This window comes from Crocuta crocuta, unplaced genomic scaffold, assembly GCF_008692635.1.
Source record: "Crocuta crocuta isolate KB4526 unplaced genomic scaffold, BGI_CrCroc_1.0 scaffold270, whole genome shotgun sequence".
NCBI lineage: Eukaryota > Metazoa > Chordata > Mammalia > Carnivora > Hyaenidae > Crocuta > Crocuta crocuta.
This window is the reverse complement of record NW_027527569.1, coordinates 1,420,616-1,490,143: the sequence shown is the minus strand read 5'-3', so window position 1 is coordinate 1,490,143 and position 69,528 is coordinate 1,420,616. Positions and strand designations below refer to the sequence as shown.

The following is a 69,528-nucleotide window of genomic DNA, read 5'->3' as shown; positions in this document are numbered from 1 at the left end:
TTTAGATAGGAGAAGAAAGAAATTATTATTTTTTATTTTTAAAAATGTTTTTATTTATTTCTGAGAGAGAGAGAGACAGCATGAGTGGGGGGGGCGGTCAGAGAGAGAGCGTGAGATACAGAACATGAAGCAGGCTCCAGACTCTGAGCTGTCAGCACAGAGCCCAATGTGGGGCTCGAACCCAAGAACCGTGAGATCATGACTTGAACTGAAGTCAGACGCTTAGCCAACTGAGCCACCCAGCCGCCCCATTATAATATTGCTTCTAAGTATTCTAAAACTAAATTTTATTTCCTAAAACTGTTTGTCCTATACAATTAAAAAAACCACATTTTGTATTTGTGCTGTTCTGTCTACTCAATCATGATATAGTAGAATGCAAATATTTTATATTTCACACTTGTAAAATTAAATGACTTATTAGATTATCCCTAAGATTACTTCAAGGTAAAATTTGCATCTATGTTATATAACACATAGTCTACTTACCATAAGTGGTTGAGAAATGAGATATATCAGTGTAATTGTCATGTATCAATGTTATGGTGAATTATTTATTTCCAAATAACTAGTCATACAGCTCCTAAACAGCTCTTCTCTATTTACAAAAACAAAACAAAAGAAAAAACCCAGAAGAAAATATTCAAAATATTGTGGCTAATGATCTTTTCCAGTCTGTTCATGCATATTAAACCACAAGGTGGCAGTAGTAGAGAAATTTCCCTTTTATTTTCTCAGGCTAAATAAACCACTATGTTTAGAGAAATATCACCAATTTTGTTTTTTTCTCCTTCAGTTTCTCATGTATGTTCTCACCCTGTTACAGTATAAGGAACTACATTTTCTGTTTGTGTGTATGTTGAAAAATAGAAGGAAACCTAACATTTTTGGTAATATTTCAAGTGTAAATTTAGAATATCTCAATACCACAAATATATGCAAAATGTTCATGCATGCAGATGTTCATGAAGTCATAGAAGGCAAAATCTCAAAATTCTCAAATTTCTCATACTTCCCATATTTATGTGTAATCAGCAGTACTTTAGCAGCCTAGAGCTTCTCTGCTCTTTTCAAATATGATAATCTTATTACCAATATATTCAATTACTACTTAATCTGTATTGGATAGTGATTTCTATAATGTAGAAAAATATTTATTACTGAGCATAATGTGTATCTCACAGAATAAAGTAGCAATGTATTTACCCTTTCAAAGCATTTATATCTGTATTCTAATGGAATCCAAGGAGGAAAAAAATAAGCGAACATATTCTTATCTATTAACAAAGACAACTGAGAGTCATTTGAAAATGTGAATAGTCTTTAGGAATTATATAATCCAAATCCTAAAACTGAGATATGAATCAGTTATAGGATTTCATCTTCAAGTTTATATTATGTAAATAGAGATAAAATCAAAGCACATTGACATCGTTAAGAAATCACATATAATCTAAGTTTGGGAAAGCTAGATTTCCCTGAATGCTAATGAATTGCTCCTGAATGGTAATTGCCAAAAATGCAGTTAATCACTCCTTACTTCCTCTATCAAAGGCATGTGTCCTGTCCATACAGAGGCCTAGCTCTCAGCTCCTCAAATGACTCCTCATTTCCCCAAATAACTAATTAGATCCTGGGCTTATGATTACTCTATAAATCATAACGTGAGAAAACACTCTCCCTCTCTGGGATGCTCTGTGCTAGACTGGGAATATCAGCTTTGGGCTGCAGGTGTGGTCCTGCTGTGTCTGATGAACACAGTCACCTGGGAACTGGCTCTGGTCTGCTGCTGGCACTGAGCTAGCCACTGTGGTGGCTGCTGCCATGTGGTACCATAAACAGATGGATGATTCCTCCTTCTGCTGCCTCCACTCCAGCTGACCCAGGGCTTCCTTTTCCTCCATCTCTCCTCCATGTGCTATTTCTCACCCTCTATTTAAGGAGCTGCCAAAATTCATGAGAAAGGATCTTGTTCTTTCTCTCCCTCAGATTATGAGTCAACCGTTGTTCATGGGGTCATAGTCTTCAGTGTGAGAACTACCGTTCATAGGTCAACCTTCTTTCTAGATATATGGAAAAAAGCATGTTTTAGCAGGCTTTAGCCAAATGTATTTCTATGATCTTGCCTCCCTCATTTATTATCTATTGGAGTGATAACAATGCACCTGAACAGACTCATTGGTTTTTCTCCTTATGAACTTGCATGTGAATGTCAAACACCCAATACCCCACTTTTCCGAAGATCTTATTATTGAATTCCCTAATGGGCATCATATGTCTAATCTAGATATGCCTGCTTCCAGTTTGCCCTGTTTCACTCCATCTACCATGGGCTCGCTATTGCTGCTCCATGTCAGCTTCAATCCAAAATGTTGACTCTCCTTCACCGGAAATCCAAGTATACTTAATGTATTATTTCAGTTACTATTTTTATATAGCAAGCCATCTTCGACAGCTTTGTTCTATATCAGCTTATCTAAGCTGAAACTCTTCCTTACTTTGTTCTGAGCTAGTCTAGTCCAAAGAGGAATTTATATGAGATTGGGAAATGGGAATGAAGCAGCAGCCATGATTGTGCTTGAAAGGTCAGCATAAGGTTAGGTGCTATCGCAGCTCATCCATTGTGTGGATCTCCGGGCTCATCTTGTTACTGCAAGACACCAACTAAGCCTGCAGCTCCTGCAGCATTCTCCAAATCTCCTCGTTTAGTTCCATGATAAAGGATGTCACATTCCCCTGCATGTCACCTATGTGTCCCAGGCTTGGAAGAGGTGAGAGATCAAAGAAGGCTCCAGGTTTTTCTTGAGATTCCCAGCTCATTCTCACAGACTGCTTTTCGTTCTTACTCACCACACTTTTCTTCATCCCTGCCTCACCGTACGCTTTATATCCATCTGTCCTTACACCCATCTTTCTCTCTCAACTGTCTGCTCTAATGACTCTAGGCTCTAGCTCAGATTCAGAAGCAACAAGCATGTATAAAAAATGTAGTAAATTCTTGTAATGCTGTAAGGTGAATTTCTATAACAAATCTACTATTTTCATATTATTTATAGTAGTTCAGAGTACACTAATTTTCTCAGCAATCATGTGTGACAGCAAATGCAGTGTTGCCAACCAGGAAAGCTCACCTACACTTTGATCTCCAGGGTTTCTATTGGAGGTCAGTCATGTAGCCATGTAACACCTATGTGACCGACCTCAGTTACTCAGACTCTAACCTCCAGTGCAAAACAAGTGTTCACCATAAATCATGTCAGTAACATAAACTATCTGGTCAAACCTGCACAGTGTGGCCCAAGCCTCAGGTGTACAAACATAATTATTAGGCAGGACACTCCAAGGCTCAGAGCACAGTTCCCTGGAGTTAGTCACTCCAGCTGGTTTCCAAGTTTTGAAAACCAGTCTTTCTTGGAAATAATAGGGATTTTAGAAACTCAGGCTTGTTGAATTCATCCTGTCCTGCCCACTGGGTATTCACATTGGGACGTCTGACTTGAAGGTATTCCTGTTGAGCGAGAAAAGCCAAGGAAGGAAAAATAACATTAGACAGACATTATAGGGTAGGAATCAAGGGCTCTAGCTTTGATTTACCAAGTAGACTGTGCCACTTTCATCTTTGACTGTGGAGACGTTACTTAACTTCTCTATTGTTACTTTTATTTTTCATTTGTAGAATGCAGATAATCGGAATGTGTACTGCAAAGATATATTATAAGGATTAAATAACCTAATTTATGTAAAATACTTATGACATTAAGTTCTCAATAAATGGTAGCAGGACCAAATCAAACATGGATGTTAAATACAAATACCACAGACCCTTACCCTCCTATAGTTTCCGTAGTACATTCCACCATACAAAGACTTACTGCCATGTGAATATTGATATATGGCAAGGTAATAGGCATGGGAAAGGCTGCTGTACCAATGTTTATTGTGTTTGTAAGTGTAGGTTCTTCTTTTTTTTTTTTTTAAAGTGTGGTTTCACAGGTTGGGTTCTCTGAGAAACAGACTCTAGGAGACAGTAGCATGCAAGAGTTTTATTAAAGAATACAATCAACACTTGTGGAATGGAAGGGAAGGGGGTGAGAACAGAGGGAGGGGGAGAAGGAAAGAAGAAGAGGGGAGGAAATGAAGCCAGACCCTGTACTCTGAGAAGCTGAGGTATGAGGCAGTCTCAAAGGAGTACTCAGCTGACACTACTAGCAGCTTTGAAGCTGAGATACCCCTACAGATTTGTCCCAAGTTGAACTGAAGGAGGCCAGGACTTTGTATCCCTGTGCAATACAACTATTGAATTTTGTCCACTCTGGGAAGGGCATGACTTTGGATGATGCAGCTGCCTTCTGCTGAGATTATGATTACAGTTGACCGGCAGGTAAGGCAGGTAGGTTTCCTGGGCATGCAACCTGTGCAGACCCACAAAGCCCTGTGCACAGAAGAGCCTTCTATTTGGTTTAATTCTCTTTGCCACCATCTTGAAATTCTTATAATGTTTGAACAAGACGCCAGGCCCCACATTTACGTTTTGTACTGGACCCCACCAATTTTATAGTTGGTTCTAGCCAGGAGCTGTCTGTTAGCAGCTGAGACAATAAATCTTTACTTCTGAAGGGGGATTTGTGTGCCTATCACGGCACCACCAGCTTCCAGTATGGGAATAGAGAGGACCACTTCTAATAAAAAAAAAAATTGAATAAACAAATTAAACTCATTAGAAAAGTTTCAATTTCTTTCCTATAAATTAAGTTCTCGTGTCATTCTCTGGCTTCCTGAAAAGGAAGATCTGATATTTTAAGTTGTTGTGTGCCTATTTGGTTTATTGTAATGAGCTTAAAACTTAAGTAAACAACAATAACAAAAAAGCACTTTATATATCATGAAGTCTCTGTTAGAGACTGTGGCCTTGTGCCAGTCAATTGACTGGTTTAAGATCAGCACAGTGGGAAAGCCGACTGGGAAGAAAAGCAGGCATTTGCTTTTTCTGGGTAGTCAACTTGCTGGGAATTATTGTACATTGTTCAAATTGCAGAGAATAGACTGGAAGGAGATGGAGAAGGAGAAAGGAAGGAAGGAAAGAAGAAAGAAAGAGAGGGAGGGAAGGAAGGAAAGAAGGAAGGAAGGAAGGAAAGAAGGAAGGAAAGAAGGAGGGAAGTGGGGCGCCTGGGTGGCTCAGTCTGTTAAGCATCCGACTTTGGCTTGGGTCATGATCTCATAGTTCATAAGTTCAAGCCCTGTGTTGGGCTCTGTGCTGACAGCTCAGAGGCTGGATCCTGCTTCAGAGTCTGTGTCTCCCTCTCTCTGCCCCCCCCCCCCCCACTTGTGTTCTGTCTGTCTCTGTCTCTCAAAAATAAATGTAAAAAACATTTTAAGAAATAATAGAATAGACTTTTTTCACAAAGAAAGAAAGAAAGAAAGAAAGAAAGAAAGAAAGAAAGAAAGAAAGAAAGAAAGAAAATTTCAATTTTCCCGTATCAACTAAGTACACTTTTTCCAGATGCTCAGCTTTAAATTAACTTTGAATTATGATGTTTCTTCTGTTCTCCTCATAGCACTTTTCTGGAAAGTGCTATAAATTTAAGATATTAGTTAATGTCTTCATGACAAAAAATGGACAAAATTAGCTCTTTTAAATATATTCTCAGTAAATATATATTCTGTGAGTTAACATATGGAAAATTTACCAAAATTTACCGATCAGGAAATTTTCAACTAATCCATTTACCACTGAATTCCGTGTTTGGCAATTGCTTCATCTCTTGTTTTGAGAAAGGGACATGACACTAATGTTTATAATCATCAAATACCAGTCTTTGTTCAGGCTTCACCCTTTATTCAGTATCTAATTCAGTATATCTAATCATTTTGCAGTTGAGACAAGTTTGTTGTTGTTGTTATTTTCATACTAATCACAACTAGAATGTGATATATTGGTTAATTTTTAAAAATAAATTTGATGTTGAAAATTATTGAGATTTTGAAAACACATGGCAGGTAATAGGTGACGGATGAAGATGGCTCAGAAATTGGACCTGATCATGATTAATGGCTTCAGTATTGTAACTTTTCATGAAAATTTGCCTGACCCTAAGAGCTCATAGATAACCTGTCCTCTGATGGCAGGGAGACAAAGAAAGCAACAAAGCAAGCAAGTTCATAAAAATAGGACTAGAAAATGAAATACAATACAGTGTCAAGGACCACAGAAAGAGGCATTAGAGTGTGACAGGTTAGGTTGCCTGCGTTCAAATCCCAGCTCTACCTCTTCGTGATGATGATGGCTTAAGGTTAGTTCCAGCTTTCTCCTCCAGGACATCTTGGTTTTCGTATGTATAAAGAGAATGCACGGATTAACATGAATAAAGTACTTAGAATAACATTTGGCATATATTGTGTTGTTTTTTTAAATTTTACTGAAGTATGACTGACAAAATTATAATATATTTAAAGGGTACATGTAATGGCAACATATACTTTGGTAAAAAATTCCCATCCCCCAGTTTATTAACACATCCACCACTTCACATGTTTACTTTCTCCTTCTTCCCTTCCTTCCTTTCTTCCTTCCTTCCTTTCACCTATCTACACTTAAGTTCCACTCTTTTAACAAATTTCAACATATAATACACTATCTTATCAAATATAGTCACCATGTTGTATATTAGATCCTCAGACCTTAATAACTGAGAGTTTATATATCTTACAACTGAGAGTTCACCCTTAATAACTGAGAGTTTATATATCTTACAACTGAGAGTTCACCCTTAATAACTGAGAGTTTATATATCTTACAACTGAGAGTTCACCCTTAATAACTGAGAGTTTATATATCTTACAACTGAGAGTTCACCCTTTTGTCAGACTGTTTTCCTCATCTTCCCAGCTGCTCACAACTGAATATGAGTTCATTTTTTAAATTTTGCATATAATTGATACCATGTAATATTTGTCTTTCTGTCTGGCTTATAACATTTAGCCCTCCAGTTCACCCAAGTTGTTGCAAATTGCAGGACTTCCTTATTGTTTTTATTGCCAAATACTACTCCTTTGTATGTATACATTTCACATTTTCTTTTTCCATTCATTTGTTGGAACACCTACATTGTTTCTGTACTTTGAAGATATCTCCTCAAGGTAATAGTTTAATTTCTTTTGAGTATGTATATGAAGAAGTGGGATTGTTGGATCATATGGTATTTCTGTTTTTAATTTCTTAAGGAATGTCCATATGGTTTTTTCATAGTGGCTGTACCAGTTTACATTCCCACCAACAGTGTGCAAAGGGCTCCCCCTTTCTCACATCGTTGCCAGCATTTATCATCACTTGACTTTTTGATAATAGGCATCCTAACAAATGTGAGATGATATTTCATTATGGTTTTGATCTGTATGTTACTCATGGTTAATGATGTTGAGCATCTTTTCATGTACATTTTGTCCATTTGTATGTCTTCTTTGGAAACATTTCTATTCAGGTCCTTTGCCCATTTTGTAATTGGGCAACCTTCTGTGTGTGCATGTGTGCCATGGAGTTGTATGAGTTATTTACATATTTTGGATACTAACTTCTTATAAATATATAGTATACAAATATCTTTTCCCATTCTATATATTGTCTTTTTAATTTATTTATAGTTTCCTTTGCTGTGCAGGAAAGCTTTTAATTGGACATAGTCCCACTTATTTATATTTTGCTTTTCTTGTCATTGTTATTGATGTCAAAAGCAAAAAATTATTGCCAAGGCCAACTCAAGGAGCTTATCCTCTATGTTTTCTTCTAGGAGTTTTATAGTTTCAAGTCTTACATTCAAGTGTTCAATTAATCTTGAATTAATGTATGGTGTACCATAATGGTCCAGTTTTGTTCTTTTGCATGTAGCTGTCCAATATGCCCAACATCATTTATTGAAGAGACTATTCTTACTCCATTGTATAGTCTTGACTCCTTTATTGAAATTTAATTGGTCATATATGTGTGAGTTTATTTTAGACTCTCTATTTTGTTTCTCTGAAGTAAATGTCTGACTTTATGGGAATACCATACTATTTCGATGACTATAACTTGGTAATATAGTTTGAAATTAAGACGTATGATGCCCCCATATGTATTCTTTCTCAGGATTTCATTGGCTATTTGGGGTCTTTTGTGGTTCTATAAAATTTTAGTTGTTTAAAAAGTTTATATGGAAAAAATGCCATTGTAATTTTGATAAGGATTGCATTGAATCTATAATTTGCTTTGGGTAGTATTTTAACAATAGTTATTCTTCTAATTCATGAATGTGGAATATCACTCCACTTATGGTCTTCAATTGTTTAAATTAATATTTTATAGTTTTCAGGTCTTTCATTTCCTAGATTAAATTTATTGATAAGTATTTTTACTGTTTTTTATGCTATTGTAAATGGAATTGTTTTCTTAATTTCTCTTTCCAATAGTTCATTGTTAGTGTATAGAAACTCAAATGATTTTGTATATTGCTTTGTATCCTGAAACTTCACTGAATTTGTTTACTGGTTCTAACAGATTTTTTTGTGATATCTTTAGGTTTTCTATATATAAGATCATATCATTTACAAATAAGGAAAGTTTCACTTCTTTCAAATTTGGATGCCTTCTGCTCCACCCCACCCCCATTTGCTCTGTCTAGGATTTCCAGTACTATGTTGAATAAAAGGAGGAAGAGTGGACAATCTTGTCTTGTTTCTGATTTCACCTTTTTTTCATTAAGTATGATGTTAGCTGTGGGCTTCTTATTATGACGAGGTACATTTCTTCTATATCCAATTTGTGAGGGATTTTTACCGTGAAAGAATATTTAATCTTGTCAAATAATTTTTTTGCATTTATTGAAATGACCATATGATTTTTATCCTTCATTTGTTGATGTGGTATGCCACATTTATGGATTTGCATGTGCTGAGCCATCCTTCAATGCTGGGAATATACCCCAGTTGATCATGGTGTATGATCCTATTAATGTGCATCAATTTCAGTTTGCTAATATTTTGCTAAGTATTTTTGCATCCAATAACCTTTAGGGTTATTTGCCTGTAATTTTCTTTTCCTGTTGTGTCCTTGTCTGGCTTTGTCCTTGTCTGGTTTACCTTGTAAAGCCGTTTAGAAATGTTTCTCCTCTTCTATTTTTTGGAAGAGTTTGAGGAGGGGTGTTACTAATTCTTCTTGAAATGTTTGGTAGAATTTGCCAGTGATGCAATTTGGTCATGGACATTTCTTTATTGGAAGATTTTTGATTACTGATTCAATATCGTTACTGGTAATTGGTGTTCAGATTTTTTGTTTCTTTATGATTCAGCCTTGGTAGATTACATGAATGTAGGAATTTATTCTAGGTTATCTAATTTGTTGGAATATAAGTGTTCATGGTAGTTTGTTATAATTCCTAGTATTTCTGTTATCTTTAATTTCTGATTTTATTTTTTTGAATTTTCTCTTTTTTCCTAGTCCAGCTAAAGCTTTAATTAAGTTTTTTAGTTGTCTGATGTATATAAGTCACTCAGCTAGTTTCTGGATTTCTCTTGGAGTTGTTTCATATGTTGCTGTACTTTTGGTGTCCATGCGAGGAGGGAAACTCAGGAACCTCCCTTGTCACCATATTGGTCCCTGTATTGGTGCTTTTATATTTTTGAAAGGGAAGAAAATGATTAATAATATACCAGACACTTTACACACCTTGACTCACTTAATTCTTTCAATAACTTTGAAACAAAAGCATTGTTAATTTCACCATGCAGATGAAGAAACTGAGGCTTAGATAGATTCAATAATTTGTTCACATCCAAGCAGATTGTATATGACAAAACAGGGAATTACCCCAGTTAGGATAATTTCACCCTCTTGTATCAAACCCTTTCTGTAGATGGTGAGATTCAGGTAAGATTCAAGAATTCAAGTTCCATTAATGTAGTCTTCAAAAGACATAAGCAAGTTATATCAAGTTGTGTAATAGGTTTATCTTATTGAGTTGAGGTCTTTGTAAACAGATGTCTTCATTTATGTATATAAGTTTGAAATAAGTATTAACTGGGCTTCTTTTAGCCGAGAGCTGCCTGCCTGAAAATAAGATCCTGTGGGCAGGGATGGGCGCCACTCAAAGTTGTAATGAAATCAGTGGGTTCCTTGGATGTGCTGGTTACCATGTTTCTGAGGAATAAAGGGACATCAGAGGAGTTGGCCAAACTAATAATGGCTGCTAACTAATTCTTCTGTGCCATCTCACTCTTGTCAGAATAAATGTGTGCTGAGCCATGTACACTAAATTTGTAATACATGTATGTCAAGGGGATGCAGTCTGAAAGACCAGCTTTAGCATCCATCTCCTGATTGCTCATGAACAAAATCACATTTGAGTAGGGTGGGCATGTTTCCAAGTTTTCCCACAATGTTTCTGGTTTATGTTTATTGTTTCAGTGATTTACAGATAGCACTGACATCACTTCTCAAAACTGTCCTAGTTCAGATGAAAAATTAAATGATCATCTCAAATATCTACTACATATATAATGGTTCCTGCCACCTTGTTTCTTATTTCGGTTCCACAATTATGACGAGCCCCTTCCTCTCCATCTATGTGCAAACTGTAATTTTTTACTTTAAAATTGTGTATTAACCATTTAAACTTGTTTTCATTGTTCAATTAGTATATTTTCCTATTTGTGAAAATTGTTTGGACATTTTGAGTTGAGATGGAATGCACCATAGTTGTTCTCTTTATAATTAATGAAAAAATATTTTTATTTAATGATATTTCACTAAATAAAATTTCAGGAATGAATCAAATCTGTTAAGTAAATGATAGCTTTATTCCTGAAACCCTGGCATATTGTGGGCATTCAAAAGATAAACGTTAGATGAATGCTAAATGAATGAATAGCCCACATGGATCTTTACAGTGGGATTTTGTGTTCCTGTTACTGTGGTTTGTATTTACTGTCTTCTCATATAGAGAAGACATTATGCTTAATCCCACTCATTATGCTTATTGCTTTTCATTTCTGTTAATACTTAATCATCATGCCATGCTGTAGGAGGTATGTTTCTCTTCACTAATATCTGATTCTCTTATATTTTTATATTTGTAGATGGCTTACACTCCTCTGTAGGTTACGTGTGACCACATGACTTCCTTTGGAGAATAAAATGTAGATATGTGATCATAATAGTGAGGAAGCATTTATTGATGGTGTTCTTTCTTTTAAAATATAATGAGAATAAACCTTAGGAAACGTAGGAACATTTGCCAACAAATGAATCCATAAGTCACTAGAGTGTTGATACTGTGCTTAGCACAGTCCCTGACACAAATTTGATATTCAATAATTGCTTGTTGAATATGAGATATGGTTGCTTAGTAATCGTTTCTTATGATTATGAACAAAAGTTCAGACCATTCAGGTAAAGAAACTGAGAGAGAGAGAAACCATGGAGCTGGCCCAAAGTCACCCAGTTTGTTGGTGTTTGGGCTGGAAGTAGCACTCAGCATTAGGCTATTTGGATAAAAGTTAACTAGGAGCCTGTAATGGTGGGCACTCTACATTATAAAAGGGTGGATTTCTTCCTTTCTCTGAAGTGCTAATGGAGAAAACAGTTAAATGCAAATCATTATTTTACAAAATTAAAGAATATAATATATATGTATAAACAGACATATTGTGTAAAAAATACCATGCATTTGTTTAAGTCAGTCTTTGCTTAACACTATGCTAGGTTTTGGATAGAATACAAAAGTAGTACAAGACTTGTTTAATTTTAGAACAGTTTAGAATCTCTTTGGTGATGGAGTACACCAAAGTAATAGCAAAGAAGAGACTAGATTTTTTTTAGATTGGCAAAACCCATAAGCAAAGGGTGGTTTGAGTATGGGTTATTTGTGGTTGGAGACTGTAGATTAATTAGTTTCGGAGGAAAATGAGGCATGCCTGCCCTAGTGTGTCTGGATCTTTGTATTTCTGGGAAAAAGATCACACTGTTGATAATTGGAGGTACTTATGAGCCAGAACAAAACCTCATAGAATGAACTCGTTAGATCTAACTACTGGACCCAAGGACGGTGAAGCCACATATTAGGTTGTAGTATTGTGTGGGGAAGTTATGAAGAATGGAGACCTCTCCTGTGGTATCCCACAGAGGGCCTTCCAAGCCGTTGAGTTACATGTCACACTCAAAGACCTTCATTCCCTTCTCACCTGTGCTTATCTTCCCACTTGTACATGGGACTGAACTTACTCAGAGATGATGTTGTCTCTCTTTTAACCTTAATCTGTGCACCTACTTAAGTGTTACTTCTATCACCTACAGTTCTGAGTTTCAAAAGCCATCTTCATGCCAGAAGTGAAAAAAATTCTGTGATTAGTAGAAATAAAACTATAGAATAACTGAATTTTTTTCTTAATATACCTGTAATACATGAACATGGAAAATTTTAAAATACTGAAGAAGAGTAGCATTTAGGACTACTCCATTCTTTCTCTCCCCTTGGGTAGTCTTAATGTTTCTTGGTGCATTTCTTAGTAGAAGCCTGGGTTCTAGAGCCCTTCTGCCTGGGATAAAATCTCATCTTTACCTGCTAATTGTGTGACAAGACAAATTACTTAACTTCTGTATGTCTGTATTCTCAACTGCAAGGGTGATTATAATAGTTTCTACCTGGATTGTGAGAATTGAGGAGATGGTGCATATGAAACACTGAGAACAGTGCCTGAAACTTACTAAAAGATCTATGAAGTTTCTTATTGATATTTTATCTTTATCAGTGATAGAAAGGAGCAGGAATAGCAATACAGTTGCTTGGAATACCTGATTGACCAAAGCTAGGTCACAAGGACCATGAGTTCAACAGTCTTCCAGTACTAGAACCTCCTTCAATGTACGCACTGTCGCCAGGTGAAACACAGATGACAGTGGATTGATAAACATTCAGTATGTTTTCACTGGCCATGACCACATCAGTGGATGACTCAGTAGGTCAACAGGCCAAATAAATATCTGAACTCAGATTGTCAACAAAATCAATTTTTACTTATCACCTCAGTTCATCCCCTTGAAAATCATCATTTGTTATCTGCTCAAACCCTTGCCAAAGTCTTATTCAGATTGTCTCCCCAGGTGAACCTGGGGAGCTTATGACTAATCCCACTCTTGGTTATTGGGCATATCACTGCATGTGGCTTTTCTCACTATGAAATCACTAACATGAGGAGGCGCTGCATTTTAAGACTGTGAGGAGAACTGCTTTTGCCTTTCAGGCTCATGTGCATTCTCTGCACCCTTTGTCTGTACACTCCTGGATTCTTATGTCACCTCAGTTTGTGGTCAAACAACTATCAGGTCACATTGTTTCCTCATTTGTTTTGTTTTATTTACAACTCCTTTAGGGCTGAAAATTCAGGGTTTCTACTTTTTTAACTACTATACACAATACTGACCCTAAATTCCTTGATCAGTGTCTAGTAAAAATTTATTTATTTCTTCCAATATGGTGGATTCACACCTTGATTCAATATTCTAACTGTATGTGAAGAGAGTTGGATTTGACTAGAGTTGTGGTTGAGGCTAGGTAATGATAGGAGGGAAAAAATTTATGCAAAGAATGATCAAAATGATTTACACATGCATCAAATCAAGGAACTGATGAGAATTATGACTGGGAGCACTGTAAGTAACTGTTGCCCAGTAAGGATGTTGAGGGAGTGGTATACTTGGAAGGCATGTGCTTTAAGGAAAGAGCAGGCCTTCTTCTTTTTTTAAAGTAAGCTCCACACTGGACAGGACACCCAATGTGGGGCTTGAACTCATGACCCTAACATCAAAACCTGAGCTGAGATCAAGAGTTGGACACGTAACCAACTGAACCACCCAGGCACCCCAGGAAACAGCAAGTCTTTAAGGGTAAGGAGGGTAGCGCAGTTTGTGTGTGACAATGTGAAATAAAAAAGACACTTAGCCCAGCTGAAAACTGAGAAGTATAAGGGATGGAATGATCAACTCAATTTTCACATGAGTGGATTTAAGGGAATGATGTCACAGGAGAGAGAGCCAGATTCCTGTTAGAGGAAAAAAGTGAAAGGCAATGTCGACAGAAGTGGCTGAGTATAAAGGAGCTTTTACTGATGAGTGAGCTAAGTCCTCAAATGAATTATGAAAGAGTTTCAGGGAATTAGTCCTAAAAGAAGATAGACAGAGCCAGATAGAGTTTAGCATCTGCTGAAGGTAAAAGATGTCCGGCATTTCTTGGGACTGGAGACAAGAATGAAGAGTGTAGAGGTTCACCATGAATGAGAAGGCTGAAGTAGGTGGGTCGGGCCCAGCAAGTCTGTCTTGTTCTGAACATGCAGCTCCTTCTTCATTTCTGGCATGAAGGCCTTGAATCAAGCAGAGGATAAATGTAAAATAAATACGTGAATTGGAATATTTGTCACGTTGATAGGTAAAAATGTTTTTCAGTTCTATATGTATATACTTATAAATAAAAACCAAATATATATAGTTTTCTGTTTTGCTTTTGTAACTTCCACTTTATATCATGCATATGTCATTAATTATTCTTCTCGCTATGATTTTTAAGTGACTGTATATGGATGTAAAGCGATTTATTTAACCATCTCTTTATTGTTGGAGAGTGAAGTTGTTTCCATAAATATAGAATATATAAATTTTACCCAAGCAATATGTCACCGAAAATACATTTAGAAATGGAGTTATGAACACTGGGGAAGGTGCCAGTATTTACTGTCAAATTTAAATAAGTATGTTAGATTTAAGGCTCTTTAGAGGCAAAAAATTGAAATGAGATCTATAGAAGTCAAACTCAGAGTGGTTAGAGGTTAGTCAGTTCCCTGACTTTTTTTTATGGAACCAAATTTACCTTTAGATCCAAGGGTGTTCATTCTGGAGAAAATGAATTTCAAATTTTGCAAAGATAAGTCAGGGTCATAGTCAGAGGAGACACTGTGAATCAGCAGCATTTGGAGTTCAGAGATCCTGACCGCCTAAGTTTTGTGTGAGTCTGTGGAATGAACAGGAATTATATATGAAGGTTGTTGTTGCCTTATATTCCCCTATCCTGTCTGAGGGTCACAGGGTTTTACTGTGAGCCAGGTTATTGGGCCCAGAAAGGAATACATCACTGATAGATTTTGCAAAGTGTTAACTTTTAAGGATACTAAGATACAATTTAATGCTTCAGAAAAAAAATCAGTAGTGTGAGTGTTATTAATCTTTTTATGAAAGTCTGTCTTCAAGCCTCAATTCACTGATCTTTATCTAGGCTGTTTATGGTCGGGAATATTTATCTGTGCATTAATATCATTGGATTTGTGAACCTCAATTTTCTAAATTGGATCTGGGTTAGACTTGAACACTCCATCCATCAAGTGGGGGTTTAATTGCTGAAAGTGCAGGAAATATCTCTTCACATGTTACTAATAAGCCATTGGTTATCAACTAGGGATGATTTTGTCCCCCTCCCCACCAAGGATCATTTGACAATTTCTGGAAACATTCTTAATTGTCACAACTGGGAGAGGATGCTACTGACATCTAACAAGTAGGGGACAGGGAAGCCGATAAACATCCTGCAATACACAGGATGGTCCCTACAACAAGGAATTCTCCAATGTAAAGTGCTTCAGCACGTTCTGATGTCATTTTCCCTCCTAACATGTTTTAGATAATCTTAAGTATTTTCAATAGGTATTGAAATATTACTGTCTTCCTCAAGGACTTTTTGAACATTATTAAATATATTTTGGGCTTATATGTAATAGTTTCCTTACTCTCTGTCATAATCAATATGTGAAAGGTAGGAGGTCAGTTTGCCTCTCCTAAACATCCTATTTATTTCCCTGCTTACATAATTTGTTCCACAGATTGAGAGAAGAAAGGCGTGCTTCCCCTATAATTTCTAAAATATAGACTTTTCTTTTCTTTCTTAAAACAGCAACCATGTATACCAGCAGAGGTTTCTGTGTGACTCAAAGAACAGCAGTCAAATTCACAGTTGGAAGCAAATGCTTTACTCGGAGAAGTCTTTCCTAATAAATTTTGCTACATCCTTGACAGGGCAGAAAACAGTTAAAGTAGCAGAAACAGCTTGCTCCTGGCTGGTGGGGGAGGAGGAGAGCAGAAGTTAATACTACTTCTTAATCCCAACTCTTACCTCTTCTTGTTTTCTTTCTGTCTCCCACTTCTGGCTTGCAATGCCCAGTTTAGCTGGAAATCAATGAGAAGTCTTGGTCAGAAACTATCAGCATAAAATTCAGCCTCTTTATGGACAAAGCTTTTCATTATCTGGTCTCCACTTGCCTCCCTTACCTCTCATCTATGCTGAGCTTCAAGCACAATCCCTAAAACAGTGATTTATTAATTTGAGTGCGTATTATATTAAAAGTGGATAGTGAGGATTACGTACCCAATTCCAACATGGGTGGGGAGGGATTGAGGATTCCATATACAACCAAGCAATTCTCAGACATCAGCTGGGTGTTCTACCATTCAACTCAGTCTTTACAGTATTTTCCCAGAGATAGCATCAAATTCCAGAGGTTAAAAGTTCATCCTACAAGCCTGCTTTTCAATTCAAAAGCCAAACCCAACCCCAGGTTGTTACCTATACTTATCACAGAGTGGCTATAAATTGGAGGTTCCCATGACCTCCTCCTTGGGTTTCATTAATTTGCTGGAGAAGCTCACAGAACTTAGAAGACCAGTTTATTCACTAGATTAGCTGTTTATCACAAAGGATATTAAAAGACATGAATCAACAGCCAGATGATGAGATACATAGGACAGGTCCTGAGCAAAGGACTTTCTGTCCTTATGGAGTTTGAAGCCCAGACTGGGCTTCCACAAGGAAGCATTCTGTTTCCCCAGCCTAGAAGCTCTCTAAGCCTCATCCTTTACGTTTTTATGGAGGCTCTGTCATATAGGCATTACTGATTACCTCATTGGCCCTTGATGGTTGGCTCAACCTCTAGCTGCTCGCCCCTCCCCAGAAGTCAGGGGGTGGGACTGCAAGTTCCAACTCTGTTTCTTGTCAGTTCTCTTGGCAGCCAGCCTCCATCCTAAGGTGCTTTCTAAAGTCACTTCAATAACATAAATCCACGCCCTGTTTCTGAGTTGCCCTGTTTAATGTTCTATAAAACTTGCTCTTGCCCAAAATATCTCTGGAAGGATCTCCTCTGCTTACGAGGCGCTGAACTCCTCCAATTCTTGGACATCAAAATGCATCACCAAATTGTTTTAGTTTGTTACTTGAAAGATTAACTAAATTTAAGACCTACTTTATATATTGTGCAGACAATATAACGTAGGAGAACAAAAGACTTACTTATCCCTGTTGAAAATGGGGGGGCGGATATGTCCCTCCTCTCCTTTTTCTTAGAACATTACCTTAGAAAACATGTAATTATAAGTACTTTCTCATCTTTTTGAGGTGCATGTAAAATTTCTGCAGACTAGAAAGGCATTTATTTTGTTAGCTTTATGACCCAAAAATGCCTTTCTCAAGAATGTGGAGCCATCTCTGAAATGTAAACATCAAAAAAGGACACCCCTATCTTCCAGTTTCTCTGGGAGGGTAGGGGTCTAACATTGGTGTATGCATGCTCCAAGACACAAAATTACCTTATGTCATGGAGGTAAAGAGTCTGTTTTTCATCTTAGGTCCACTCTAATTAATAGGTAAAGTAAAGATTAACTATGTGTGACAAATGGAGTTACCAAGTCTTTTTACCGGAGGACTAGTTATCATTTATCATGAAAACTGTGTTTAGGTTTTCAGCTGTGTAAAAGGGTGAGATTTCTTTCTCTCCCTGCAGTCTGTGATGTGAATCACATCTGGATTTACTTCTCATTCAATAATAAAGCTGCTTATCATTCTCCACTACCTTCCTGAAGAGGATTTCTGGGTTGGGAGATATTGTTTTTCATTATATTTCCCCCACAATATTTCTGTTTAATTTGCATGTGCTCTACAGTGAACCATTTATTTAAATGTGAAGTAGAAATTTCCTTAGAATATTTTTGCTCTATATCAAGAGCAGCACCCTGCCCCCACCTTTTTTAACTAAAGATATCAAGAGAAAGGAAGTATAGTGGGCCAGGAAGGGACAAATAGTGGAAGAGATATGGATATCGAATATTTGTTGAATGCATCTTGTTGAGTACGAAGGATGTATAATATATTGTGTGGAAGTGTGGGAACAATGGTAAAAGTCCTGGTTCCCATCTGAAAGGATTGCTTAGCCTAATTGAAGGCATGGATATGTTCTCTGCTACTACAGAGATGCTAAGGAAGGTGGTGGAGACACTCATTTAGGATGGACTGAAGAAGAGAGTGTTTATCATCAAGGCTCTAGATTGAATTGTCCCAAATTTTAAGCAAAAGAACATGCTTTGTTGACTGACAATTCTAAAACCAAGAGAAGAGATAGTTTTCTCCAATAAGAGTGGGGTACCTGGTGGCTCAGTCGGTTAAGCGTCCAGCTTCAGCTCAGGTCATGATCTCACAGCTCATGAGTTCAAAGCCCAGCAATAGGCTCTGTGCTGACAGCTCAGAGCCTGGACTCTGCTTCGGATTCTGTGTCTCTCTGTCTCTGCCTCTCCTCTGCTCGTGCTCTGTCTCCCTATCTCTCAAAAATAAACAAACATTAAAGAAAAAAAAAAAGAAACGAAGAGTAGTTTTCTTGCACAACAAGATTATATTATGTTAAAACCAATTGTAAATGGTTAATTTCCATAACATGAGATTAAGCTATTGAGGGTCAAACTACATTCCTACTAAAAATCCTCTATGCTAACTCAAAATGGCTCATAGATCTAAATGAAAGCATAAAACTATAAAATGTTAAGGAAAATATAGCAAAAAATCTCTGTGGCCTGAGGTCAGGCCAAAAGTTCTTGGACATGATAATAGCAAAGCTAGCTATACCTTTAAAAAATAACAATAATAGGGGCGCCTGGGTGGCTTAGTCGGTTAAGCATCCGACTTTCGACTTTCGCTTAGGTCATGATCTCGCGGTTCGTGGATTCGAGTCCCGCGTCGGGCTCAGCTCAGAGCCTGGAGCCTATTTCAGAGTCTGTGTCTCCCTCTCTCTCTGACCCTCCCCTGCTCATGCTGTCTCTCTCTCTCCTAGAAATAAATAAAACATTAAAAAAACTAACAATAATAAATTGGACTTTTGGTTTTTGTCTGTGAAAGACAGAATGAAAATGCAAGCTACAGGTTGGGAGAAAATGTTTGCAAGTCACGTTACAGAAAAGACTTGTGTTAAGAACATATAATGAACTTTCAAAGGCAACAGAACAAAACCAAACAACCCAATTAGAAAATGGACCACATTTTTGCCTTAGTGTTGACTTTGCCTGATGCTAATAGAACCATACCAGCTTTTATTTTTAAAATAGTATCTGCATGGTGTATATTTTTTAATTTGTTTATTTTTTAGCCCTTTCCCCCTCATATTTAAAATGTTTAATGTAAGCAACATATAGTTGGATTTTAAACAATATATTCCTTATGATATTTCATTTCATTCCTACTTAATGACTTCATCTTTAAATTTTAAAGATATAATAAATTATGTTATAATTTAATTTTTCTTGTCCCGTGTTGCTTTTTCTTCTCTTACTGATATTCTCTCAGATTAGTTAGGATTTTGAAAATCATTACTATATTTCTTCCTCTCACATTATAATTTGTTAGTTCTATCTCTTATTTCTTAAACAACTTTTTTTAATGTTTATTTATTTTTAAGAGAGAGAGAGAGACAGAGTGTGAGCAAAGGAGAGACAAGAATCCAAAGCAGTTTCCAGGCTCCCAGCTGTCAGCACAGAGCTTGATGCAGGGCTTGAACTCACGAATTGTGAGAACATGGCCTGTGCTGAAGTCAGACACTTAACTGACTGAGCCACCCAAGTGCCCCTCCCTTATTTCTTATTTTACTGCTATCTTAGAGCTTATGATATTCAATATACATCCTTGACTTATAGTTCTCTTTAAGTTGACATTCTCTACTAAATCTCAGAAAATGCAGTTAAGTGTGAACTCCGACTACATTCACCTTATAATTGTCCTAAATTATATTCTTTATGTATTTTAAATTGCAGAAGACATTATTATTATTGCATTACACAGCACAAAATTAGATTTAGGCATATACCTAACCTTTACGGAAATCTTCATTCCTTTCTTTCATTACCATGATTTCAACTGGAATGAATTTTCTTCTGTTGGAGAATTTTTGCCTTTATTATTATTTTTAGTGTGATTCTCCCAGTGAAATATTCTGTCAATTTCTGTTTTACTAAAATTGTGATATTTGCCTACATTTTTTTCATTCATAGTTCTTATTTTAATGGATTACATTAATTTTAACTATATTTTAAAAGGAAAATTTTAAGTCACAGAGTTCCAGGTTGGCAATTATTTTCTCTTCGAACTTTTAAGAAATGTATTCCTATGGGTCTAGCTTCCATCATTTTTGATAAGAAAACAGTGGTCAGTATTTTGTTTGTTTCTTTCTCTATTTTAGAAAAAAATTTATAGTTTATTTTAGAGACAGAGAGAGACAGAGCATGAGCAGGGGAGGGGCAGAGAGAGAGGGAGACACAGAATCTGAAACAGGTTCCAGGCTCTGAGCTGCCAGCACAGAACCCAATGCGGGGGCTCGAATCAGCAAACCATGAGATCATGACCTGAGCCTAAGTCAGACTGTTAACTGACTGAGCGCCCCAGGCGCCCCTTGTCTGTTTCTTTCAAGGAGCTTTCTCCGAAAGAATATAAGGTATTCTTTTTTTTTTTTTTTTTTTGGTTTTCATCAGATTTAACTGATCTGATGTTCTATGTATTTATGTTGTATACATTTTTTAGAATATTTTAAATCTGTGGTTTTAATGCTTTAGATTAGTTTTGAATATTTTAAGCTAATATCTCTTCTGAAGTTGCCATTAGAATTTTCATATGTCCCATTCATTCTTACAGTTTACTCTAATTTTTTTTGCTTTGTGCTTCTATCTGGATCTTTTTTGTTACCTATCTTTTTAAAAAGTTGAAATATAGGGGCACCTCGGTGGCTCATTCGGTTGAGCATCTGACTTCAGCTCAGGTCATCATCTCACAGTTGATGAGTTCAAGCCCAGTGGTGGGCTCTGTGCTGACAGCTCAGAGCCTGGAAACAGCTTCAGATTCTGTGTCTCCCTCGCTCTCACTATTTGCTCAGTCTCTCTCTCAAAAATAAATAAAAACATTTAAAAAATAAAAAATTGAAATATAATTGACATACAATGTTACATTAGTTTCAGGTGTGCAACATAATTATTCAGTATCTGTGTATATTATGAAATGATCACCACAATAAGTCTATTTAACATCTATCATCATACATAGTTTACATAGTTGCAATTTTTTTCTTGTGATGAGAACTTTTAAGATTTATTCTCATAGCAACTTTTAAATATACAATACAGTATTTATTAACTATAATCATCATGATATAAATCCTCAGAACTGGAAGTTATACCTTTTGACCACATTGACCCATTTTGCACCACTCCCCCATCCCGCATCCCAGCCTCTGGCAACGACCAATCTGTTTTCTCTATCCATGAGCTCTTTTACCCATCTTTTTATTTGCTAATTCTCTCTTCTAATATTTCTAATCCTTCATCAACTGATTATTAAATTCAGGTATAGTATTTTTTAGTTCTAGCGCTTTCATTTAATTCTTTTTATATAGTTTTAAAAAATGTTTATTTATTTATTTTGAGAAATAGAGAGAGTGGGGAGGGCCAGAGAGAGAGAGAGAGAGAGGGAGAGTCCCCAGCAGCCTCCACACATAGCACAGAACCTGAGGCAGGTCTTGATCTCACTAACCATGAGATCATGACCTTAACCAAAATCAAGAGTTCTACACTTAACTGATTGAGCCACCCAGTTTCCCCTTTATATAATTTTCAGTGCTCTAATAAGATTATATCTTATGTTATCTAGTTTTAAATTACAGATATTTTAAAGTCCATGCCTTAAAATTCCAGTACCTTAGTCATCCGTGGACCACTGTTTTTGCTTTTTTACTCATTTGTTCTTCCTGGCATATTTTCTTTTTTCTTTTTCCTTTTTTGTTTTCATCATAGTAAATATATGTAACATAAAATTTGTCCTTTTAAATATTTTAAGTGTACAATTCATTCATTATAAGCCCAATGTTCAATCATCACAGTATCTATTTTCAAACATTTTTATCATACAAACAGAAGTTCTGTGCCTATTAAGCAAAAACTCTCCATTCTATCTACCCCTCACCCCTTGTAATCTCTAATCTATTGTCCATGTTCATGAACTAAATAAGCCATACCTTTGTCATTTTTTGTCTGGCTTATTTCACTTAGCATCATGTTGTCAAAGTTCATCCATATTGCAGCATGTATCAGAACTTCATTCCTTTTTTGACTGAATAATATATCATTGTATGTACATACCACATTTTATTTATCCCTTCTTTTGTTAATGGACACAAGAGTTGTTTCCAACTTTTGAACAATACAAATAATGCTGCATTGAACATTCAGGTACAAGTATCTGTTGAGTCTCTGGGATATACATCCAGGACTGGAATTGCTAGGTCATGTGGTAATTCTATCTACCTTTTTGAGGAACACCAAACTGTTTTCCAGACTGGCTACACCATTTTACGTTCCCATCTGCAATGTATGAGAGTTCCCCATTTCCCTAAATCCATGTTGTCTCTTATTGTTGTTGTTATTATTATTATTATTATTATTATAGTTGTCTGAATGGGTGTGAAGTAGTGTCTCATTATAGTCTGTATTTTCTTTATCTTAGTAACTAATGATATTAGGCATCTTTTTATGTCCTTATTGACTATCTGTAGATCTTCTTTGGTTAAATGTCTATTCAAGTCTTTTGCACATTTCAGTATTGGATTATTTATTGTTAAGTTATAGGAATCTTTATAAATTCTAGACCTTAAATCCACACACCAATACCACTATCATGAAACTTTTCCACTATGTTTTGCCCTAGGAAACTTACAGTTTCAAGTCTTCAAATCTTTAACACATTTTGAGTTGATCTTTGTGTATGGTTTAAGATGATGGTCCAGGTTCACATTGGGATGTCCAGTTTTTCCAGCATTATTTGTTGAAAAGACTGTCCCCTCAAAATATATATCCTTAGTACTCTTGTCAAAAATCAGTTGACCTTGACTATAGATGGGTGAATTTTTTTTTTTGGTCTCTCTATTCTCTTCTCTTAGTCTATTTTCTGTCTTTATATTAATATCAAACTTTTAATTCCTAAAGTTTTATAATATGTTTCTAAAATGGGCAGTGTGAGACTTCTAACTTTGTTCTTTTTTTCCTCAAGATTGTTTTGGCTTTTCAGAATCCTTTTGGTTACATAAAAGTTTTAGATTTTGTTTCTATTTCTATAAAAGTTATCATTGGGATTTTGATAGGGATTGCATTTTATCTGTAGATCACTTTGGGTAGTGCAGCTATATAAAATATGCCTGATTTGTTTATTGGCTTCACAACAGTCAATTGAATGATGTTCCTTAAGTTAACTAGTCCTATGTGGCTAAAATTGTCTAGTCTTCTTATAGAAAATAGTGCTGCTATATCTATCCAAATTACTTCCAAAATATAAGTAAATCTATACTTTTGATAGTGTCAAATTGCCTCCTAGTGAGGTTGTTACAGTTGTATTCCTTTCATCATTATGTGTCAGTGCCTATCTGAATACCTCCCTTTAACACACCGTGTTGTTGTTCTTTTTGACCTTTGTCAATCTTAGGGTAAATGTTATCTCAGAGCAAGGATGCTTCTAATAAACTCTATTTATTATGTAATAAAAATTATGCAAATGGTTAATGTATGCTGGACATTAAGTTCTTTATAATTCTTAACTCTTAATGCTCAGGTCTACTTTTGAGTAAGCATTGGTTTATTGCTATTTTACAGTGAGAAAACTGAGGCAAAATGATTAGCTAATCTCTCCAAGGTCCTCAGAAGTGAGAACACAACTATAACAGGAAATCTGACTTTAGAGTCTGTGTTCTTCATAGGGCGGCAGGAACCCAGATAATAATTCTAGGCATAATTTCAATATAAGAATTTCTTTCTTATGGTACAAATAAGGTATATATAACCATCTATACACTTTCTTCCTTTAACAACCAAATGTATTGTTAGAAACCATTAGAACACCCACATTGTATTAATTTCCTGTGGCTGCTGTCATAAATTTCCACAAACTGGAGGCCTAAAACAACAGAAATTTCTTCTCTCCTCATTCTGGAGACCAGAAGTATACATCAGTACTGGCAGGGCCATACTCCCTCTGAAGGGGAATACGTTCCTTGCCACTTCCAGCTTCTTGTGGCTCCTGGCATATTTTGACTTATGGCTACATCACTCCAGTGTCCGCCTTCGTGGTCATATTGCCTCCTCTTCTGTATGTCTTCCCCTCTGTGTGTTGCTCTGTTCTCCTCTGCCTCTCTCTTATAAGGTTACTTGTGATTGATTTAGGACTCATTTAGATTATCCAGGATAAGCTCCTCCTATTAAGATCTTTAACTTAATTACACCTTTTCCAGTATGATGTACTATTCATTCTTTTTCTTTTCTTTTCTTTTCTTTTTTTTTTTTTGAAACATTCACAGGCCCAGGGGATTAAGATAATGTGCAAACCTTTTGATGGAGGGGGTCATCTTTTCTTAAAATTTTAATTAATTAATTTTAGAGAGAGTTGGAGGGGGGAGGGGAGAGAGAAAGAGGGAAAGAGAGAGAGGGAGAGAGAGAGGGAGAGGGAGAGGGAGAGGAAGGAAATCCAAGCAGGCTCCATGCTCAGCCTGGAGCCTGATGCCAGACCCGATCCCATGACTCTAGGATCATGACCCGAGCTGAAATCAAGAGTAGGATGCTAAACTGACTGAGTCACCCAGGCGCCCCATGAGAAGGGGTCATCTTTTAACCCACTAAGCACATTTTCCATTTACCTGAAATAACTTGAGCCTCTTCCTTCCTTCATTCATCCATCCATTTACTCTTAAATATTCATGAAAGGTTTGCTGAGTAGTAGACATTGTTCAATGTGCCAAGGAAATAGAACAGATAAGAAATGTGTCTTCATAGTGCTTACATTTTAGCTGAAGGGGCTAGATAGAAAAGAAATATATGAGTAAATATGTTGAGTGCCATCACATGATAAATCCTATGGGGGAAAAAAAGAAGGTTAGGGGAAACGGGGTGGGAAAATAGGGTGGAGATTTTAAGTATGGTGGTTTGAGGAGCTCTCTCTGAGAAGACTGACAAATGGCTTCTCCAAAAGACATCAGGTTTGAATCCCTAGGACTTGTAAATCTTACCTTATATGTCAGTCTTTCCTAGGGATCTAAAGCAGGGGAGATTATCCTGGATTATCCTGATAGGTTCTAAATGTTATAACAAATGCCTTTGTAAGAGAGAGACAGAAGATTTCATATAGACAGAAGACAGTGCAATGTGACCATAGAGGCAGAGACTTGCTTGACAAGCCACAAGCCCAGCTTCCATGAGCCACTGGAAGATATAAGGAAAGGATTTTCCCCAGAGCCATTAAAAGGAGTATGCCCCTGCTGACACCTTGATTTTGGCCTCATGATTTTGGACTTCCAAGAACTGGGAGAGAATGAATTTCTACTGCTCTAAGCCACAAGGTTTGTGGTGATTTCTGACAACAGCCACAGGACAGTACTACACTGAGATTAGCACTCATCTCTAACGAAGTTGATGGAGCAAGCCATACATGTATCTGGGGACTGAGAACTACTGGCAGAGAGAAAATTCGTGTCCATCAGCCTTGAGGTGGTAGCATGCCTACGATGACTGAAGAAATATTAAGGGGGTCACTGAGGCTCAAGCACAGTGAGTGGGGAAAAGATACTCAGAGATTAGACCAGAGAGGTCAGAGGACTCGACTTGGTGATAATGTTCACTTGCACCACCTGTGAGATTAGAAATCCCTAAAGGGTTTTAAGCACAGGAATGATATAGTCTGTTCCTTTTCTTGAGCAGCTCCCCATTTATACCAAAGAAAACCAGGATCATTCTGTCTGTGGTATAGGTAATAGACAACAGGGGGCTAAAAGAACCTAATGCTTAGGTTTAGTAGGCAGCTGATACTCTGAGTCTAGAGTGTATAGGTCTTCATTGGTGATAAATGCTTCTAAGTGTTATAACACTGGAAGCATGCTTTAAAACCTTTCATCATAGGAGGTAAGATGTTATATATCTATTAGTTCAATTTCATCAAGGGGCAGTTAGTTTTAGTAATAGCAAATACCTTTTACACATGAAGGGTGGTAACATTTACTTCAAGGGCAACTACTAGTGTTTCAGAGATCATTATCGTTGGTCAACACCAGAGGGAGGTTCTGCAAATGGATGTTAGAAGGGAATTTTCATGGGTGAATTTAGTGGCTTCATGTTAAGCGTAACAGGTATGCCTATAAATTAGGTGTGAACTTAGTTGTATTCAACATGTATGGATTGGTAAACTGTTTTAGACTTCCTACTTGTGCTTAGATAGGATGATAGAGTCAGGGAAACTTTTTACTCCTCACCTTTCAGAATGCCACTTAAAGCATAATCCTAATGTAGTCATGGGTAAAAATATTTAGGTTGGCTGTGTCAAATATTAGATTAACTGAGTCCTGCTTCTAAAATATTGTTGATAAAGAAAAACATTTTCTGCAAAAATGGTTGCTTAATCTCAAAAAGCATGTAGCTGGGAGTTCATCAAGCTGATAAGAACAAGGTATATGAGTGTTTTTATGCCCACTTTCCAAAAGATTTGACTTACAAATGGCAGCGACAGAATTTTGTCTGTGATTTGTTTTCACTGAAAACAAGGTAGTGTGATTATAAGAGAGGAGGTATCTTTCATCTTCCTTAGAAGCAACTTAGGTTCAAGAGAGTATTTTAATGAAGGTTTCATAGCACAAGTCCCCATGCTGAAGATATGCTGAAGATATTCCACTTTGGACTGGAAGGTGTCTCCTCAGTTTAAAAATGTAGATTCAGATTTTATTTTCTTTCCACATGATACCTGGATATTAGATGCTATCTATTATCTGTCAAAGAATCACTCTGATTGGCATCTAAATAATTTTCCTAAGAATATTTTCATACAAAACTTAAACAAAAAGTAGATCCCTTCTTACTAAAAAGTATTCTTTAGACTTTAAAGCATGCAAAATGTTAGAGCGCAGATAAGTTTTCCTCATCTTATATATGAGATAATAATGATCTAGAAAGAGTGTCACAAAACTTAAAAAAGAATGCTTTGTTGGAGGAAAGATATTCCAACGCATTTATTACTTATACTGTATATAAAATCAATACAGAATATTAACTGTTATATTCTGACATAGTGATGAAACAATAATTTCAAAATCCATACATATAGAATCATTTAAAATATTCTCAGATCATAAAATTAATTCTGATCATTCCCTAGTCTTTTTTGCTTTACATATTTGGATTTGAAATACAGAAATGAAGTTGTGGGAGAGTGCAAAATCATGGATCCCTGACATATATTCTTACATATGTACAATGTATTCCACAAGTCATTCTTTGCTCTAGTTACAAGGGGGAATCTTTCCAAATCTATGCTTTAATAATTCTAATTTACATTGTAATAATACTTTAAATTCATTATCTTAACAATAGGCACAATTTGTGAATTATCTACTTTGTTTATATAAATAGTTTAATCCCTAAAATAATCTCGAGTGCAGGGGTCCAGCCTCTGCAAGCCAGGGTTGACCCAGACAGTGATGGTTGGAGTTGGCAAAGAAGACATGGAGCCAGTCTCTTCAGGTGGACTTCTCAAATTTATTTTTCAGCTTAGGGTTTTTATATAGCAAATCCAAACAATCATGCTTAAACAGTTTACATTTTTTGAATACAGTCATAGGACTTAACATTTCTAAGTTTTCTTGGCAACAGTGATTTCATGGTACATGATTTCCACTTCAACCAATAAAATTTAACCAGGTAGTCATAACAAAGTTCTAAATATTCTTTACTACTATGGCAGGGTATCTAAGGATAAGTGAAGCATATTGCCAGAATACATGAGCTCACAGTGCCCTTTAATTGTTTACATTCAGTGGGCATGCAAAAACAGGATATACTTGTACCCGCGGTTGTAGGTAATAGACTCTCACAACCCCTTACTAAGAAAGAACAATGTCAACATTTATCATAGATGACGTATGGAAATGTTTTATGTGGATCAACTAGAATTTGGACTCTGCATTTACCAATCTCATTCTTTGGCCAGAACAATCCATAGTTGCCTTAGAGGCTTGAGGTCAGCAGGCAAATATTTCTCTAACACTTTTCTGAGAAACCCCTCCAAAACTAGTAAGTCTTGTTTTTGTCTCTGCTTATGGCATAATATGTGTTCTTACTGGCAATTAGACCCATACAAGGAAAATGAATTCTAGGTCTCTTATAGACTCCATGCATAACGGATTGNGTGAGAGTAAAAGGTACAGACTAAGTAGAGAAGAAGAATTCTTCAGGGGGTTCTTCTGACTGCCTTGCAGTCTTTCCCCACAGGTTTTTCCCTGGGCCTTGCCATCAGGGATGACCTGTGCAGTTTCAGTCTCCGGCACTCGAGACTACACGTTATTTTTCATAGGAGGAAATTCAGGTTAAAATGAGAGAAATAGCATGCTCAGGTCCACGTAGCTAGAAGGTGGTAAAGGCAGAACTATACCCAAATTTTCTCTCTGAAAAGTGTCTCTATGTTCTCTTCATTAAATCATAATGGCTAATTATAATAATCCTGAGAAGTGGACAGAGAAGTTAGTGTTATTCATAATCCATATGTGAAGAAAATGAGATCATGTCTTAAATGGCAGAACTAGTTAATAGTAGAACTGGCCTTTAACTGAGACTCACACTTGCTGAGTGGTGCTCTTTCCTTTGGACCCTTCAGTGGCTCAGTTTATGATGCATACTTTCACTTTTCTTACCATCTCAAAGTAGGCACTCTGTAAAATTCTCCCTTCAATTTCCACTCCTGAATACTTATGAATAAAATGACTTTTAAATCTCTGATTAGATAGGGAAATCTCTACAGTTCACTTTCTTACTCATTTTATCTTCTCAAGCTTTGCAAATTTGAGAAAATCCATTAGACAAATACATTGAGCAAAGTCACTTTAATCCACTTTCTTTAAACAAGGATTTTTATCGAACAAAGTAGAGAATTGGCTCTATCAAACTTTTATTTCACTTTATTGTGAATCCTCTAAAAATGCCCCTAATTTCCCTGAGGAAATTGGTTTACAGATGGTGTATTTTTCTTTATGTAATCATGCACGATTAAGGGGATACTTGGGTTTTTTTTTAGAGAGCTCTCCAATGTAAAAAGTAAACTTCATCTCATTTATACATATAAACATATGGTTTATCGTCATGTTGCACTAAATGCTCTCTTAAGAATGAAATCGAAAACTTCAGACTGATTTCTCAAAATCATGATAAAATCTCTTGCTTTTTGGAAATTTATATAAGTTAATCATACTTGGTTTTTAGTTGATGCAAAAGAGGTAAAGCAGGAAGAAGGGAGGAGGAGAGGGACAGAGAAAAGAAGGGCAAATAGGGAGAAAGAGAAGTAGCAGCAAAAATAAATATATGTGTGTGCGTGTGTCTACGCATGTATACCTAGGTATATATGTAAATATATGCAATTTTTTAACTAAAGTAATATAATACATATTATATATTTTATGTACTATATAAAAAGGCATGTGTAAATATAACTGTTAACACACTTTTGCATCCTGTCAAACAGTTATCTGAAAGACATTTATCATTGTAGTGGGCAGAATTCTAAGATGGTTTGCAAGGTTTCTGGCTTCTGTACAGTCCCTTCTACCTGAGTACATGAGCGGGGCCTCTGAATAGATGGGCTGTCACAGCTGCAATCAGGTTACATTATATGGCAAAGGTGAAGGGAGTTTGCAACTGTAATTAAAGTTCCAACTCAGTTGATTTTGAGTTAATAAAAAATTACCCTCGGTGGGCTTAACTTAATTAAACAAACGTCCTTAAAACGGGGAGTGGGCCCTCCCCAAAGAGAGAGACTCTCCTGTTGGCTTTGAAGAAGTAAAGCATGTGTGAGAGGACAGGACAGGACTTGTGAGAGGGTCAGGTGGCAAGAAACCAGGAAGTTTCCTAAAGGACTCAGAGTAGCAGCAAGAGAGCAGGACTTCAGTCCCGTAACTGCAAGGACCTGAATTCTGACAACACTTGTGGAGACTTTGAACTCCAGAAAGGAAAAGCCCAGCGCACATCTAGACTGCAACCTGTGAGACCCTTATCAGAGGACTGAGTCAAGCTGTGCCTGAACTCCTGACCCACGGGAACTTACAAAATGTGTGTTGTCTTAAGCCACTGCGTTATGGTAGTTTGCTACACAGCAATTAAAAATAATAAATGGAATGATTTAGCCGAAAATAATATATGCCACATATTCTTGTAGAATCTTACAAATGCTCTCTGGAGTCTAGGTTGAAGTAGATACATTACTGTAGCTCTTTCAATTATAAAATTCTGGTCTATAGGAGGGAAGGCTCATAAACTCAAATGCATGCAGGATTTATGTTGTGATGCAGAGTGTGAAGCAGTCCTGGAATGAGACACTGCTGCTACTTCAGACACACCTCCTGTGCCTAGTTACAGTTTTTAAGATACTCTTTAGGCAAAATGAAATGACCAAAACCACTCNTCTCTGATTTGCTCATTTTAGCCACTCTGACTGGCGTGAGGTGGTATCTCAGTGTGGTTTTGATTTGTATTTCCCTGATGAGGAGGGATGCTGAGCATCGTTTCATGTGTCTGTTGGCCATCTGGATGTCCTCTTTGGAGAAGTGTCTGTTCATATCTTCTGTATGGCTACATAAATCTTGTGGACCAAGAGACCCTGGTCTAGGATCTCCCACTGAGGAGAGTGATTAATGGACAGACAGTTGGCTTTGTATTTCATGTCTGTAATATAAATTTAAATAAAATTTAAAGCAGCTCAGTCTTTTGGTGCAGACAACTAAGAAATCCAGTATACAGACATTTATTAAATGTCAAGTGGGTGGGCAGTGTCTCTTTTTTATACAGGCACTGAGTCTAAAAATAGCAAGAGTAGGGGAGAAGCAGAGAGAGGAAGACAGAGAATTCCACATTGGTTCCATGCTGTCAGCACAGAGCCCGATGTGGGGCTCTAATTTATGAACCGTGAGATGATGACCTGAGCCAAAATCATGAGCCAGACACTTAACTAACCGAGCCAAGGAGGTGTCCCTAACTTTTTTTAATTCACAGTTAATTGGCTGTGTTTCTTTCAACAATTTAAGTTTAACTTCTAAATTGTATTGGCAAAGGATAAAGTGATTACCTTGATTAGAATCATAAAGACAATTTCCTTTGTGAAACTCAATTAACTATTTTTTTTTCCTTTCTCCTAAAATCATTTTCATATTGTTTGGATGCCTCCTGTATCAGCTGATGTCTGTGACTTTTGTTATGCAACCAACATGTTTAAGTTATTTTAATGAATTAAATTATGCTGTGGCTTTCTAGCATTTTTTTGCCCAAATCCTCACTGTTTTTTTTAAAAGTCTGATTTATCACAGATGTATGATAATGTCAAGAATGAAAAGGGATTTTTAAAAATGTTTTTATCAAAATTCTTTAAGAATTATTATAAAGCATTTATTTGCTGATATTTAGTAAGTACTAAATTAATAGGTGTATAGGGCTTAAAGCTAAGTACTATATGTGGTTAATGCATGTTTTTTTCTCTCTTCGCTTCCAGACAATTTTCTTATTTTCTTCAAGCTGTTATTTAAATTCTAGTTAGTTAAAATATATGGTAAAATTGGTTTCAGGTGTAGAGCTTAGTGATTCATCACTTACATATAATACCAGTGCTCATTCTAGGCAATTTCTTTTAAAGAATCTGTTTTATACATGCACGGGGTCTAAAAGCCTGCTTATGTTGATTATGCTATGATTGCTTTGTAAATCACTCTTTCAGGAGGATGCTGATACTTAAAATGCAACAGAACCACTATTTCAAAATTTTCACATAGAGTCAGGCAATAATACTATCTATTGAACAAATAGATTGTGTATTTAAAAGGTATGTGAATATATGATGTATGTGATTTTCCATTTCGCAGTTTTTTTCATTTTGAGAAAATGGTGCAACTGCATTGGAATCTATTTTCTGGTCTTTATTGCTATGGAAAATATGTCTTAGCACTCCATTTTTTATTTAAAAAATTTTTAATATTTATTTATTATTGAGAGACAGAGCATGAGCATGGGAGAGTCAGAGAGAAGGGGAGACAGAATCCAAAGCAGGCTGCAGGCTCTCAGCTGTCAGCACAGAGCCAGATGCGGGGCTCGAACTCACAGACTGCAAGATCATGACCTGAGCTGAAGACGGAGGTTTAACTGACTGAGCCACCCAGATGTCCCTAGCACTTCCCTTCTTTATGAAATGCTTCCTAAATGATTATAAGGACCTTCCAAGATGTTCCATTCCTAGAATCTTACCTTCTCTCCCATGTCTCTGTGCCAGCTATCGCTCCAATGATAAAGGAAATGAAAGAAGATACCACCAAATAAAAAGAAAGGCAGAGAAAGACAAATAGAAATGCAGAAAGAAAAAAAACACAAGAGAATGGTAAAAACAAAACAAAATAAGAGGCTTAAGGAAGCAACGAACAACTTAGAGGAACATAGGGAAAAAAAGAAACAGATATAGGAAATTAAAGCATGCTGTTTATACACAGGGTCTTAGCAGCCCAAGGATTTTACTTCTGTGTTCTGGTTTCTGCTTAACCGGACAGTATAAATAAAAATTACTTTCTGTCAATAGTATGCATAGATATTCTTAGATAATCTAAGTTCATAATTTAGTCCTTGGCTCATCCCTTTTGAACAACTGGGGACAGATAAGGAACAGAGTTCTTCAGAGCAGTTTAGGTTATCACAAGCTTCTTTAAGGAGGCTACATAAGACTTTAACAAAAGATAAGTGTTATTCTTGAGCCAGAGACCCTATCTTACCACACTACGTCTTGAGCAGGTTAGAAGGTCATCTCATGGTTCCTTTATTCTCTGACACTAACATCTCAGAACTTAGAAAATTTCTTAGAAGATGGCTATCAAAAATATGTGCCCTGAGTAGAAGTTCTTAAATACTATTCATTAGACTCTTTTGGGGGAACTGTTAAAAAAATTCAGCTGCCTTGGTTCTGTCCAAGACCACATAAACCTCAGAATTTTTGAGGAGGAATCTAGGGTATTGGTATTTTTTTAAACTTCCCAAGTGATTCTACTGTTCATCTTGAATTGATTCTCAATCAATCAAGGACATCCTTATCCCTATATCTGCATTTTCTCAGTAACGTCTTGCTCCTCAAAATCACTGCTCTTTTTCCCAGACACTATAATCTTAGAGAAAATTCCTGATTAGAACTCCTATTATATGGGCCCTTATGAATATAACAATTATTTGTAAAGAGTTGTTTTAAAGTGTGCTCATCAGGCAAGTTGCTCATGGTGGTAGGTGACATTGTGGGATATTGTGGTCAATGATGAATATTTGTTCAATACACTGAAAAATGACAAGGCATAGAAATGGGCCATTTATATTTTCAATTTAGTATTATCAAATTATATTAAAAGTTTTTATTCTTCATTAGCAATGGATGGCTTAGTGGTTTAACCTACTCTTAGAAAAGAAGTATACCATTTCTTAGAACAGATAAGATATTTCTTACTAGCTGACTTGTTGATAATGCTTTCAACTGGATCATTTCTATTGCATACACACATGCTGTCTTTCTCATCTTAAAACAAAATGTTTCTTGACCCTATCTCATCTACTTCTAGTGACTCACATTTCTCTGATCCCTTCTCCAGCGAAACTTCTCAAAAAGTTATGTAAACCTGCTCACTCTTGTTTCTCTTGGCCTTTTTCCTCTGGAACAAACTCACCTACTCACAACTCCTTTCTTGGAAATGTCATTAATGCCTTTCAGTTTATAATACTTGTAATATATAGAGGGTTAAGTTCGAGGACTCTCTTACTGACCGATCACCGTTTTTTAAGATAGAGTTGATCTCTGTCTCCTCCTTGACATATTTTCTTCGCCTGGCTTCTAAGACGCAATCCATGCTTGCTCTTTCCTCCTACCTCACAAGTCACCCTTTCAGTTCACTTTGTTTGGTTAACTATCCCTTCTTTTATCTCCAACCTCTAAATGTTGATGTGCTTCATGGCTTAATTCCACAACCTCTTCTTTTTGCCCTTTGTTTTCATACGTTGGTGATTGTGCCCAATGTCCTTGTCTTAAAAGCTATCTTCATTCTTGTGACAACCAAATTTATGTCTCTCACCTAGATGTCTCCTCATTCAATCAACAACTAGTTGTGTCATAGTTACAACAAGCACAGTGTGCCCCAGTTAAGCTCCATTCTCCTCTCCACTCCTGAAAGTGATTCTCCTTCAGTGCACTCCCTCCTTTTAAATGACAATTCCAGCCATTCTCCCAGTTTCCCGGATCAAACACTTAGCGTCCTTGACGCCTCTCTTTCTCTCACATCCCACTCCCAATCTGTCAGCAAAACATTTTTGTCTCTATTCAAAATATATTCAGTATATTACTACTTCTTACCACCTCCATTTCTAAGATACTGGTTCAAGCTACCATATTCTCCTAACTCAATAGCCTTCTAAATGTTCCTTATTTCTGCCCTTGCTTCCAGTCTATTCTTAGCTTGGTAACCAAAATATTTCTTGAAAACATTTCTCTTTATTATTTCACTTATAGTAAAACCAACATGTACTAAATGGCTTGTAAGACCCTCATTTCATCTCATTCTCCCTATACTATACCCTAGCTCGTTGCCGTACATTTCCAACAGCTCTTTGTTCTTCATAATTCATACCTACCATGACCCTGCCTCAAGGCTTTGCATTTGTTATTCCCTCTGCCTATAATGCTTTTCCTCACACATTTACATGGTTTCAGTACTGTTCAGTTCACCTTTCTAGTAAATTCTACCCTGGAGACCTTATTTAAAATTTCAAACTCCCTCTCTTCTCAGCGCTCCACCCCTTCCATACTTTATTTTTAGCCATAGTATTTACCATCATCCTATGTGATCTTTTTTTTTAATTTTAAAGTTTATTTATTTATTTTGAGAGAGGGAGATAGAAGCAGAGAGAGAATCCCAAGTAGACTTCACACTGTCAGCACAGAGCTTGATACACGGCTTGAACTTATGAACCGTGAGATCATGACCTGAGCCGACATCAAGAGTCAGATGCTTAGGACTGAGCCACTGAGGCACCCCAATAGTCGACTGTTTTCTTATGTAAATTATTTTCTGTATTTCTTGGTTAGAATGTAAGTTCTTTATTTTGTTTTATTCATGTTATATTTCTAGCACGTTGGGCATTGCCTGGCACTTATAAATGATTAATAAATCTTTGTTAATAGAATACATCACTTATATATAACCATCACTAGGTTTCTAGCAGTGGAGTTTCTAGCACTAAATCAGAGACTTTATATTGATTTTTATATAAGGATTCTTAAAGAAATGAAACATGAGTAAATTCCAGGAGCATAGATTTCTTTTTTAAACATTCAGTCTACCTACTGGCATTCCATAGGGCCTCTATATTGCCTTGTGCTGTGTTTACAGTTGTACAGAAGTATTGGCGGTTACACAGAAATACTTCCAACTGAGGCTTTAAAAAGAGTCTGCAATGTTTTTTTGAAATCCATAACTCTCATTTTCTTCTGTGGTTAATTTCAAAACCCAGAGCTATTATCAAACTTTATAAAGTGTTCTTTTAGCTGGGGGTTGTGTTTCTCTCTCTCTCTTTCTCATCTAGTGTGTGGTGTTAAAAAAAAAAAACCTCTAAAATTTTTTCATCAAATTATACTCTGGGATTCTGTTCCTGAGAATATTTTTTACCTAGGTTCCTTTTGTCAGGTGAGGCCAGCTGAAGTTACCATCAATGTAAGAACTAACTGAAACTAGTTTTGAGGTGGTATTTTTATCAGGTTCCCACAAGTGACCAAAAATTCCTGGTGCCATATATTAAGGGTTTCTATGATTCAGACACAGATGATCGAGTTACAATATGGCTCCTGGGGGTGCCAAGAACAGTGTTTGGTTTGGGTTTTTTTTTTCCCTTGGCAGGTGGGAGAGAAACTGTTTTTTTGCTGCTATTATCAGCATGTTCTCTGATTGTATAATGCAGGTGAGACCATATTCAGGTCACAGGGATGGTTTCATTTGCCTGTATAGCAGAGACATTTATACCTGACTGTGTAAACTAATGTCACCTATTATTGTGTTCATGGGACTTGGTAAGAGGTGGCCACATTGAAGGATGACTTTCATTACAACTCCTCTTCTGTTGCTCAAGCTATATTGAGAACCTATAACTTTCTTCAGGAACTTCTAATACCTAGTTTAAGTCTATAAACTGTTTCTGAGTGATGGATCTGAAAAAAAATTAATTTAGTAATTTTTGTGATCACTTTCCTGCTTATGAATCACTAAAAATATTGTGGAAAGAGTTTTATGCTTCCCAGATTTACCTACCAAGGGAGAAAAATAGAACAGGTGACACTATGTTGGTTTGGAGTATATGCCACTGTAAAAGGACACTCTATGAAAATTAATGACCTGCTAACCTTCCATTGATAGCTTTATGAAGTATGGTAGCAGAGTTATGAAGATAACATTTTTGCTGGTTTCTCTCAATTCTCTATTTGTATTGATTCTTATAATGTGTTCCCTCTTCTTGATGTTCAAAGATATCTTTCAGGTGCAATGGACAGTAACCTGATATAGCTTGATTGAGAGGATTATGATGAAAAACATGGCAATCTAACAATTACACACTACTCATTATACAATTCCATAATGCTCAGAATTTATAAGTTATAATAAAGGATTAGTTTGGAGTTATTGGAATCTCACAGAAAGTAATGTGTGTTAGCTACAATGGCATACATGGCTAGTTACAATTTCAAACTATCAGAATGGTTTTTGCTATATGTATTAACCAGATGGAGCACCTTTGGAAATTTTTTCTCAGGCAAGGGGGTTTGCCAGAGTAAGAAGGTACTTACCTTAACATTGAAGGTAAGTTTGGGAAAATGGAGGGAGATTATTGACAGATGAAAAAGTAAGTGGAGATCAGAGAAATTTCTGGGTAAAAGTGCAGGCATCCTTCAAAGCATGTGATGTAAATTCATTTACAGCCTGTGGGTGCAGGCCAAGCATATTTAAATGTCCTCCAAAGAGTGTGGACATGGGCAATTGATATGCAACAAAATGTTCACATTAGAAGGGCACTAAAATGTGAAAAAAATTAGAAAAGCAAAATTTATCTAAGACACAGTTCTGTCAAAAACTTTACCTGGAAGTGAAAATATTGAACAAATTTTTGAGACTGAAGTGGAAGCAATAGATTCGATATGAACAGATTACTTCACACAATAGACACACCAATAGATATCCAAGACCACTGAAAATGTGTAATAAAACCACAAATGTAAAATTATTACTTTTCAAAACGCCCGAGATTTAACAAAAATAAAGACACACGTGCTCTGTTACATTGACTTTACCTAGAGAATGATATTATAGAAGAGTCAGCAATAGAATGGAACTTATATCAGACAAAAGTTGATAACTGCATCACAAAGGCTGTTCATTGAAGCTCTAAGGAGACAGTTGGGAGCTTGGTAATGTTTGGCAAAGCTAAGACATACCGAATCACTAATGAAATCTCTCTGATAACATTAACTTAAATGAATTCTCATTCTCAAAAAACCCATGTTCTTTTTGTGGACTTTAAATTTATTTATATAAATGCATATTCATGGGGAACTTTGACATTTTATTTTTAATTTAATCTTTCATTTTTTACAGAGAGGGAGAGAGAACAAACAAGGGAGAGGGGCAGAAGGAGAGGAAGAGGGAATCTTAAGCAGGCTCTAAACTCAGTGTAGAGCCTGATGTGGAGCTCGATCCCACAACCCTGAGACCATGACCTTAACTGAAATCAAGAGTCAGATGCTCAACTGACTGAGCCAACCAGGTGCCCCAACATTTTTTTTTGTTTTTAAATTTTAGATGTGTTTTCATGTTATCACATAAGCCTGACAACTCATATATCCTAGATTTTATTTTAATGACATTAAAATTAATGTGGTTCTCTTTATCTCCTTCTAGAACATGGAAGTGTTTTGTTTTTCATTTTCTTTTTCAAGAGAAGAATTTCAGAATTTAGTATGACATAGGTCATAGTTCTTTTTTTATATTTAAATTTTTTAATCAGTTTTGTTTTGTTTTTATGTTTATTTATTTTGAGAGAGAGAGAGAAAGCATGAGCAGTGGAGGGACAGAGAGAGAGGGAGAGAGAGAATCCCAAACAGGTTCCATACCATCAGTGCAGTGCCCAATATGGGGCTCAAACTCACAAACCGTGAGATCATAATCTAAGCCAAAACCAAGAGTTGGACTGAGCCACCCAGACGCTAGGTTATAGTTCCTTTTTAACAGCAGAATGTTGATACTGCAAGATTCAATTATACTGAAGTCCAACACACTGTGATAGATTATTCTTTTTTTTTGTAAAACCATTTCGTTTAGGCTTTTTATGCAAGATACAATATAGCGATCATAAAGGGTTTCATTTATCTCATGGCACTGTTTTTCATCTCTTCCAGCTTTAGAAGTTGGGATCAATGACCACCCATATTCTCTCTTTAGTTGCAGCATCTTAGACATAGATCATAATTTAAAAAGTAGAATTTTAGTCCTTGCACAATAATCATGTTTGAATTTCTTCCCATTTTTGTCTTTAAGCTTTTACCCCCACCCTTCATTTTTTTCTGATCCAAAATGCCTGACTACATTAATTCTTCTCCTTATATTATTGCTTCCTCATAACATTTTTTAAAATTTATGTATTTATTTTTGAGAGAGAGGGAGAGAGCAGGGAAGAGGCAGAGAAACAGGGAGTGAGAGAATCCCAAGCAGGCTTCATGCTGTCAGAACCTGATGTCAGGCTCGAAGTCACAAACCATGAAATTATGACCTAAGACAAATCAAGAGTCAGAAGCTTAACCAACTGAGCCATCCAGGCACTACACTTCCTAACTTTTTAATTCATATTGACATAATTGTCCTCTCTGTTATCTAGGTACAAATTTTAAAGTTGTTTTAATGCTCTTGTTTTCCTGTCTTTCACCTCTGAAGTATGACCAAGATGATCCAGTATCAGTGTCAAGTAACCTTCCAAAGGGCCTCTTGTGGTTTTCTCTTTCTTTCTGACTCATGGGCATGCCGCATTTGAGTTTCATGACTTTTCACCTAGCCTGTTGTAAAGTTCTCTAAATTGACCTTTTATCTGTACATTTCCTTCACCTCCAATTCTTTCTATATCACAGGATTCATAGAATAACTGATTGCTCAAGTATTTTAGTTATTTTCCATAGTTTTTAAGGGGATGGGTTCCTCAGCAGAAGTATTGAGTAACCATATCTTTCTCCTAGAACCTATTAAAATCACTCCCTAGTGACTACCTCTCAGGTTTCAACCTTCTTAGCTTGAAATGCTCAACTCCCAAGTACTATCTCTGTTTTTCCTTAATAAATTTTGTAAAAATATATTTATTCTGTATCATGAAATCAAAGCCGTATGCTTGATTCCATTCAGGATACATAGATAGACACATTTCTGGCCCTCAAGAAGCTTATAGTATTCCAGGGAAGATTAAATACATACTTAAATGACTACAAGGAATAAAAATACTTTATATAGGTTTCAAAGAAAATGCTATATAACAAATATGTATTGAATTCTCACTCTGTGCCTGTCATTATTCTGGATGTTAGGATATTAACATCAAAGCAGAAGTCTTATCTTAATGGAGCTAACATACCAAAGGGGTTATGAAGATAGCAAATAAATAAATAAATAAATAAATAAACAAACAAATAAATAAATAAGAAGTATGTTTCCAAAGGGAGATAAATTATATGGAGACAAACTAGGATAAGGATATTAAAAAGTGACAAAAGGCTTGGGGCAGTTCTTTTAGAATGTGAAGTCATGAAAGGCTTCTTAGAAGATAAGGCATGTGGGGCACCTCAGTGGTTCAGTTGGTTAAGTGTCTAACTCTTGGTTTTAGCTCAGATTATGATCTCATGGTTTGTGAGGTTCAGCCCCATGTAGGGCTTTGTGCTGATAGTACAAGGCCTGCTTGGGATTCTCTCTCCTCCTCTCCTGCTCTTCTCCTGTTTGTGCTGTCTTTCTCTCTCTCTCTCAAAAGAAATAAATAAACTAAATAAATAAATAAATAAAAAAGATGATGCATGTGACAGAGACCTAATGAAGTGAGGGAGTCCACCATAGGAAGATATAGGAGAAGGACATTTCAGTAAGAGGAAAAACAAATGAAAGGGCCCAAAGTTACAGTAAATCCTGATGTTCAAAGAGCAGCAAGGAGGTAAGTTCATGGAGAGATAAGTGAGTTGCAGGGGAAGGTGTTTGGAAGACAGTCCTGGAGGAGAAGAATACAAGGCTTTACAGTTGCTAGAAAGGACTTAGGTTTTTGGTTTTAAGTGTGATGAAATTCACTCGTATGTCCTAAGCATGAGTACCAAATTATGTACATTAAATTCTGAAAAAAATATTCCAGCTGCCCTATGGAGAAAGAATGGAGAAGGAGTGGAATTGGAAAAACCTGCAAGGAGGCTCTGGCAGAGGTCCAGGCTAGAGACAATGGTGACTCAGGCTCTGGTGGTCATGGAAATGTAAGTGTTATTCTCTTCATTTGAAAGATGCAGCTGAGGAGATTTGCTCAGAGTATATTGGATATATGGTTTGAGAGAAAAAGAAAAATCAAAATAACTCTTGTCTAGAGGAATGGAGGAGAATGATTTGGGAGGACAATATTGAAAGTTCTGTTTTGCACACTTAAACTTGAGATTTCTGTTGATATACGAGTATAGATATATACTAGGCAGTGGAGTACATCAAGGAGAGTTCAAGGCTGGGGAAAAGAAACGGAGATTCAATAATTATGGATGAGATATCATCCTGTGACTGGATGATATCACTTACCAATGATGGCATGGGTAGAAAAGAGAAGAGACCCAAATATTGAGACCAGGGGCCACTGATATTTTGACAAATGGATAAGGATCAATGTCAACAAAAAGGGAATGAGATGCCACTCACAGATCTGGGGATCAGAAAAAACCTTCATGTAAGAGATACCATTTGATCGAGGCCTGAAGTATGGACAGAATTTTCAACAATAATGTTAGTGGGAGGGACTTGAGGCAGCAAGGAGCTGCACGAGCAAAGTTGCATTGGTGGAAAAGAGTTGAATGCATTTGAAAAACAAAGCCAAACTGGAGTCATCATTCCCTGAATAAACTCTATACATTGTCACACCCATTCCTCTGCTTGGCATTTTATGCATCATGATAGATGTTATTTTTTAATGCTTATATTTAACTTTTTTTTTCCATTTAAAGGCAATGAATTAATGCCCACAAACTAAGTTATTGCACCACAGTGGACACAAGCTGCTATTTATTACCACTGACTTTTTTACTTTCCGGAAAAGGTGCTTTGCTTAGCCATGAAATGCCAGATGGCAGTGATGTACCAATTATAATTCAAGAAGAAATGTGTATGCAGAATGGAATCATATATAAATTCATCCGGAAGCCCTGGCTATTATTGTAGAGGAACTCCCACAATTTTTTGTCCTTTAATCTTCCAATTTTATAGTAAGCACATATATCTCCATGGATTCAATACAAATTAGGCATCATCCATGCCCTCAAGGTGTTTACTGTCTAGTATTGAAAATATATTAAGCACATAAGGTGATTATTATATGAAGCTAACTATGGTTTTAGTGTTTTTACTTGCAGTTACCAATTCCTAGTTCCAGCAGTCTATGATGTTTTAGTCCTTGATATCCTCTTGACAAAAGCAGGCAGCATGTAGGCAGACACAGGTTCAGACCCCAAATCCAGTATACTTTTGATGACTCCTGGCACAAATGTACTCAAAACACAAGTGCCAGTGTCCTCAATTGGAGATTCTGCCTTCCTTTAACTTCTACGGCTATTTCCCACTGAGTCTTGGAGAACATCTCAATATCCAACCTATCTCTAATAAACCTCTTTTCCCAGGAAGTATGGTCCTTTATACACTCCAAATTGGTCACCAGGTATCTGCTCATGTTCTAACCACCTTGCATGACTAAACTACTGACGTGGCATAGAATATATCCACACACTGAACTTCTGTCTTGTCCCCATGGCAGTTGTGATCTGTGTGTGATCTGCTTCTAATGTGTATAACCTCCATCACCTTTACCTACTGTATCACCACATGTCATAATGGAACCTACTACCCCACAGGACCAGCTGTGCTCTCAGATTGGTTTTCCTCTACCTGTTCTGGTCTTGGTTCTCTTTTCTCTGTAGCTGGTAGTGTTGAGGTCCCAGGATGCCTCAATCAAAGCCCATTTACAATTTGGCAACAAATATAGAAAAAGTAGAAATGTGTTTGAGTTAGACGTATGATCACCTATAATTAAGGTTAGTAATATAAAAGTTGTCTTTGTGTCTTTCTCAAGCCTAGAATACTGAGGACATGAACACTGCAGTCATGCTTGCTCTTCTCTGATTCAGGAGAGGGACACCCTTGAACTTGGGGAGCAGGGCTAAAATCTGGTGGTGATGGGAATCTATAAAAACTATCCCTCTTTGCCTCCACGTGAGATATTCCTCTTTTTTAAAAAAAAATGTTAATTTTTTAAATTTATTTTTGAGAGAGACAGAGAGAGAGAGAGAGAGAGAGACAGACAGACAGACAGACAGACAGACAGACTATGTGAGCAGGGGAGGGTCAGATAGAGAGGGAGATACAGAATCTGAAGACAGGCTCCAGGCTCGGAGCTAGCTGTCAGCATACAGCCTGATGCGGGGCTTGAACTTATGAAGCATGAGATCATTACCTGAGCCAAAGTCAGAGGCTTAACCAACTGAGCCAGCCACGTGCCCCAAGATATTCCTCTTTTTGAGTGTGCTGTAGACCCTCACACTTATTTTTCTTTGTTATATAAGGACCTCCAGGGATCAGGCACAAATAGGGACTGGTGGCCCTGTTTTCTTAGTTCACTTTCTACTTGTTTCTTTCAATAATGTGTGCCAAGAAGGAAGCTAAGAAAACAGCTTATGCCAATCTCTTGTGCTAGTTCCTTTAATTACATACAATTTGAATTGGATATAAATATAATGGCAGTAAGCATAATTTAATTTGAACATCTAATTGCTCACAGCAATATTATGCTTTTACCAAACTTTCCCAACATGCACACCTCATTCTATTTTCAGCTAATCTCAATGCTGTCACTGAGATGCTCCTGCTCTGCAGTGTTGCTTGGGGCTATGCTTCCCACCTCTCCCACTGCACCTGTCCTTGCACTTTGTTATTATACAATTTTTGGAAATTCAATGTCCTTATTTCCACTTCCTGCTCCCATTCTCACAAGGGCTCTATTCCCTACTGTTTCTCACTCATTAGTTTTCTGAACAGATTTTTCACTAAAGTCTTTGATGATTCTCTAGAGGCAGCCCATGTCCTTTCTTCTTGTCACTGCCACCTCGCTGGGATCTTATCTCCATGGGCAAAGCTAATGACATTCTGCAACATAAGGCACTGATGGAGAATGTAGCATTGGATCTAGGATTTCAAGATTTGATAAGATTTTTATAGATGGAATTCAAAGTGAAGATGTTATAGGCAGAAGAAGTGGCAGAAGTACTGTATTTTCTGGCAAATCTAGTTTTTATTACACAGCACGTTTTTATTGTGGTAAAAAGTACATATGAAATCTACCCTCTTAAATTTTAAGTGTGCAGTACCATATTGTTAACTATAAGCACAATTTTATTTTATTTTATTCAAAAAATTTTAAGTTTAGTTGTTTATTTTGAGAGAGGCAGAGATAGCGTGAGCAGGGGATGGGCAGAGAGTGAGGAAGAGAGAGAGAATCCCAAGCAGTCTCCACACTGTCAGCACAGAGCCCGACGTGGGGCTCCAACCCACATACCGCATATGCACAATTTTCTGTAGCAGATCTCTAGAATTTTTTTTGTCTTGCATGATTGAAACTCTACAAACATTAAAGAGCAACTCTCCATTCCTTCCTCTTCCCAGCCCCTGGAAACCACCATTCTACTTTCTATTACTATGAGTTTAACTTTATTAGATAACCATGCAAGTTTAATCATATAGTATCTATCCTTCTGTGATTGGCTTATTTCACTTATATTATCCTCAAAGCTAATCCATGTTGTAGCATATGGCAGGATTTCTTTACTTTTTATGAATAATATTCTGTTGTATGTTTTCTTTATTGATTTTTTTTATTAATGGACATTAGTTTGTTTAGGACAAAAGCTGTTCTGCAAAAACACTATTCAGAATCACTGCAAATGAAGTTACCATTTTTATAGGCCAAAGCAGTTTAATATCCAGTAATTTAACATGATTCAGTATACTAGATAGCCACTCTAAGAATGAGACACTAATATAAATTCAAAAATAATAAAGTGCAGACCTGAAGCACATTGCTCCATGGCAAACTCAGTGTTTCTTCAGTAGTTGTAAGTCTTTAACTAGCGAGAGGAGCAGTTCCCAAACTGCTGCACATTAAAATCACCAAAGGAGCGTGTATAGACATCAATGCCAAAGATGTCCCCAGAACAAGTAAGTAATAATGGCTGGGAGTGAGACCCAGGAAGCAGTATTCTTTAATGTCCCAAGCTTATTCCAAAATGTTCCAATGCTTGTGAGTCACATGAAAGGAAATTTACCTTTTCAAGACCTTTATATTCTATTAATGGATGTAGGGAGAACAGTGATTTCACATAATTAGTTAAGATTGTTGGAGAAGAATTATTCTTTATTTCATCTCACCATTCTAGAATGTGTATAACTACACATTTATCTATTTTTGTTGTTGTTACAGAAGATAAGGTCAGGAGAAGACACGTTTGGGCTTAGCTCTGGGCCATCTTTTTCTGTCATTGTTGCCTTTCACTTTCTTCCTCAGAAACCAGAGCAATTGTAAGAACAATAGAGAAAATGTATTGAGCTCAAGCTATGTAATGTACTTAATCTTTACCAATAATATGGCATAGATATTTCTCATTTTACAGGTGAGGAAACTGTTCTATAGAGGTAAAGAGCAGTTAAGGTGGTAGAGTTACAATTTTACATGGGAACCTGGCCTTGGATCATGGACAAGTAATCACTATACACTGTGCTGCCTTTTAATTGAAACTGGATTTTACTGTGTGTGTGTGTGTGTGTGTGTGTGTGTGTGTGTGTTTGTGTCTTGGCTTAGCCAAGGGAGTATGCTTTTAGCAACATAAGATACCCAAATCACATCAACCTTACATGACCTTATGAACTTTCCAAATCCCATCTTCTAATTATTCCTCATTACCATGCACCATGGCACATCCTCATTAAACATATAAATTCCCTTAATCCAACAGGTCATAGCACTCACATTTATCTTTTGTTCCTTTATTACACTTTTGCATAAATTCTCTGATCATCTTAAGGAACATTTAACATAGCATTTAAGAAATCTGGAGGCATGCCAAGACAGGGTCCTAGTGCCCTAGTGCTTTTCCTTGCCTCATTGGACTATTCATTTTGACACAACTGGTTCAAGTCACAAGCCACAGGATTACAGCAATTATAGTTTTTCCACAACAAATTGGTATTTGCATACAGCTTATTCTTCATTTTCTCACCTCTGCTTCCAGAGTCTGGAACCTTGTCCATCTTCTTATAAAAACACTTTGGGTGTTGGGTAAATAATAGTTTTCTTAAGATGACTGCATCCTAATCCCTGGAATATATGAAAATGTTACCTTACATAGATAGCTAAAGGGATTTTGTACATGTGATTAAGAGATGGGGAGATTATTCTGATTATATGGGTGAGTCCAGTGTAATTACAAATGTTCTTGTAAGAGAGAGACAGGAGGATCAGAGCCAGAGATGTGACAGTGAAAGCAGAAGGACAGAGGGAAAGATTGGAAGGTGCTGCATGGCTGGCTTTGAAGATGGAGGGTAGGGCCACAAGCCAGTGAATGCAGGTAGCCTCTAGAACCTATAAAAGGTAACAAAATGCATTTTCCCCTTGATCTTTCAGAAGAAACACAGCCCTTATGACACATTTTGGACTCCAGAACTGTAAAACAATAAATTTGTGTTGTTCAAAGCCACTAAGTTTGTGGTAATTTGTTAATAGCAGCAATAAGAAACTAGTACAATGGCCAAATAAGTTTGGGAAATGTTACATGCTTTATTCTTTTTTAGGAAACTTGCAGTTTATATTGGTGTAAAACACCAGTGATAAATACTGAAATGTGTAGTAGCATTGCAATAATTTTCTCTTATAAAAGTGTCCTTTATGGACAGAGAGCTTTTGTTTGTGAATGACCTTAATTACTTGGCTAAATTTTTTTGTTAGTGACCTGCTCCACACCTAATTAAATTCAAGGTTTGCTGACTAGTTCTACCAGAACGCTACTAGTTCTTGAGAAATTATATTGGCAGGATACAGATTACATGACTCTTCCACTTATGTGATGTATTTTAGTTGTATCTTTGTGGTTTCTGTTCATATAAAACGATTAGCCCCTTAGACCATGGTCTTATTGCTTATGTTATCAACCATTTTGGATGGATGACTCTTCACAGATGAATGTCTTTTGCTAACAAGCTTGAGCATGTTTTTTCATTTTATGACAACAGGATTTTGAAATAGAAATTTATTCTTTTAAATGCAGTATAAGAATTATGCTCTAGAAATATTTTATAATAAACCATCCAGTTTACATTTTAGAAAATAATATGTTCTGATAAACACCTTATTAGAAATTTGGAGTTTTCTTGACATCCTTTTAGAGTATTACCAATGCCTTTAAATAAACTTTATAATTTTGTGCCTTGGTTTGGCACACATTAATTGGAGAGGAAACAAAGGTCAGGTGGATTTTTAAAACATTTGTTCTTGGAATCAATTTCTGGCTACATTTATAGTTTTTTAAAATAGTTTTGTTTTGTTTTGTTTTGTTTTGTTTTACAAAAATGACCTTTCTTGGGTTTTTAAAATAAATTCTTCTAGATGTTGTAAGTTTTCCTCAGATGACATGCCAGAATAAATTTATTTCCTTGGCATTCCAAATAGGTCTCACCTTGAATTATCTCATTATAGAATTGGAAATATCACAAAAATAAAGGAGACGTAAATAATCCCAAACAAATATAGACTTTTACTGTTTATTTAAAAAGACTAAGTTTTTATTTTAAGGCAGATATGCAACTACGTGCTGGTGATTCAGAAATACTGTCCCTGCTTTCAAGAGGCTTACAATAGTATTTTTTTTAAAAAAATCTCTATTTTGTCTATTTTCCTTGACTTATATAAAAACACACAGATTTGTAGTAAATAAAAAGATAAATTCTCGGATAGTAAAAGATTTCACCATTAATAATGGTAGCTGAAATACACGATGGAGTTTTTAGTTTTAAAGGGCTTCAGAAGCCTGAAACTTTCTTTCTTTCTTTTTTTTTTTAAATAGTTTATTGTCAAGTTGGTTTCCATATAATACCCAGTGCTCATCCCCACAAGTGCCCTCCTCCATGACCATCACCTCTTCCCCACCCCATCAGCCCTCAGTTTGTTCTCAGCATTCAAGAGTCTCTCATGGTTTGCCCCCCTCCCTCTCCCCAACTATTTTCCCCTTCTTCTCCCCCATTGTCTTCCATTAAGTTCCTCCTAATCCACCTATACGTGGAAACATATGGAAACTGTCCTTCTCTGCCTGACTTATTTCACTGAGCTTAACACCCTCAAGTTCCATCCACATTCCTACAAATGGCCAGATTCCATTCCTTCTCATTGCTATGTAGTATTCCATTGTATAGATAAACCACATCTTCTTGATCCATTCGTCAGTTGATAGACATTTAGGCTCCATGTTTTGGCTATTGTTGAGAGTGCTGCTATGAACATTGGGATGCATGTGCCCCTGTACATCAGCACTCCTGTATACCTTGAGTAAATTTCTACCAGTGCTGTTGCTGGGTCATAGAGGATTCTACTGTTAACTCTTTGAGGAACCTCCACACTGTTTTCCAGAGGGGCTGCACCATTTTATATTCCCATCAACAGTGTGGAGGGTGCCCATTTCTCCATGTCCTTGCCAGCATCTATAGTCTCCTGATTTGCTCATTTTAGCCACTCTGACCAGCGTGAGGTGGGATCTCAGTGTGGTTTCAATGTGTATTTCTGTGATGATGAGAGACGCAGAGCATCGTTTCTTGTGTCTGTTGGCCATCTGGATGTCCTCTTTGGAGAAGTGTGTGTCCATGTCTTCTGCCCATTCCTTCACTGGATTATTTATTTTTGTGCGTGGAGTTTGGTGAGGTCCTTATAGATTTTGGATACTGACCCTTTATCTGATAGGTCATTTGCAACTATCTTTTCCCATTCTGTCAGTTGCCTATTAGTTTTATGGATTGTTTCCCTTGCCGTGCAGAAGACTTTTATATTGGTTAGTCCCCAATAGTTCATTTTTGCTCTTGATTCCCTTCCCTTTGGGGATGTGTCAAGAAAGAAATTGCTGTGGTTGAGGTCAAGGAGGTTGTTTCTTGCTTTGTCCTCTAGGGTTTTGATGGTTTCCTGTCTCACATTCAGTTCCTTTATCCATTTTGAGTTTATTTTTGTGTATGGTGTGAGAAAGTGATCTGGTTTCATTCTTCTGCATGTTGCTGTCCAGTTCTCCCAGCACCATCTGTTAAAGAGGCTATCTTTTTTCCATTGGATACTCTTTCCCCCTTTGTCAAAGATTAGTCGGCCATACTTTTGTGGGTCCAATTCTGAGTTCTCAATTCTATTCCATTGGTCTATGTGTCTTTATTTTGTGCCAATACCATACTCTCTTGATGATGACAGCTTTGTAGTAGAGGCTAACGTCTGGGATAGTGATGCCTCCTGTTTTGGTTTTCTTCTTCATATTACTTTGGCTATTCGGGGTCTTTTGTGGTTCCATACAAATTTTAGGATAGTTTGTTCTAGATTTGAGAAGAATGCTGGTGCAATTTTGACGGGCATTGCATTGAAGGTGTAGATTGCATTGAGCAGTAGTGACATTTCAACAATATTTACTCTTTTGATCCATGAGTATGGAATGTCTTTCCATTTCTTTGTATCTTCTTCAATTTCCTTCATAAGTTTTCTATAGTTTTCATCATACAGATCTCTTATATTTTTGGTTAGGCTCATTCCTAGGTATTTTATGGGTTTTGGTGCAATTGTGAATGGGATAGTTTCTTGATTTCTCTTTCTGTTGCTTCATTATCGGTGTATAAAAATGCAACCGATTTCTGTATGTTGATTTTGTATGTTGAAACTTTGCTGAATTCATGAATCAGTTCTAGTAGGCTTCTGGTGGAGTCTGTCGGGTTTGCGATGTAGAGTATCATGTCGTCTGCGAAGAGTGAAAGTTTGACTTCTTCTTTGCCAATTCTATTGCCTTTTATTTCCTTTTGTTGTCTGATGGCTGCTGCTAGGACTTCCAGCACTATGTTAAACAACAGTGGTGAGAGTGGACATCCCTGTCGTGTTCCAGATCTCAGGGGGAAAGCTCTCAGTTTTTCCCCGTTGAGGATGATGTTAGCTGAGGGCTTCTCATAGATGGCTTTTATGATGTTTAAATAAGTTCCGTCTATCCCTACTTTCTCGAAGGTCTTTATTAAGAAGGAATGCTGTATTTTGTCAAAAGCTTTTTCTGCATCTATCGACAGGATCATATGGTTTCTATCTTTTCTTTTGTTGATGTGATGTATCACAGNATTTGTTGGGAGATTTTTGATAACTGATTCAATTTCCTCACTAGTTATGGGTTTGTTCAGATTTTCTATCACTGTCCANGCTGGGTCTCTGTCTGGCTTGGGAATCAAAGTGATGCTGGCTTCATTAAACGAGTCTGGAAGTTTTCCTTCGATTTTTATTTTTTGGAATAGTTTGAGAAGAATGGGTATTAATTCTGTTTTAAATGTCTGGTAGAATTCCCCAGGGAAGCCATCTGGCCCTGGGCTCTTATTTGTTGGGAGATTTTTGATAACTGATTCAATTTCCTCACTAGTTATGGGTTTGTTCAGATTTTCTATCACTGTCCATGTGAATTTTGGTTGTGGGTGTGTGTTTAGGAATTTGTCCATTTCTTCTAAGTTGTCCAGTTTGTTGGCATATAATTTTTCAAAATATTCCCTGACAATTGCTTATATTTCTGAGCAGTTGGTTATAATAAGTCCATTTTCATTCATGATTTTGTCTATTTGGGTGCTCTCTTTTCTTTTTGAGAAGCCTGCCTAGAGGTTTGTCTATTTTGTTTATTTTTTCAAAAAACCAACTCTTGATTTCATTGATCTGTTCATTTGTTTTTTTGGATTCTATATTGTTTATTTCTACCCTGATTTTTATTATATCTCTTCTCCTACTGGATTTGGGTGCTCTTGTTGCTCTCCTAGTTCTAGTTCCTTTAGGTGCACTATTAGATTTTATACTTGTGCTTTTTCTAATTCCTTGAAATAGGCTTGGAGTGCAATGTACTTAGCTCTTAGGACTGTCTTTGCAGCATCCCATAGAGTTTGAATTGTTGTATTTTCATTTTCATTTGTTTCCATATGTTTTTAAATTTCTTCTCTAATTGCCTGATTGGTCCATTCCTTCTTTAGTAGGGTGTTCTTTAACCTCCTTATTTTTGGATGTTTTCCAGACTTTTTCCTGTGGTTTATTTCAAGTTTCATAGCATTGTGATCTGAAACTGTGCATCGTTGATCTATATTCTTTTATATTTATTGAGGGCTGCTTCATGTCCCAGTATGTGATCTAATTTGGAGAATGTGCCATGCACACTTGAGAAGAAAGTGAATTCCATGGCATCAGGATGTAGAGTTCTAAATATATCTGAGAAGAAGGGGAAAAATAGTTGGGGAGAGCAAGGGAGGCAAACCATGAGAGACTCTTGAATGCTGAGAACAAACTGAGGGCTGCTAGGGGTGGAGGAGAGGGGAAGGGGAGTGATGGGCATGGAGGAGGGCACTTGTTGGGATGAGCACTGTGTGTTATATGGAAACCAGCTTGGCAATAACTATTTAAGAAAAATAAAATAAAATAAAATATTTCTAAAAAAAAGGAAGTTAAAATTTCGCAATGTTAAAGGAGCTAAGTGTTACTAACAAGTATGTTACCCTATCTATTCTTCTTTGTAACCTTGGTTCAATAAATAATTAAATATGAAGCTGCGAAAATAAATAATAAATCTTTCAAATTCATCTGGTCCAATGTGTCATTCAAGTCCATTGTTTCTTTAGTGATTTTTCTGTCTAGTTGATCTATCCATTGCTGTAAGTGAAGTATTAATGTCTCCTGCTGTTAGCACATTCTTATACATAAGATTGTTTCTGTTTATGATTAATTGTTTTATGTATTTTGTTGCTTCTGTATTTGGTACATACACATGTATAATTGTTAGCTCTTTCTGATGGATAGACCCTGTAATTATTATATAATGCCCTTCTTCATCCCTTGTTACTGCCTCTTCTTTAAAGTCCTGTTTGTCTGACATAACTACTCCAGCTTTCTTTTGACTTCCAGCAGCATGATATATATTTCTCCATCCCCTTACTTTCAATCTGAAGGTGTCCTCAGGTCTAAAACGAGTTTCTTGTAGACAGCAAATAGATGGATTTTGTTTTTTTATCCATTCTGCTACCCTATGTCTTTTGATTGGAGCATTTAGTCCATTTACATTCAGTGTTATCATTGAAAAATATGGGTTTAGAGTCATTGTGTTCTTTGTCGGATTCCTGCTTGTGGTGGTGTCTCTGGTATCTTGCATTCCTTGCAACATTTTCCTCATAGAGTCTCCCTTAGGATTTCTTGTAGGGCTGTTTTAGTGGTGACAAATTCTTTCAATATTTGTATATTTGGGAAGACTTTTATCTCTCCTTCTATTCTGAATGACAGGCTTGCTGGATAGAGGATTCTTGGCTGCATATTTTCTGTTCAGCACATTGAAGATCTCCTGCCATTCCTTTCTGGCCTGCCACGTTTCAGTAGATAGGTCTGTCACCACGGTGATAGGTTTGCCTTTGTATGTTAGGGCCCTTTTATCCCTAGCCGCTTTCAGAATTCTCTCTTTGTCCTTATATTTTGCCAGTTTCACGATGATATGTAGTGCAGAAGATTGATTCAAGCTACATCTGAGGGGAGTTCTCTGTGTCTCTTGGATTTCAATGTCTGTTTTCTTCCCCAGATTGGAGAAGTTCTCTGCTATAATTTGTTCAAGGCCTCCTTCAGTGACATTCCCTCTCTCTTCCTCTTCTGGAATTCCTATGATAGGTATATTCTTGCGTTTGATTGTATCACTCAGCTCTAGAACTCTCCTTTCTTGTTACTGGATCAGTTTATCTCTCTTTTTCTCGGCTTCCTCTTTTTCTATAATCGTGTCTTCTAATTCACTTATTCTCCTCTCTGCCTCTTCAATCTGTGCATTGGACGCCTCCATTTTATTATGCATCTCATTTATAGCATTTTTTAAATTCATCACAACTATTTTTAAGCTCCATAGTCTTTGTAGCTATAGTTTCTCTGATGTCTTCCATGCCTTTTTCAAGCTCAGCGATTAATTTGATGACTATTGTTCTAAATTCTTGTTCAGTTATGTTGCTTATATTTGTTTTGAGCAGTTCTTTAGCTGTCATTTTTTCCTGGAATTTCTTTACAGGAGAGTTCTTCCATTCCGTATATTTGGTTAGCTTTCTGTTTCTTGTTAGTTTTAAAAGCTTGTTATGCACTCTGCACCTGTGAGTACTGCTGTATTAAAGAAGGCTCTTTGACTGTCCAGGGCCTGTCTGTTCAGGAAGTGTTCTTTGAATGGTATCTCTTGGTCTCTCTTGTTGAGACTTTGGTTATTTTATTTCCCTACTCGTAGTGGTATTTGGGACTCTCTACCACGTGTATTTTGGCTTGCTTCTTGAGGTAGCCACTATAAGGTTTCCTCAGCAGACTCTGTCTCCTTTTCCTCCCAAACTCCTGGATTCTCTATGGGTTCCTATGGCCTCAGGCCTTCTCTGTTTGAGAGATGGGGGCAAGTGAAATGTATGGAGCTCCCTACTTCTCCACCGTCTTACCTCCTGAAAGTTTCTTTTGATGAAGGCCAAAGTTCTATTGCTTTCATTGGTGATGTTAGTGATGCATTTTGGAAAAAATCATATGGTGTTTCATGTGCAAAATGGAGATGCTAGTACCCGCCTGACCACTCTATGAAAATGTAATTACCAGAAGAGATACAATTTTTGGTAAACCTTGACCAGTGTGGGTAGTTTGTCTCAGGGGATGCTTTCTTGAATGGCAGGACTGATTTCTCTACAGCAGTAATTTTCCAGCTGTGGTCACTGAACCAGCCACATCAACATCCACATTACCTGGGAACTTGTTAGATGTGCAGATTATCTAGCCTCACTCTAGACTTGCTGAATCAGATACTCTGTGCTTCAAAGAGTCTTCCAGGTGACCCTGTGGCATGATAAAATATAGGAAGTACAACTCTAATTCTTCTCTGAGTTTAAAGAAGTCTCTGTTAATGATTTTTCAGCTCAGAAATTTCCGTCAAGGGTCTCAATCTTTAAGCTTATCTATTGAGACATTTTCACCTGCCAAGAAGTCCATATTTTTATTTCTGATGCTTAAGGTAGTTCCTAGCTGTTTTAAAAGCATTTAAAATGAGCAAAAGCTCACATTTAATTATTGGTAGATTCTATGACATAATTACATTTTGCTACATTTTTATGTTTAGTTCTATTGCTAAAATATCATAGCATTGTTTTAGAGGGGGATATTTTTATGGATTTTGCTACATATATAATTAAAGATACTATTTATTGTACTCTTCTGCTACTATTTTATAAATAGTGTCTTATTTAGTCATTATTATTATTCTGTTTTACATGTGGCCCAGAGAAATTATCTGGTCAGTAAGTAGTATAGACAGAACTCAAAGATAAAGCTGTTTAGTTCCAAGATAAGAAATTTTATCGTTATATCATATTGCCTTCCAAACGTAAGTTAGAACTCTAGCTAAGAAGGAAAACTTTCTAATTCTTTTTACAAGGAAAATATAGCTCTTATACTAAGTCACTAAAAAAATTTTTTAATGGTATTATTTTTGAGAAAGAGGGAGACACAAAGCATGAGCAGGGGAGGTTCAGAGAGAGAGGGAGACACAGAATCCGATGCAGGCTCCAGGCTCTGATCTGTCAGCACAGAGCCTGATGTGGCACCTGAACTCATAGACTGTGAGACCATAACCTGAGCTGGAGTTGGCCGCTTAACCAACTGATCCTCCCAGGTACCTCACTAAATCTTTAAAAGACTGGAAAGTTAATAAAAGATAGCTTCCAATTAAACACATTACAGACCAATATGCAAATGTCCAAATTTAATTATAGCAACCAAGAATCAAATTATTTTAAATGAATAATATGTCATACTCAAGTGAGATTTTCTACAGGATTTGAAAGATAGAACAACATCAATAAATTTTTGTAATTATTTATATTAACAGTACACAGAAAATAAAGTATATGCTCTCAATAAAAATGGACAGTTGTTTGATAAAATTATGACAGTAATTGCAAAGAAAACACTTATCCTGTTAATTCATTAAACAACTCCATGCTTAGTGGCAACCCATAGACATTTCTTCTTAAAGAAGATATTTGAGATAAATTTTTATGTATATATATATGTACATATACATATATACATATATGTATATGTACATATATATAACAATTTTAACAATGCATACAGCCTGAGTCTACAGTGCCACTATATTTTGTTTTCTTAGGGAATAACTGTGTAAGGATGTATGCATGAGATAGCGTTCATTATAGTGAATATAAGGCAATACAGTTTCTGAAGTTGGAATTGGTAAGATCAATCACGATTCATTCCAACCATTAAAGGTTATGATTGAGGGCTCCAGTTCAAGTTGCTAAATTGAACACACACCAATCTTCTCCACTTTATGAAATGCTATTGAAATAACAGTACAGAAATAAAACAGACTTTACAGAGAAGTACAACAGGAGTGGGAGATGAAAAGAGATCTCAGGGATTTTTTGAAAGAGTGAAAAGCAGATGGAAGATTGATATTTGAGGTAATGTGATGGACTGAGGTATACTGTGCTGTACCTGCAGAGGATCTTTTCTTGTGTTGTGTACTAAGCAGTCTTCCCTTGCAGAACCCTGAGAAGCACAGGCTCACAGAGATTGGGGGTGTAGTTGGAGCTGAGGGATCATTTGAAAGTTTGTATGCAGAGTGATTGGACATCCATTCTCCCTCTTGCTATAACTTTCCTCGCTCAACCTCCCTGGCCAACTCTCAGGTAATAGAATTAAGAAAGTGTTTTTCTAGAGAGATATTACCAGACGAGCTCTGGAATCATTGATATCAGAGAAACAGAATTGAAGGGAGGCACTGGACTAAACACAAGGGGATTAGGTAAAAATCTGCATAGGGAAACTGTGTAGTTTAGTCCTCAAATGCCCATCAGATTGAAGACCAGATAATTCCTCCTTGGTCTATCCTAAAGAATAAACTTCCAGATACTTTTTTTTCTGAGTCACGAATGGAAAAGTGGCCATAATCTTGTTACTATCCTTTGAGACATTCAAGTTAACAAGTCCTACAGAAATACAAGGACTGTTGACTTTTATGTGTTTCACTTTTAAATGTAAACAGATTTTAAGAATCAAGAAATATCTGAGGGAGAGTCTCCAACCTGAAAGTGAAAACCCAAAAGAAAGAATTCTAAAAGAAACCCTAGAGAAACAGAAATAGTGCAGGAAATAGAAAAAAAACACTAAGAAACAACCCTAATAAATAAATAAAATTGTTTTTCTTAAGGAGATGAGACAATATTACATTTTTAAAAATGGAAAGAGACTCAATGGAAAGGATACTAACTAACAACAATATAATAATATTTAGAAATTAGAAATGTAATAGCCAAAGTGAAAAGTCCAAAGAAGATTCCCAGGGGGCCTGGTGAAATCTCCCAGGAAGAAGAAGATGAAGAAAAAACACAAAATAGGGAAGAAAATGCTAATTTAAAGGATAAGACTGTATGTGTAACTACTAACTGATACAAGTCACAAAGAAGGAAGTCGAAAGAAAATGTAGGGTAATAAATGATCAGTGACATAACATAATAAAAACATCTATAATTAAGGTACACATATCTCTGAGTCTAAAGGATGCAGTGATGATGTCTGGGTGGCTCAGTTGGTTAAGTGTCTATCTTAGGCTCAGGTCATGTTCTCATGGTTCATGAATTCTAGCCCCACATTGGGTTCTATGCTCTGTCCTCTGTCCCCCCTCTCTCTGCCTCTCCCACTCCCCTACTTGGTGCATGCTCTCTCTCTCTCTCAAAAATAAATTAAACCAAGCAGACCATTAAGCCAAGCATAAGGCTGTCTAAGCACGAGGCCCTATGTGACTGCTGGTTACCTGCCCAGGTAGCCGGTCCTGCCTATAAAGATACCCAAATCTCCCACGGGCCACACATAAAACATTTGACCTCAAACATAATAATGGATGCTAGAAGGAAATGAAGCAATTCATTCTTCAACTGTCTCAGTGAAAATCATTTTAATTTAGAGTCTAATCATTGACCAAATTATTGAGTGTGAAAATAAAATAAAAGGTTTGAAATGTGAAGGGTTTAAAGGTTTTCCTTTTCAACCTATTTAGGGAGCTCTGGAAGATGTGCTTCAGCAGCACAAACAGTAAACCAGGACTAAGAAACAGAAATTCCATTAAAGAAAGTAGTCCAAGGACTGCTTCCAAGGGAAATCCAAGCGTGGCCTTCCTATCAAGCCGCAGCACAACTAGTTCAGATTGGAGCAGAAGCACAGAGGGCTTTAGTAAGAAAAAAAATGTAGAAATTATGCTACATGATGTAGGTGATCATCTCGAAACTAAACATTGACAGGTATGTAACTCATAATCATGTGGAAGAAAATGAGTCTAGGGATCATGCCGTTGTGATTTGTTGTCAGATATTTCTTAAGTACTTTATGAAAACTGTTACTTTTTGTTATTTGGTGAAGTCTATCCATGAAACAATTATATGCCTCCTCTAAAAAAAATGTAATGCGCCTCTTTTTATTATAGGGTTATTTTTGCTGGTTGTATTTCCTAGACTCTGCCCCACATCCCCTAGCTTCTAGGTAGGGCTGTATGGCTTGTAAGAAATGACATATCACTTTAGGGCCTTGATGACTGAAATGTAGATATGCTTTCTCTACCTTCTCTTTTTCCCTTCTCACCTGAATATAAAGGTCACTCCAGGACAAGGGGTTGATGGTTTATCATAAAGAAGAAATGGTGACATTTAGAAAAGCTATCTGTTAAAAAATAACCTCTATATTGGCTCATTAAATGAAAGAAACAAACTTCTGTTGTATTAGGCCATTTCTTTGTTGCTGTTGTTATTCTGGCAGCCATCCTCACAAGTACCAAATGCAGCTTGGAGGATTTTATGTTAAGTTAGATTAGGCCTCTGTCTTCTGTTAGTATAGTCTGTAGGAATGGGGAAAGACAAAGCTGCAAAAAAATGAATTAGGCTTATTCATCAGGTTTAGTAGCTCCCCAAAGAAGAATACTTTAGGAAGCTGGCTAGTATTTTTTTTATAAATTGGGCTTATGTATTAGGCGAGTAATGTTTTTAACTGAGGATGTCAGAGGGAAGAATAGGTGGATGGGCGGTAGTAGGATCATTTCTGACTCACGATCCAAGTTCTAACTTCAAGCACTGTCCTATTTCCCCACAGTTAAGAACTAAAATTCTAGGATGATAGGCCTAGGAATTAAGAATAATCTAAGTTTCTCATATAAATATCAAAATCCCAAAATAGGCCCATTAATATACATAGACCAAAGTCTCTCCATTTCCATGTGAAAATAAATAAATATATATATTGATAATAAAAGAGTGAGTCCCGGTAGAAAAGACTGTACGACTTTTGGATGCCTTATGGGGATCTCGTGGAACTGTTACTGATGAAAGTGAAAAGTTCTAAGGTGCCAGACAGGGAGTGTGAAACGGGAATGGGCCAACTGCTGATGAAGTGTCTATATTAATGTCAATGTGAAGAATTGTCTTTTAAACTTTCAAATGAGACATATTATTACAAATATTTAAAACACAGATGGATAAATCCACCTATAACTCTTGACCCCGGCCCTTCATGACCTTTCTTCTCTATCCCCTAATGGGGTGACTTGAAGAGGTGGTAGGGCACATTTATGTACCAAAAGTAGGTTGCCATCAAAGTCTTAGTGAAATATGCATGCATGAATTATACATTAAAAGTCTGGGGGATATTTGGGGCACCTTGGTGGCTCAGTTGAGTGACTGACTCTTGATTTTGCCTCAGGTCATGATCCTGGGTTGTGGGCCTAGGATTGATGTACCCTGTATCTGATACTGTGCCGAGCATGGAGCGAGGAGTCTGCTTAAGATTCTCTCTCTCCCTATCTCTGCCCTTCCCCCACTCATATGGGGGCATGGGTTTACACGTGCATGCTCTAAATAATGAAATAAATAAAATTAAAGTCTAGGGGGAAAGTACTTTAATATTTTAGGCAAGTGTAATTTTTTTATATATTGAGACTCCTTTATTTTATTCATAACAAGAAGAAACTCCAAATGTGCAAATTTTGGATAAATAGAATACGTTTAATTAAAGCTAAAGCACCAACATTTAAAAAGATTTTTTTTCTTTAAAAAAAAAGGTAATATAGATTAGGCTGCAAAGAAAACTGTAGGTGGGTGGTAGATATGTGTACAAATTCAAAATTACCTAAAATTGGGTAAAATTGGAATGTAACTTGTTTTCATGCCATTGGCAAATCTTTACTCATAGCCTAGTTTATTATGTAGGACAGTGTCAATGCAAGTTATGTGAGAGACAGAAAACTGTGCACTTAAATGACTAAAATATCATGGGTGTTAAGGTCAAGGTGTACCTACAAAAATAGAGTTATAGATAGAATTAAGAAAGTAAAACTTTTCCTGAAGAATATCTGCCACTGTTTAAAAATGCTTAAATAACAATGTCTTTTATTTATTTATTTACTAAAAAATTTTTAACGTTTATTTATTTTTGAGAGAGAGAGACATACACACACCCAGGGTGAGTGGGGGAGGGACAGAGAGAGAGACACAGAATTTGAAGCAGGCTCTAGGCTCCAAACTGTCAGCACAGAGCCCAACTTGGGGCTTGAACTCATGAGCCATGAGATCATGACGTGAGCTTAAGTCAGACACTTAACTGACTGAGCCACCTGGGGCCCCCAATAACAGAATCTTTTAAATAATGATTTTATTTATCATCTAGTTTCTTTAAATGCATGTCAAGATTTTTAGAGACATAATTTGTCCTAGTTTTGGTTCATTGTAATGATTGACACTAATGTTATTATTGTTCCTAAGAAATAATTTTAGATTTTTTTCCTTGCCCTCTCTCTTACTTCAGAAGTACAACCCACTTTTTTATAACTTACTGGCCATCAAAACACCACCTAGAACTTACCTTATAGGATAATTTCTAAATTTAAAAAAAATCTGAATACTAAGGCCATATCCTACAGTATTATACATGTTGTTGTTATTTTTTGTGTGTATTTTTCCTGTTAATTCTCCTTCTGAAAAATCTCAATGGTTCATTAAATTTTTAAATCTTTGGCCATTAGATTATCATACATTAAAATGTCACACTAATGCCTTAGGATTTTTATATTACCACAGATAAATTTTCATTTTATTTTTGAAATTTGGCAGGAGTTAAACATTAAGACAGAAGTATTAAATTTCAAAGGCTAGCATCTGTGTCATTATAAAAAGATACTTCCTTTATATGATTTTTGGAATAAATGACAAAAGTAATTCAAATATTATAACTAGTAACATATTTTAACTAAAAATATTAATATTAATAAATCATTAAATCAATGAATGTGTCCAATAACTTAAAAGTTAACTTAGCTTTTTTAATTATGGAAAGAGAAGGAAATATCTGAAGATGAAGAGAAAAAATCAGAATAAATTTTCAATGCAAAAATTTTTGGAGGAGGAAAATGAAGGTAATTTCTAGAAAATCTAATATGTCAATCTTTTTGAAACTTAGTAAGAATGGGGACAGTAAAATATGTATTAAACAACAGATTAGTCTGGAATTTATTGTTTTCAAGTGACAGAAATCTAACTTGGTCAGTTTAGTCAAAAAGCTCAATTTATTTACTCACCTAATTAAACCCTTGAGAAAGGCAGAGACGCAACTAGACTTCATTAAAGCTAGATCACTACCTCCAGCCCTGATAAAGCTCTCTTTTTCCATCTTGCCTGCCTATATCTCTCTCCATATCATCTGTGTTGCCTCAGATGATGTCCTTCCGTGAAGATAGGAGAAAGGCTGCTGGTAGCTCTCAACTTCTTCACCAGAAAAGGGATTAAGATCATCTTGCTGTTCAAAAAAAGAAAAAAAAAATCTAAGGAAGGGTCTTAGTCGATTTGGGTTGTAATAACAAAATAGGACCCACTGGGTAAATTATAAACAATAGAAATTGATTTCTCACAGGTCTGGAGACTGGAAGTCCAAGATCAGAAGACCAGCGTGGCTGGGGGAGGTTCTGCCTCCAGGTTACAAATTTCTTATTGTCCCCTCATATGGTGGAAGGGACTAGGGAAATCTGTGAGATCTCTTTTGTGAGGGCACTCATTCTTTTCATGAGAGTTACAACCTCATGATTTAAACACTTCCCAAATTTTTAATATGAGCTACAAATGCCTGATGGCGTTAGGCTGAAGAATGGTTGGGTATGATCTAGACAGTTGTGCCACGTAGTTTGGGATGAGTAACTGATGTGAGGTCAGTCTTCCTGTAATTTGACTGAGCGTCCATGAAGCTTTGGTGAATCCAGACCAGGTGTCCTTTAAAAAAGTATATATAAATGTCCAATTCTGTACAAGATGTTTTGATAACCATATACATAGTGAAATGATGATTACAGTCAGGCTAATTAACATATATATCTCCTTACATAGTTATCATTTTCTGTGTGGACGATGAGGCACCTAAAATTTACTATCTTCACCAATGTCCAGCATATAATATAGCATTATTAATTATAATCATTATGCCATACATCAGATCTTTAGACTTACTCATCCTACATAACTGCAATTTTGTACTCTTTGACCGACATGTGGTTCTGAGTGATCTCATCCAGGGTATGGTTCAAGGAAGATGAAGCTTTACTTAGTGATATTACTAAGTGATTTACTAGGGATATTACTGCAAAGGAGTGCTTTATATTTGTCAAGTCATAGTTTATGCAGTTGTAGTCATTACTTACAATAAGAAGTTCAAACATCTTTCTGATAAAAGCCAGAACATCATAGAGACTATCAAGGAGATGATAGGTTTGGTGAAGATAGAACAGAAAATAACACATAAGGATAATGACTTGACTGTGTAGCTTACCTCTCAAAATATGGCAGGATCTTATGTGACTAAAGCTGTCTCCTTCAATGAAACTCTAGCATCTGAAAGCCATTGGGTAAATTTTTCATTGAACCCTGCCAGTCAAATTCTACCATCCCCCACCTTTCTTGTTTATTTCAGTTAAATATTTTTATTTTATTTTTATTTAAAAAATGTTTTTAATGTTTAATTTACTTTTGAGAGAGAGAGAGAGAGAGAGAGAGAGAGCGCACAAGCAAGGAAGGGGCAGAGAGAGAGAGGGGAATCTGAAGCAGAATCCAAAACCAGCCCTGCTTCGAGCTGTCAGCACAGAGCCTGACATGGGGCTCGAACTCACGAACCATGAGATCATGACCTGAGCTGAAGTTGGACACTTGACTAACTGAGCCACCAGGTGCCCCTCAGCTATGTATTTTTAAATCACAGTGTAACAAATTTCCCAAAGGTGAATTTCCCACATTTCCACAATTTAAGGCCAATAGAAAGCTGACAGAACTTGAATTTAATTCAAACCTTTATGTCAATGACTATTCTGACGTCAGAATCGCATAAATACTTTGAAGAAGCCTTTTTCTTTTTGGAGAATAGTGGACCCATAAAGAATCTTCATGTATAATTGGAATCTCATATCTTGAGGTTTTAAAAACTCTACTCGTCCAATTTTGAAATCAGATCAGAGTTACAATTGCTGCAGCAGTAGGACTGGAATTTTCTGACATAATGCAGTTTATCAAATTACTGTTCCCTACCCCTTATAGAGATTACTAAACTAGTTGTCTTTAAGTATTTTCTTTAGGTATGTGTGAGGGCATGTTTCATCAAGTTTCATCTATTTTGGGGAGACAGTTTTACATTTAAATCCATTTTATACAACCTATAGAGTTTCACATTGGATTTGAGAAGTCTGTATTCCGATACTGACCTAAATTCCCAAGCAACAGTATACTAAGTATCTACTCAATCACTTATAATTGCATCAGTGTATTGAACATTTTTTAAAGAATAATTTGTGAATATTTGCAAGGGCACAGAAAAGATTTCCTTGAGCAGACATAAACTTTCAATTTAAAGGGGGCCTATATATCTACTGAGTCTCTAAAAATTGGAGGCGACTGTTAGTTTTATAGCAAACAGGTGGGTACCAGCTAAAGATATCAGTTAGTCCGTTGTTATTTCTACTGATGCTGAGGAAAACCACAGAGCATATTGCGAGTATCAAACACTTAAGGGTTATTAATTTCTAAAACTTTTTTGGAAAAAATTTGAGCAACAAAGCTAATAATAACAGCTTCACAAACCATAAACTATGAAAACTTTATTTCTGGCTGCGTCAGAGTATCTTGCATTGGATCAGCTATTGCACTGGGCCAATAAGAACAGTTAGATTGAAAAACAAAATTAAAAAAAAAAAAGGAAGCTAGGATCTGAGAGACCAAGTCCACAGAGAATGGAGAAGCCAACCTTCTTCACCAGGCCATCCTCTCTGTGTGTTTTCAAGGGTTCCAGGGCAGCCTGGTAGAAAGCAGACAATGAGAGCTTATGGAAGTCCTCTGGAAAAAGAATTACAATTGAAGGACAAAAACATCATCTAGGCTAAGGCCCTGGGGAAAAGGGAACCACCACAGAGAAGTGAACCCAACATTCTGTAGAAATTTGCTAAATTGTTTGCTGTGCTGATATTAGAAATGAGAAGGGGATGCTAAGCAGTGACAAGGCTAAATAGAGATGTCGACACGGCCATGCAGCTAGGAGACCACAGGAGTCAGGGCCTTGCGTGGAAGACAGCTCAGGTGGAACCATGCCAAGAGACAAAGGAAGAAGAGAAAGGTGAAACTCACTACTCATCATGGGTCTCTTTCAAGTTTTGACTTCAGTCCTTAATTCTTCTGCCGGTGTCTACTTTTCAAGGTCCTTAAGGAGTTGTTCTTTATAGTCTTTCCAGAGTTTTGACTTGTAATCAGTAGGTGAGGTAGACTGTAGTTGGCTTGTTCCATGTTAGCAATTACTGGAAACTTAGTTTATTTTTTAAAATACGCACTAATACAGACTACTACAAGTATACATCAGAGGGTCACTACCCTTAATTATGGTGTTATAGATGAAAAATGGAGTCTGATACTTCTGCATTTTAGAAAGCTCCTCCCCCAATAAATTTTTTTAAAAAATTTGTCTAGTGGAGACAATTTGAAAATCAGTTGGATTTTAGGAATCTTATGTTTCAGTCTGGAATTCAGTACAAAACAGTTTTCTACTCAAATTCCAACTTTTCCACTATGCTGAAAAAAGTGATTTTGATGAAATAATTTTGAAAATGTAAGCAACAGCATCAAATGTATCAATCACATGTGCTTTAAACTATCAAAAAACTTTTTTTTGCATCATGTAATATTTTAACATGGAAAGAAAACTAGGTTACAAAGTATCAGTTTGTAAAAATAAAATGAGCCCATTAGGGCCCTCTAATCCGTGATTCTAAGTTGTCATCGCAATGACCAACAGAAGATACGAGGTAAAGAAAACCTACATCATTTCTAGTGACAGTGGAGTAATTAATACCTTCCATATACTAAAACTTTGGAATTTGAACTTGAGATAATCTGAATAACAAAGTCACACTGAATCAACTTGCAGTTCTCCCTCCAGATAGGTGTCATTACTGTGGAATTACTAATGAAGGACACCCTGGCAGAACTTCAGTAACTGCCACAAATTTTGTGAGGAAAAGTTGAACAGTAGTGGAGAAAATGAAAATGTACTAATCAAGTTAACAGAAAAAAATCCGACTCTTGAACAACATCAAAAGGGTCTCCTGGGTATAGGAGAAGTTAATGGAATGATACCAAGTTCAAGGTATTTTCTTTTGAAGTGTCTCCATGTTACTTATAAAGAATGTGATGAGAATTCAGTCTAAGCAACAAAACAGGAAAACCAGACTGGCCTCAGACTTCCCGATATTAAAAATCTGAGGGTAATGAACCAACTTCTTCAGAATTTTAAGTGGAAAAGAAAACTTGTGACCTTCAATTTCTCTACATAGCTAAGTTAATTTTAATTGCATTGGCAGAATATTACTTTCAGATTTTTTTTTTGGAACAAAAAAAGTTTATTATTCTAAGCAGTTTTTAACGGGTCAGGAACAGCTTAATTGATTGTTTCTTTTTTTTCCTTAAGTTTTTATTTAAATTCCAGATAGTTAAGACACAGTGTAATATCAGTTTCAGGCGTACATTATAGTGATTCAACACTTCCGTACATCACCCAGTGCTCATCATGACAAGTGCCCTCCTTAATCCCCATCACCTACTTAACCCATTCTCCCACCCTACTTTCAGATTATTTTTGAGACATTTTCCATGCGACATACTTTACACCTTTTCACCACTGTCCTGGGAGATAGAACTAAGTCTTAACAGGAGTTTAAGTATTTAGCATGGCCTAAATTTTATTTGCTGCAAGATCTTTTATAGTTATTCTCTTTAGACTACAGCCACTGCCTCCATATTCCACTAAGTAGAATACCAATCACATATTTAGTCATATTTCTTTGTAATAAAATTGCTATACTTTTTAAAATTCACATTAGACTTCTGGGAACTTAATACACTGAAAAGTTACTTCACATGAATGGATGTTTATCACTTATAACATGCAAGTACAGTGAAAAAAGTTGAAAAAATATCCCATGAGTACTGCCATTTTGAAGACAATAGACATTCATTGTCAGTTATAGAAGAAATCAAAACATATACCAACCCCCAATAAGACTTGTTATAAAAATTATTTTGTTATGGAAATAAGTTTCAATTTGTCTTCAATATTTAACCAGAATTTCAGTGCAGTGGTAAAACGCAAAGAAAGTGAAAACATTTCCTTATGCAAGTGAAATTTGGAGACTCTGATAAAGTTTGTTATTCATTAGTTTTTGAATATCACAACTCACATTTTTGGATTCCCAAAATGATATCCTGGTTATGGCTGATTACCTCTGCAAGACAGTAAATAAGTATTGTTTCTAGCTAATGGCTACCATGGCAGATGTCATGAGTCACTGGGATAAGATTTATTCTTTAAGTGTTGGCTTAAAAAATGACTAAGTCAGGGAATTAACAGGTGCGTTAGCATTTTGATGTGGAAATCATTTCTGTTCTTTGTTTCCACCCATTGTTTCAAGTGGTTTTTCTATGATGCCGAGGAGAGCTTCCTGAGAATAAAACAAAAGCTTGCTGATTGGGTCAAGTTACATTATGCCTTATCATTTACATCCCTTCAAGCTGGGTGGCACTAGAACAATTTCTGGGGAGAGGAGGGCAGTGGTGGCAGGAGAGAGGAGGGGTGTACACAGAGAGAACATTCATTTTTAATTCTGGTATAGTGGCCCAGATGGGGAATGTCCCACATAGAGTTGTTTCTAGTCTCTGCTTAAACACATAACGACTTTATCATTTTTGTGTGCCTGCTCTCTCTCCCTGTGGGAAGACAGAGAATGGAGAATGAAAAGAAAATTGAGCTTATTCTTTAATTTTCTGCAAAACCCAAATGCATACTTAAAAGAAAATAAGAAAGTTACTGTCAGCTTATATATAACCACTCTCATTCATGGTACTTAAATCAAGAAAGGCATGTCTGCTTTTGTCATGAATATTTTAAGGTTTCAGGGATGCTCAGGGAACAGCAGTCTTACCTGGCACGCAAGCAGCAGTCACTGTTTGAAGGACAAAAACTGCATCATCGTGTGTGTGTGTGTGTGTGTGTGTGTGTGGTGGAGTCATTTCTAATTACTTCAATAGTATGTATCTCATCTATCAGGGCTCCCCCAGTGAAAGACTGGGAATACCCATAGGTTTTTTTTTCAGTCTTCTTTACTGTAATTGCATTTTATAAGTGATAAACATCTATTCACATTAAGTAACTTTTCAATTTATTAAGTTCCCCAAAGTCTAATGTGAATTGAGAAAAGTTTATCAACTTTGCTACAAAGAAATATGACTATGTCATTGGTATTCTACTTAGTAGAATATGAAGGCTGTGGCTGTAGCATACAGAGAATAACTATAAAAGATTTTGTGGCAAATAAAATTTAGGAGATGATAAATATTTAAACTCTTGTAAAGATCTAAGCCCATCCTGCAAGAAAGTGGTGAAAGGTGTAAAGTTTGTCACATGGAAAATGCCTCAAAATAATCTGGAAGTAATATTCTGCCAATGCAATTAAACATTCTGGTCCAAAAACCCTCTAGCTCTAAAAATGTGCTATATATTTTTAAAAATATTTTATTATATATATGTATGCACATATAATTTTGATAACAATTTCCATAGTCATTTATGTGACTTTAATTTAAATAAGTAATCCATTGAATTCAGTTCATGTTCTTGGAACTATTTCTAGATAGGTAAAGTATGAAATATGTACCAGATATTATCCTTGGCTTTAAAATAATTATAATCTAGCTTGAGAAAGAAATTATAAATATACATACCCAAATTAAACATTGATTTTAAGAATTTAAATAATTGCCAGAGAAGATTTAATTGTATTAAAATCAATTACAAATATAGCTTTTATAGGAGAAGTCAGAGAATGAAAGAATATCTTCTGCTTAAGCAAGAGTATCCTGAGGAGGTAGAACTAGAAATGAATCTTATGGATATTACACTGGAGATGAGAGCAGAGAAAGTGTTCTAAGTAAGTAAAATATTAAAAAATGAATGCAGGAGACTCCAGTAGTCCACGGAATGGATAGAAATACTTTTTTTTTTCAATTCACATCTATTGTCCCCTGGAATGAAATACCAATTTAAGGCACCTCTGTAGTAGTATGGGAGGTGGCTGAGATGGATATGAGGAATGTGCTAGAATAAACTGGCTATTTCCAAATGTATGATAGAACTTTAAACTTAGAACTTTAAATTCAAGACACATAGAACAGGGGAATTTCTATGACTGTGTTAAAAGATCTCTTGTATTTTGTAGCTTCAGGGATCTTGGAGAATGGCAATGGACTCATAAACTTAATGAGATGAGGATTACAATCCTAGGTTCTGTTTCAGAATTTTTTTTCCTGGAGAATATAAGACAAACCTTCTATGTACAGTACAAATACACCTGAGTTCTCCTAGTGGAGATATCAGGACAATTTTTAATCCTTCATTAGTGTCCTCTCAACTCTCCAGCTATTTGTCTTAATTTGTCTTCATGCCAACCCACGGTCAAACAAATCTGTAATGTTTATATCATGCTGATAAGAGGTCAGTAACAGGAAGATGCAAAACCATAAATGCCTTTGGTTATAAAATCCCACAAACACTTAGGGGCTGAAATCTCCATGAAGATTTCTTGGATCCAGTGGTTTGGTAGTGGTCTCTGTCTAAAGTGAAAAACAAGATGCTACTTTTTAAGGCACTATTACTAATAAGAAAGGAAGCTTTGTTCACATCTTTGGATTTTGTAAGCCTTAGAGGTACACAGCATGTATTAGTGTATATTACCTTCTTACCTAAGGCTTTGAGTGGACTGTAGAGCAAGACAAGTCTCTTCAGCTGGTTCTAGCTTATATACAAGAAGCCTTGTCACTGGGCTACTATGTCATAGTATAGTCAATGTTGCTTTAAGTGTCCATGATAGGACAGGATATAGAAAGGAGCTGGTAAAAATCCCTGATAAGGGAACCAAAGTCCCTTGGACTTACCTACAAAACCATGCAGTTTTCTACAAGCCATTCTTCTTTTGACAAATTTGTTTGCAGATATACCTAATTGAGATTAAATTCCGAACCCTAAGACCAAACATGACCAGACAACCTGAGATGCCCATCACTGATTGGGTATTATCTGATCTACCAACCTATAAAATTAGGTGTCTAAGTGGCACACCATAATCACATGGAGATAGTTCACCCAAGATTGGGTTGAAGTACACGTACATTATATAGGCAGATGGGCCACCCCCAGTTCATCTTCCTTTGCTGCACTTTCACCCATACTTCAACACACTTTCTAGCCATCTAGGGAGTCTCCTATCACCAGCTGAGCAAGGAAAAGAAATGAAAGTCTGCTTATGCATGGTTGTGCAGGATATGCTGGTTCCTGCCATAAGTCCGTTGTTAAGAATTATAACCCCATTAAATGGTTGGCACAACAGGCATATAAATCATTAAATAGTTATAATTGGTTGTCTATTTTTCCTAGGACTTGAGATAATCTGAGTTTTGGATTTATGCTGCCTGGCTAATGGTCAGGGGGTTGGAAGGAATAGGATTGGAGGGTTGATGATGACAAGAAGCAAGAAGGAAGAGCTATGTGGATGGATGTCTCAGAGTCAGAGGATGTTTTCTCCAAAAATGCTTTATCAGTGCCGTCCACTGAAGAGATGGCTGTAAATAATCAGATAGACAAATAACTCATTTTGTGTGTCAGTATTTTCTCTACAATCTTCTGCTTTCTCAATGGGCTTATGAACAAAGTGGATTAAGATGGCAGAGATGCCAGCCAAGTATGTATTTTATAACATGGACTTGTAGGCAAACTTGTCTGGCTACAACTGTCACTGCTGATGGCCCACCTGCCAATAGCAGAGGACAGCGCTGAGCTACTGATATAGATTATGCGGGGCCAGTCAGTTACCTAGCAGCTGGATGATT

The 69,528-nt window shown here is 36.5% G+C and overlaps 1 long non-coding RNA gene across 1 annotated transcript; it reads right to left on the bottom strand.

The window, feature by feature from the left end:
- Positions 1-14,110: 14,110 nt before the first annotated feature.
- LOC144236738 (uncharacterized) lies at positions 14,111-42,483 on the bottom strand. The gene is made up of 6 exons (XR_013336636.1): positions 42,093-42,483; positions 25,042-25,200; positions 18,481-18,648; positions 16,182-16,234; positions 14,889-15,029; positions 14,111-14,385 (listed from the first exon to the last, which is right to left on the bottom strand). It is a non-coding gene; the product is annotated as an uncharacterized LOC144236738 (long non-coding RNA).
- Between the last annotated feature and the right edge of the window lie 27,045 nt (positions 42,484-69,528).